At 64.2% G+C, this 68,013-nt stretch overlaps 1 long non-coding RNA gene across 1 annotated transcript; it reads right to left on the minus strand.

Annotated features, from left to right (window-relative positions):
- Nucleotides 1–7,476: 7,476 nt before the first annotated feature.
- LOC137457708 (uncharacterized) lies at nt 7,477–48,919 on the minus strand. The gene is made up of 3 exons (XR_010991391.1): nt 48,864–48,919; nt 43,929–44,052; nt 7,477–7,639 (listed from the first exon to the last, which is right to left on the minus strand). It is a non-coding gene; the product is annotated as an uncharacterized lncRNA (long non-coding RNA).
- Between the last annotated feature and the right edge of the window lie 19,094 nt (nt 48,920–68,013).

Raw genomic sequence — 68,013 nt, forward strand, 5'->3', positions numbered from 1 at the left:
CCAGCCCAGCCCCGGTCCCAGCCCAGCCCAAGCCCTGGCCCAGCCCCGGCCCCAGCCCCAGCCCCAGTTCCAGCCCTGCCCCAGCCCTGCCCCTTCCCCGGCCCCAGCCCAGCCCCAGGCCTAGCCCTGTGCTAGCCCTACCCCAGCCCAGCCCCGGTCCCAGCCCAGCCAAGCCCTGCCCCAGCCCCAGCCCTGCACCGAACCCAGCCCCAGCCCGGCCCCAGCCCTGCCCCAGCTCTGGCCCCAGCCCTGGCCCCAGCCCCGGCCCCTGCCCCGGCCCCAGCCCTAGCCCAGCCCTGCCCGCAGCCCCAGCCCCAGCCCCAGCCCCAGCCCCACCCTCGGCCCCAGCCCAGCCCCTTCCCCAGCCCTGCCCCGGCCCAGCCCCAGCCCCTGCCCAGCCCCTGCCCTGGACCCAGCCCCAGCCCCAGCCCAGCCACAGCCACAGCCCAGCCCCAGCCCTGGACCCAGCCCCAGTCGCAGCCCCGGGCCCAGCCCAACCCTAGCCCAGCCCCAGCCCCACCCTCAGCCCCCAGCCCATCTCCAGCCCCAGCCCCAGCCCTACCCCAGCCCTGCCGCAGCCTCGGGCCCAGCCCTGTCCCAGCCCCAGCCCAGCCTCAGCCCCAGCCCTGGACCAAGCCCCACCCCTCAGCCAAACCCAGCACCAGCCTGGCCCCAGCCCTGCCCTAGCTCCAGCCCTAGCCCTGTCCCCAGCCTCGGCCCGTGCCCCAGCCCCAGTCCCAGTCCTGCCCCATCCCAGCCTCCAGCCCCAGCCCTGCCCCCATCCCAGCCCCCAGCCCCAGCCCTGCCCCCAGCCCAGCCCCAGCCCCAGCCTGGCCCCAGCCCTGCCCCAGCCGCAGCCCCAGGCCTGACCTCAGCCCTGCCCCAGCCCTGGCTCCTGCCCCAACCCTGGCTCCAGCCCGAGCCCCAGCCCTGCCCAAGACTTGGTTCCAGCCCCAGCCCCAGCCCCGCGCCAAGCCAGCCCCAGCCCAAGGCCCAGTCTCAAGCCTAGTCCTGCCCCAGCCCTGGCACCAATCCAGCCCCAACCCTACCCCTACCTCAGCCCCAGCCCCAGCCCCACCCTCGCCACCAGCCCAGCCCCCAGCCCCAACCTTGGCCCCAGCCCAGCCCCAGTTCCAGCCCTGCCCCAGCCCTGCCCCTGACCCGGCCCCAGCCCCGGCCCCAGACTCTGCCCCAGCCCAGCCCCAGGCCTAGCCCTGTGCCAGCCCTACCCCAGCCCAGCCCCGGTCCCAGCCCAGCCCAAACCCTGGCCCAGTCCCAGCCCATACTCGATCCTTGCCCCCAGCCCAGCCCTAGCCCTGCCCCAGTCCCAGCCCCAGCCCTGGACCCAGCCCCAGCCCCACCCCAGTACTGCAAGAAGGGGGCCGCTTATTCGACCAATTTGATCAGCGGACTCCAACTTTATTGAGCATCAGACACATCTTATATACAGTTTGCTATAATTATGCCCACTTGGCAACATACTATTGGTTGCTCTCTAAAAGGTTACATCCTTGTTTTCACAACTCTGTGGAATTCTTCTATCTGGCCTAATTGCTCTCTTTCCCAGATCTCGCCTCCTCCTTATCTTGCTTGCCTCCCATCTCAGGGGCAGCTGGACTTCAGCATACCAAGCAATCAGCACTTACTCACATCTCCTACTCTGCCACTATATTATCCACATAGAATTCTTCAAGGCCTGAATTGCACAGGTGTTCCTGGGACCCATGTCCCCTCTTGCTCAAAACAAACCCCAACAACAATTCCCCCGTTTTTCTTTTGTGCAAGTAAGGCCTTGGAAGTTATTCTTTGAACACTTTGCATAATACAATTATAAACAAGTTTAACAATAATCAAAATGAGTACAATGATACCTAAGAACCTTAAAACTTACTACTATAATTAACAAACATATTTACATTAAGTCTGGGTATCCCTATCAGACATGTCTGAAAAAGTTCAATCAATTCATTATTACCTGTTATGTTGCATCTTTATTTTCCCTAGGATGGTCAAAAATCATAATTTGTTTAAGGGTAGCAAGATTTCTTTAATCTGTAAAGGTAGATCTGGCCAGGCTCTAGCTTCACAGACAGAAAACTTGCAGGCAATCAGCAAGAGCAAAAGAGCTTCATTGCTTTGCCCAATATAAAATTACCCATAATAATGTGTTTTTGCTCATCCTAGTAATACTGATCTCTTATTGGTACCATTTGTTGATGTTTTCAACCGAAAATGAAAATGCATGTTGTGTTGTTATGAATTTTGATTTTCCCTCTAAGTGTGTAAAATTATAGCGAACTGGTGAGATAACATATAAATCCCTTCTCCCTACATTCAGTGTGGTAAGGGTCAAAGCATCCACTTTCACACATGCTCAATTGTGCAGGCTTCTTATCTGAAGAAAACAAATTCCCAGTTCTGAATGTTTATCTTTAAGACAGCTCCTTCTCAGCCGTGATGTCTCCAATTAACCAGACAGTGTCCTTGCAAGTCTGCAAGATAGGTTTCTTTCCCTTTACCCTCTAAACAGGCCTCACAAGATCCTGACCCTTAATCCCAGTGCACTCTAAGTCTTACAATTTTAACACAAATCACCAGTATATTCATCACAATTCCCCCCTTTTTTTTTTTTTTTTGTCACCATTGATTTGTGTTAAAATTTCCAGATATTTCAGAACCTTCTTAATTGGATCATAATTAAGTTCCTCTGTTTTGATCACCTTCTGATCATAACCATTTGCTTGTAACTTATTGGCATAAACAATTTTACCTAAAGGTCTTACCATTTTAAAACAACAATTACAATGAATTACACAGATCAGTATTACAATTATTCCAACAGGTATTGCAAAGAATTTTTTAAAGCAACTTATATTCGATAAGCAAGAAGTTAACTTATCCCATATTCCTTTAAATCCAGAAGAAGTATTATCCAAAGAAATCTGATGTAATATCTGATTGTGGTTTATAATCGCCTGTAAATCTGTTTCCACTCGTTTATCTAGATTAACATAACTACAACAACTTGCATTTATGACTACACATACACCCCCTTCCTTATATAAAAAGTCCAAAGCTAATCTATTCTGAGTAGATATTTTCGAGAGACTACTGATTTCAATTTGCTGCACTTTTATTGCATCTATGCTTGCATTCATCATAATTTCAACTGTAGCAGAAAAATTTACCATTGCTTTTTCAAGTTCAAGTCTTTTCTCTCTGGTCTGATCAAGATTCCACATATTTGCTTCTCCATAACTGAACACTTTTGTGAACACTTTGAATATTGCCCTATAAAAAATTACATCTCCACATCCAGGGTCAGTTCTATTTCCCCCTTTACTCTTGCCTATAGTTATTTCCCAACATCGTTGGACACAAGGTACTGGCATATTTGCATGTAAAGGTTCCTCAAATTGTAATTTCCACCTTAATTGAGATTGTGGGATCTCCACATGACCCTCATGCTTATGATTTTGGAATACTTTTGTATTTCTGTTACATTAGGAAAGGCTGTTCCTATTAAAGGAAGCCCATGGGCCGAATTTTTAGGTAGCCGGGAACAGATCCAACAATCAGTCAAATTATAACTATTCACTATCCCTTTCAATAGATGCAGATAAGTGTTTTGTTCCCATGACCTTACTTCAAATGGTGCTATCATCAATATGATTAATGGGGTTATGATCTGAGCTCCTTTTAATCTGTATATCATTACTGATGTTGAAAGAGAATTCATCCACACATGGGAACGTGGTTTATGATCTTGATTGGACTCCTTATGTGCAAATAGGGTTAGGATCAAAATTAGGCTCCACCAGTATATGTGAACTCTGCCTCCTCGGCCTGCTGGGGTGCAACCAGCAGCCGGGTGTATTTTCTTCTCGGCAGTAGTTACATTCTCCAGGAGCCCTACAGATTTTTTAACTCCTTAACCCACTTCAAAATTCCATTTGGAGTCTCTTCTCTACTTCCTTGGTTAGTTTGTTTACCATTTCCCATTGTGCTTTTGTTATTTCAATTCCTCTTCCTTCAAAATCTTATGTCTCTTACTTTTCCTTTTACTAATCCTTTTAATTATTCCTGATATTTCCCAACTAAAATTTCTCTAGTCTTTATTTCCCACTTATGCCAATCCCTTTCAATAATTTTCCATGGGGATTTAAATCCTTTTTCTCACCACAAAATAGGTTTTCTGTATTTACCAGCCCAAACTGCCTATTTTCAAATTCAGCATTCAGGACAAAATATTTTTTTGATTGATGCTTTTGACCCCAGATTATCATAACAGTTATTGTGATCGATGTTCGACTTCATGGGAAATGCTGTTTCCTCTCAGTCTTGGTTCTTCTGCACATTAGTGAAGGAATAGTTGTTAAAATTAATACCTATTTACTACAAACCTTAACTTATGCTAATACCAAAAAATCCTTAAGACCTTAAAAAACTATGTTAAAATTAATCCATCAAATCAGTGTCTAAAAAGAAATAAAATTGTTACATTAACTAAAAAACACTTTCCAAAATTAAAAGCTGTTTATACATTCCTTAACTATATTACATGGAGCTCCTTTGAAATGCCTAGGCAGACAACTAAGAAGGTTCGAACCAAAAGAAAATCTTACAATTTGAACTCTTAACTAAGTGCATACACCTTACTGCAATTACTATGTACTAAGTACTTATAAATACCAAATGCTTACTTATTCATTATGCTTATTAGAAAAACTTAACAAAACTCTAAATAACAAATCTCTGAAAGACGTTACAATCAGAAATGACAAAATGAGTACTGTTGCTTTAAATCAAAACAGAGTAGTGCGGCTAAAGCCGCTGCGGGGGAAAGGGGTGGGGGCTGCTGCCGTGGCAGCTGCTCCGCTGCTACTGTCGGCGCTGTCGGTGTCGGTGGTGCGTCAGCCGGTACCGCCTTGGTCGGAGCCGTCGGTGTCCGCGGGGGGCCGGCAGGGCTCGCGGGAGGAGTGCGGTGGCAGGAACGCTGTAACCGCGAGCCTCCAAGCGCTCCATTTTTTGTAAGAGGGGCCATAAAGCAAAGTCGGCGCTGTTTGAATTCCTCGCTGCCGGTATTGTCTTCCGAATCCGAGCCGTCGCTGGCGATGTCAGAGGAAGGTGTTGATAAAAAGGGGGTCGAACACACTGAACTGCCTTTTTCCGGCTTTTTCCCCGCTGTGTGCAAACGGCAGTGGTGACGGCCGGTAAACGCGGTGTGGTCGCCGCAAGATGTATCGGGGGCGGCCCCGGTCGATCGGTCGACAGTTCTCAGACACATCTTTCAGCTGCAACTCAGATACACCTGGCGCTGCATCTCGTCCTGACAAAGTTGCTCTAACTGCAGCAGCCATTCGCTGTTTCAGTTCGTAGGTTTTAACACAGTTCATGCATTCTCGCCACGACTTTTGCAGCTTTATAGCAGTTTTATCACCATCTATAACCAAGTCCCACAACTTGTTCCTGTATTCTCTCCAACAAGCTTCATCAAAATAACTATCTCCGCTAGGGAAATGCCCTAAAGCGGATCTATGGGCCAAAAGTCCAGGCATTACTTTAGACGATATCTCCGCCTTACGCTTTTCGATGACACTGTATTTCGTCTGATGACTGCTTATAGGGTCGGCCTTGCCCTTTCGAGTCTGTGCGCAAAGGTACTAAGGCTGACATAACCTGCTGACTATGCTCAAGCTGTTTTGTCATTGTCATTGACAACACCTCAGCCTGTTTTTGCAATCCCTTATCAATCACCTCCGTCAACATGGCCATCGGATTGCTTGGCAAGTCCTGAGCCCTCTGCAACAATTCGGCTACCGTCCATCTAGGATCTGCTGATGTAATAAGCTGCTGTGTCTGCTGGTTCCCATTCTGCATTAAACACTGCCTTAAAATTGCCTCTCGGATACCTTCTCCTACGCTTGCTGCTCTAAGTGCGGCAAGCAACTTATCCACAAATTCACCAAGAGGTTCCTGTCTACCTTGCTTAATTCCCATATAGTGAGGATTTGCATTTCCATCCTTCTGCTTGTCAAAAGCCATCCTCACTATCTGGGCTGATGCTTGCAAAACAGGCGGCTGTAAAAGTGCCTGTAACTCTGGTCTCTCATACTGTCCCGTTCCACACAACTGATCTACTGTTACACCAAATAATGGATTGTTTTGCTGTCTTTGTACTCCAGCTGCTTGTCTAGCTAGGTGTTCCCACTCATTCAAAAATGTCATAAATTGAGATGCTGTTAGGATCAGCTTCGTAACATTATAAGAATCTCTAGGCAACATATTATAGTTCATGTAAATAAAATCAATCATCTGTCTAGCTGGTTCAGATTGAATCCCAAACTGACTCGCAGTCTGTCTTAATTGAGATAACAATTTCCATGGCAATTGGGTTACATCAGCCTGAACAACATTTTGCTCCCCAGGGACCTGTGTATACATCACTGGAAAAGCTTGATGTGAAGCAGCCAGCCGGCTAAACCCTTCCTGATCTCCTTCGGCGTTTAAGTGCTCTGCAACCTTTCGCCAATACTCTGCGTGCTTTCTTGCATGATCTTTAACACCACCTCCAGGATCTATCGCCCTGTTTGTCTTCTCTCCCTCACCTACTTTCTTCTCCTGTACAATTTGCTCAGCTAAAAGAGACGGGGAAGGCTCCTCAGCAGAGTCCTGTGTTACAGATTGTAATTCGACTCTGCCACCTAACCCTTTTACACACGCAGCCTTCTCCTTTCTTAAATAATCCTGAACCTCTTCTGACAAAGGCAACCCAGCATGTGTAACACTTGCTCCATTTGGGTCCGTATAATCTAAACGTACCCTGGCTTGATAAGCTGCCATTTGCTCAGCACGATGCTGATCCAGTACTGTCATAACCATCTTCCACCATTTTCCACACTCCTTTGCTCGTTTTTCATCACCTAAGCCATGCAGCCACAAGTCTTGTCCAGGCTTTTTCCACTGCAATTTTTCAAACACCTCATTTGGGTCCTTAAAATATCCTAACTCTTCTGCATAGCTTAACAGCGGCACCAACTCCTTTGTAAAATTTAACTTACACTGTCGCTTTTCTAACAAGCATATAAATAAATCATACGCTGCCTGCCTATCCATAACCGTATTTAAACGTTAATACCTGTGCGCACAGACCTCGTTTAAGCAGTTTCCGGCTCTACAGCGTCTTCGGCTTCAAGGCTGTCTTCCCTTTTCTTGCAGCCTCCGGTACTGCTATCCCGGGCCGGCCGTCTTCTTGCCTCCCGGTTTACTGCGAATCTCCCAACGTCCCGAAGAACTTCTTAAACCCTAACCTTTGTCTTCATTAGGGTCCCGTGTTCGAGCGCCTCTTACTGCAAGAAGGGGGCCGCTTTAACGACCAATTTGATCAGCGGATTCCACTTTATTGAGCATCAGACACATCTTATATACAGTTTGCTATAATTATGCCCACTTGGCAACATATTATTGGTTGCTCTCTAAAAGGTTACATCATTGTTTTCACAACTCTGTGGAATTCTTCCATCCGGCCTAATTGCTCTCTTTCCCAGATCTCGCCTCCTCCTTATCTTGCTTGCCTCCCATCTCAGGGGCAGCTGGACTTCAGCATACCAAGCAATCAGCACTTTCTCACATCTCCTCTCTGCCAGTATATTATCAACAGAGAATTCTTCAAGGCCTGAATTGCACAGGTGTTCCTGGGACCCATGTCCCCTCTTGTCCGACAACAGGCACGGGCCGAGGCTGGGGACAGGGCTAGGGCTGGAGCTAGGGCAGGGCAGGGGCCAGGCTGGGGCTGGGTTTGGCTGAAGGGTGGGGCTTGGTCCAGGGCTGGGGCTGGGCGAGGGCAGGGCTGGGGCTGGGGCTGGGCTGGGGCCGAGGGTGGGGCTGGGGCTGGGCTGGGGCTGGGCTGGGGCCCGGGCTGCGACTGGGGCTGGGTCCAGGGCTGGGGCTGCGGACAGGGCTGGGGCTAGGGCTGAGGTAGGGGTGGGGCTGGGGCTGGATTGGGGCCAGGGCTGGGGCAGGATTAGGCTTGAGGCTGGGCCTTGGGCTGGGGCTGGGTTGGCGCAGGGCTGGGGCTGGGGCTGGAGCCAGGGTTGGGGCAGGAGCCAGGGTTGGGGCAGGGCTGAGGTCAGGCCTGGGACTGAGGCTGGGGCAGGGCTGGGGCTAGGCTGGGGATGGGCCTGGGACTGGGCTGTGGCTGGGGCTGGGGACAGGGCTGGGTCCAGTCTGGGTCTGGGGCTGCGCTGGGGGCAGAGTTATGGCTGGGGGCTGGGATGGGGCAGGACTGGGACTGGGGCTGGGGCACGGGCCGAGGCTGGGGACAGGGCTAGGGCTGGAGCTAGGGCAGGGCTGGGGCCAGGCTGGGGCTGGGTTCGGCTCAGGGGTGGGGCTTGGTCCAGGGCTGGGGCTGGGCTAGGGCAGGGCTGGGGCTGGGGTTGGGCTGCAGCTGGGTCCAGGGCTGTGGCTGGGCTGTGGCTGGAGCTGGGCTGGGGCTGAGGGTGGGGCTGGGGCTGGGCTAGGGCTGGGCTGGGGCTGGGGCTGCGACTGGGGCTGGATCCAGGGCTGGGACGGGGCTGTGGCTGGGGCTGGGCTGTGGCAGGGCTGGGGCTGGGCTGGGGCTGGGCCGGGGCAAGGCTGGGCTGGGGACAGGGCTGGGCTGGGGCCGGGGATGGGGCAGGGGGTGGGGCTGGGGCTGGGGCTGCGGCGGGGGACTGGGAGAGGGCTGGGGCTGGGGCTGGGTCCAGGGCTGGGGCTGGGCGGTGGCTGGGGCTGGGCTGGGGCTGGAGCTGGGCTGGGGCTGAGGGTGGGGCTGGGGCTGGGCTGTGGCTGGGCTGGGCTGGGGCAGGGCTGGGGCTGTGGCTGGGCTGGGGCTGGGCCGGGGCAGGGCTGGGTTGGGGCAGGGCTGGGGCCGGGCTGGGGCTGGGTTCGGTGCAGGGCTGGGGCTGGGGCAGGGCTGGGCTGGGGCCGGGGATGGGGCTGGGCCTGGGCAGGGCTGGGCCTGGGCTGGGGATGAGGCTGGGGTGGGGCTGGGGCTGGGTCCAGGGCAGGGGCTGGGGTGGGGCTGTAGCTGGGCTGACGCAGGTCTGGGGCCTGAGGTAGGGCTGGAGCTGGGTTCGGTGCAGGGCTGGGGCTGGGGCAGGGCTGGGGCTGGGTTCGGTGCAGGGCTGGGGCTGGTCAGGGTGGGGGCTGGGGGAGGGCTGGGCTATGGCTGGGCTGGGACCAGGGCTGGGCTGGGGTAGGGCTGGCACAGGGCTAGGCCTGGGGTTGGACTGGGGCCGAGTCTGGGGCCAGGGCTGGGGCTGGGGCAGGACTAGGCTTGAGGCTGGACCTTGAACTGGGGCTGGGCTGGGGCCAAGGTTGGGGCTGGGGCTGGGCTGGTGGCGAGGTTGGTGCTGGGGCTGGGGCTGCGGACAGGGCTGGGGCTAGGGCTGAGGTAGGGGTAGGGCTGGGGCTGGATTGGGGCCAGGGCTGGGGCAGGACTAGGCTTGAGGCTGGGCCTTGGGCTGGGGCTGGGGCTGGAACCAAGGCACGGGCAGGGCTGGGGCTGGGGCTGGTGCCAGGGCTGGGGTAGGAGCCAGGGCTGGGGCAGGACTGAGGTCCGGCCAGGGGCTGGGGCTGGGGCAGGGCTGGGGCTAGGCTTGGGCTGGGCCTGGGGCTGGGCTGGGCTGGGGCTGGGGCCAGGGCTGGGGCCAGGCTGGGTCTGGGGCTGGGGCTGGGGGCAGGGCTGGGGCTGGGGCTGGGCTGAGGGCACGGATGGGCTAGGCGTGGGGCTGGGGCAGGGCTGCGGCTAGGCTGGGCTGAGGCCAGGGCTGGGGCTGGGACTGGGGCAGGGCAGGGCTGGGCTAGGGCTGGGGCTGGGACAGGGCTGGGCTAGGGATGGGCTGGGGCCGGGGATGGGGCCGGGGGTGGGGCTGGGGCTGGGGCTGGGATCGGTGCAGGGCTGGGGCTGGGGCTGGGGCTGGGCTGGGGCTGGGTCCAGGGCTGTGGCTGGGCTGTGGCTGGAGCTGGGCTGGGGCTGAGGATGGTGCTGGTGCTGGGCTAGGGCTGGGCTGGAGCCAGGGCTGCGACTGGGTCTGGGTCCAGGGCTGGGGCTGTGGCTGTGGATGGGGCTGGGCTGGGGCTGGGCTGGGGCTGTGGGTGGGGCTGGGCTGTGGCTGGGCTGGGGCTGGGCTGGGGCTGTGGCTGGGGCTGGGCTGTGGCTGGGTCCAGGGCAGGGGCTGGGATGGGGCTGGGCCGGGGCAGGGCTGGGGCTGGGGCTGGGGCTGCGACTGGGGCTGGATCCAGGGGTGGAGCTGGGCTGGGCTGGGGCAGGGCTGGGTCCAGGGCAGGGGCTGGGCTGGGACTGGGCCTGGGCTGGGGCCGAGGGTGGGGCAGGGACAAAGGCTGGGGCTGAGGGCAGGGCTGGGCTAGGGCTGGGGCTGGGGCAGGGGCCGGGGCTGGGGACAGGGCTGGGGCCAGAGCTGGGGCAGGGCTGCGGCCAGGCTGGGGCTGGGCAGGGCAGGGGCTGGGGCAGGGCTGGGCTACGGCTGGGCTGGGACCGGGGATGGGTCCGGGGGTGGGGCTGGGGCTGGGGCTGGGGCTGGGGCTGGGGCTGTGGCTGGGGCAGGGCTGGGCCTGGGCTGGGAATGAGGCTGGGCTGGGGTGGGGCTGGGGCTGGGTCCAGGGCTGTGGCTGGGCTGTGGCTGGAGCTGGGCTGGGGCTGAGGGTGGGTCTGAGGCTGGGCTAGGGCTGGGCTGGGGCCGGGGCTGCGACTGGGGCTGGGGCTGGGCTGGGGCTGTGGCTGGGGCTGGGCTGTGGCTGGGCTGGGGCTGGGCCGGGGCTGTGGCTGGGGCTGGGCTGTGGCTGGGTCCAGGGCAGCGGCTGGGATGGGGCTGGGCCGGGGCAGGGCTGGGGCAAGGGCTGGGCTGGGGCCGAGGGTGGGGCTGGGCCTGGGCTGGGGCTGAGGGCAGGGCTGGGCTAGGGCTGGGGCTGAGGGCAGGGCTAGGCCTGGGCTGGGGATGAGGCTGGGCTGGGGCTGGGGCTGGGTCCAGGGCAGGGGCTGGGCAGGGGCTGGGGCTGGGCCGAGGCCGGGCTGGGGAAGGGGCTGGGCTGGGGCTGGGCCAGGGCAGGGCTAGGGAATTGGCTGGGGCCGAGGGTGGGGCTGGGGCTGGGGCTGGGGCTGGGGCTGAGGGCAGGGCTGGGGTACGGCTGGGGGTGGGGCAGGGGCCGGGGCTGGGGACAGGGCTAAGGCCAGAGCTGGGGCAGTGCTTGGCTGGGCTGGGACCGGGGCTGGGCTGGGGTAGGGCTGGCACAGGGCTAGGCCTGGGGCTGGGCTGGGGCCGAGTCTGGGGCCGGGGCTGGGGCCGGGGAAGGGGGAGGGCTGGGGCAGGCCTGGAACTGCGGCTGGGTTGGGGCCAAGGTTGGGGCTGGGGCTGGGCTGGTGGCGAGGGTGGGGCTGGGGCTGGGGCTGGGGCTGCGGACAGGGCTGGGGCTAGGGCTGAGGTAGGGGTAGGGCTGGGGCTGGATTGGGGCCAGGGCTGGGGCAAGACTAGGCTTGAGGCTGGGCCTTGGGCTGGGGCTGGGTTGGCGCAGGGCTGGGGCTGGGGCTGGAACCAAGGCTTGGGCCGGGCTGGGGCTGGGGCTGGAGCCAGGGTTGGGGCAGAAGCCAGGGCTGGGGCAGGGCTGAGGTCAGGCCTGGGGCTGCGGCTGGGGCAGGGCTGGGGCTAGGCTGGGGCTGGAGCTGGGTCTGGGCTGGGGCCAGGCTGGGTCTGGGGCTGGGCTGAGGGCAGGGCTGGGGCTGGAGGCTGGGATGGGGCAGGACTGGGACTGGGGCAGGGGCACGGGCCGAGGCTGGCGACCGGGCTAGGGCTGGAGCTAGGGCAGGGCTGGGGCCAGGCTGGGGCTGGGTTTGGCTGAGGAGTGGGGCTTGCTCCAGGGCTGGGGCTGGGCTAGGGCAGGGCTGGGGCTGGGCTGGGGCTGGAGCTGGGCTGGGGCTGAGGGTGGGGCTGGGGTTGGGCTGGGGCTGGGCTAGGGCTGGGCTGGGGCCGGGGCTGCGACTGGGGCTGGATCCAGGGCTGTGGCTGGGCTGTGGCTGGGGCTGGGCCGGGTCAGGGCTGGGGCTGGGGCTGGGCTGGATCTGGGCCAGGGCAGGGCTGGGCTGGGGCAGGGCTGGGCTGTGGCTGGGGATGGGGCCGTGAGTGGGGTTTGGCTGGGGCTGGGGCTGGGGCTGGGCCGGGGCAGGGCTGGGCCTGGGCTGGGGATGAGGCTGGAGTGGGGCTGGGGCTGGGTCCAGGGCAGGGGCTGGGCTGGGGCTGGGGCTGGTGCTGTGCTGGTGCTGTGCTGGGTATGGGCTGGGGACTAGGGCTGGGGCAGGGTTGACGCAGGGCTGGGGCTGGGCTCAGGGCAGGGGCTGGGGGCAGGGGCTGGGGCCTTGGGTAGGGCTGGGGCTGAGGTTGGGGCCGGGGCTGGGGCTTGAGTAGGCTGGAGGCTGGGCCTTGGGTTGGGGCTGGGGGCAGGTCTGGGCTGGGGGCATGCCTGGGGCTGGGTTGGGGGCAGGGCTGGGGCAGGACTGAGGCTGGGGCAGGGCTGGGGCTGGGGCAGGGCTGGGGCTGGGCTGGGGGCAAGGATGAGGTTTGGGCTGGGGCTGGGCCAGGGCTTGGGCTGGGCTGGGACCGGGGCTGGGCTGAGGGCAGGGCTGGGGCTGGGGGCTGGGATGGGGCAGGACTGGGACTGGGGCAGGGGTACAGGCCAAGTCTGGGGACAGGGCTAGGGATGGAGCTAGGGCAGGGCTGGGGCCAGGCTGGGGCTGGGTTTGGCTGAGGGGTGTGGCTTGGTCCAGGGCTGGGTCCAGGGCTGTGAATGGCCTGTGGCTAGAGCTGGGCTGGGGCTGAGGGTGGGGCTGGGGCTGGGCTGGGGCTGGGCCGAGGCTGGGCTGGGGCCGGGGGCTGCGACTGGGGCTGGATCCAGGGCTGTGGCTGGGCTGTGGCTGGGGCTGGGCTGGGGCAGGGCTGGGGCTGGGGCTGGGCTGGAGCTGGGCTGGGGCAGGGCTGGGCTGGGGCAGGGCTGGGCTGTGGCCGGGGCAGCGCTGGGCCTGGGCTGGGGATGAGGCTGGGGTGGGGCTGGGGCTGGGTCCAGGGCAGGGGCTGGGCTGGGGCAGGGGCTGGTGCTGGGGCAGGGCTGGGGCTGTGCTGGTGCTGTGCTGGGTGTGGGCTGGGGACTAGGGCTGGGGCAGGGCTGACGCAGGGCTGGGGCCAGGGGCTGGGTCCTTGGGTAGGGCTGGGACTGAGGTTGGTGCCGGGGCTGGGGCTTGAGTAGGCTGGAGGCTGGGCCTTGGGCTGGGGCTGGGGACAGGTCTGGGCTGGGGGCATGGCTGGGGCTGGGTTGGGGGCAGGGCTGGGGCTGGGGCTGGGGCCGGGGCTGGGGCAGGACTGAGGCTGGGGCTGGGCTGGGGCTGGGGCTGCGGCTGGGGCAGGGCTGGGCCTGGGCTGGGGGCAAGGATGAGGTTTGGGCTGGGGCTGGGCCAGGGCTTGGGCTGGGCTGGGACCGGGGCTGGGCTGAGGGCAGGGCTGGGGCTGGGGGCTGGGATGGGGCAGGACTGGGACTGGGGCAGGGGCACAGGCCGAGTCTGGGGACAGGGCTAGGGCTGGAGCTAGGGCAGGGCTGGGGCCAGGCTGGGGCTGGGTTTGGCTGAGGGGTGGGGCTTGGTCCAGGGCTGGGTCCAGGGTTGTGGATGCGCTGTGGCTGGAGCTGGGCTGGGGCTGAGGGTGGGGCTGGGGCTGGGCTGGGGCCGGGGCTGCGACTGGGGCTGGATCCAGGGCTGTGGCTGGGCTGTGGCTGGGGCTGGGCTGGGGATGAGGCTGGGGTGGGGCTGGGGCTGGGTCCAGGGCAGGGGCTGGGCTGTGGATGGAGCTGGGCTGGGGTTGGGCTGGGGATGGGGCTGGGGCTGGGATGGGCTGGGGCTGGGCTAGGGCTGGGCTGGGCCCGGGGCTAAGACTGCGGCTGGGTCCAGGGCTGGGGCTGGGCTGTGGCTGGGGCTGGGCTGGGGATGAGGCTGGGGAGGGGCTGGGGCTGGGTCCAGGGCAGGGGCTGGGCTGGGGCTGGGGCTGGGGCAGGGCTGGGGCTCGGCTGGGGTCAAGGATGAGGTTTGGGCTGGGGCTAGGCTGGGGCTGGGCCTGGGGCTGGGCTGTGGCTGGGGCTCGGGACAGGGCTGGGGCCAGTCTGGCTCTGGGGCTGGGCCGGGGGCAGGGTTGGGTCTGGGGGCTGGGATGGGGCTGGGCTGAGGGCAGGGCTGGGGCTGGGGGCTGGGCTGGGGCAGGACTGGTACTGGGGCTGGGGCACGGGCCGAGGCTGGGGACAGGGCTAGGGCTGGAGCTAGGGCAGGGCTGGGGCCAGGCTGGGGCTGGGTTCAGCTGAGGGGTGGGGCTTGGTCCAGGGCTGGGGCTGGGCTAGGGCAGGGCTGGGGCTGGGGCTGGGCTGGGGCTGGGTCCAGGGCTGTGGCTGGGCTGTGGCTGGAGCTGGGCTGGGGTTGAGGGTGGGGCTGGGGCTGGGCTACGGCTGGGCTGGGACCGGGGATGGGTCCGGGGGTGGGGCTGGGTCCGGGGGTGGGGCTGGGGCTGGGGCTGGGGCTGGGGCTGGAGCAGGGCTGGGCCTGGGCTGGGAATGAGGCTGGGCTGGGGTGGGGCTGGGGCTGGGTCCAGGGCTGTGGCTGGGCTGTGGCTGGAGCTGGGCTAGGGCTGAGGGTGGGGCTGAGGCTGGGCTGGGGCTGGGCTAGGGCTGTGGCTGGGGCTGGGCTGTGGCTGGGCTGGGGCTGGGCTGGGGCTGTGGCTGGGGCTGGGCTGTGGCTGGGTCCAGGGCAGGGGCTGGGATGGGGCTGGGCCGGGGCAGGGCTGGGGCTGGGGCTGGGGCTGGGGCAGGGCTGGGGCTGGGCTGGGGGCAAGGATGAGGTTTGGGCTGGGGCTAGGCTGGGGCTGGGCCTGGGGCTGGGCTGTGGCTGGGGCTCGGGACAGGGCTGGGGCCAGTCTGGGTCTGGGGCTGGGCCGGGGGCAGGGCTGGGGCTGGGGGCTGGGATGGGGCTGGGTCCAGGGCTGGGTCTGGGCTAGGGCAGAGCTGGGGCTGAGGCTGGGCTGGCGCTGGGTCCAGGGCTGTGGCTGGGCTGTGGATGGAGCTGGGCTGGGGTTGGGCTGGGGATGGGGCTGGGGCTGGGCTGGGCTGGGGCTGGGCTAGGGCTGTGCTGGGCCCGGGGCTAAGACTGCGGCTGGGTCCAGGGCTGGGGCTGGGCTGTGGCTGGGGCTGGAGCTGGGGCTGGGCTGGGGCTGGGTCCAGGGCAGGGGCTGGGCAGGGGCTGGGGCTGGGCCGGGGCAGGGCTGGGGAAGGGGCTGGGCTGGGGCTGGGCCGGGGCAGGGCTGGGGAAGGGGCTGGGCTGGGGCCGAGGTTGGGGCTGGGGCTGGGGCTGAGGGCAGTGCCTGGGGCTACAGCTGGGGGTGGGGCAGGGGCCGGGGCTGGGGACAGGGCAGGGGCAGGGGCTGGGGCAGGGCTGGGGCTAGGCTTGGGCTGGGCCTGGGGCTGGGCTGGGGCTGGGGCCAGGGCTGGGGCCAGGCTGGGTCTGGGGCTGGGGCTGAGGCCAGGGCTGGGGCTGGGACTGGGGCAGGGCAGGGCTGGGCTAGGGCTGGGGCTGGGTCCGAGGATGGGGGCCGGGGGTGGGGCTGGGGCTGGGGCTGGGTTCGGTGCAGGGCTGGGGCTGGGGCTGGGGCTGGGCTGGGGCTGGGGCTGAGGCTGGGGCAGGGCTGGGGCTGGGCTGGGGGCAAGGATGAGGTTTGGGCTGGGGCTGGGCCAGGGCTTGGGCTGGGCTGGGACCGGGGCTGGGCTGAGGGCAGGGCTGGGGCTAGGGCTGAGGTAGGGGTGGGGCTGGGGCTGGATTGGGGCCAGGGCTGGGGCAGGATTAGGCTTGAGGCTGGGCCTTGGGCTGGGGCTGGGTTGGCGCAGGGCTGGGGCTGGGGCTGGAGCCAGGGTTGGGGCAGGAGCCAGGGTTGGGGCAGGGCTGAGGTCAGGCCTGGGCCTGAGGCTGGGGCAGGGCTGGGGCTAGGCTGGGGCTGGGCCTGGGACTGGGCTGTGGCTGGGGCTGGGGACAGGGCTAGGTCCAGTCTGGGTCTGGGGCTGCGCTGGGGGCAGAGTTACGGCTGGGGGCTGGGATGGGGCAGGACTGGGACTGGGGCTGGGGCACGGGCCGAGGCTGGGGCCAGGGCTAGGGCTGGAGCTAGGGCAGGGCTGGGGCCAGGCTGGGGCTGGGTTCGGCTCAGGGGTGGGGCTTGGTACAGGGCTGGGGCTGGGCTAGGGCAGGGCTGGGGCTGGGGTTGGGCTGCGGCTGGGTCCAGGGCTGTGGCTGGGCTGTGGCTGGAGCTGGGCTGGGGCTGAGGGTGGGGCTGGGGCTGGGCTAGGGCTAGGGCTGGGCTGGGGCTGGGGCTGCGACTGGGGCTGGATCCAGGGCTGTGGCTGGGCTGTGGCTGGGGCTGGGCCGGGTCAGGGCTGGGGCTGGGGCTGGGCTGGATCTGGGCCAGGGCAGGGCTGGGCTGGGGCAGGGCTGGGCTGTGGCTGGGGATGGGGCCGTGAGTGGGGTTTGGCTGGGGCTGGGGCTGGGGCTGGGCCGGGGCAGGGCTGGGCCTGGGCTGGGGATGAGGCTGGAGTGGGGCTGGGGCTGGGTCCAGGGCAGGGGCTGGGCTGGGGCTGGGGCTGGTGCTGTGCTGGTGCTGTGCTGGGTATGGGCTGGGGACTAGGGCTGGGGCAGGGTTGACGCAGGGCTGGGGCTGGGCTCAGGGCAGGGGCTGGGGGCAGGGGCTGGGGCCTTGGGTAGGGCTGGGGCTGAGGTTGGGGCCGGGGCTGGGGCTTGAGTAGGCTGGAGGCTGGGCCTTGGGTTGGGGCTGGGGGCAGGTCTGGGCTGGGGGCATGCCTGGGGCTGGGTTGGGGGCAGGGCTGGGGCAGGACTGAGGCTGGGGCAGGGCTGGGGCTGGGGCAGGGCTGGGGCTGGGCTGGGGGCAAGGATGAGGTTTGGGCTGGGGCTGGGCCAGGGCTTGGGCTGGGCTGGGACCGGGGCTGGGCTGAGGGCAGGGCTGGGGCTGGGGGCTGGGATGGGGCAGGACTGGGACTGGGGCAGGGGTACAGGCCAAGTCTGGGGACAGGGCTAGGGATGGAGCTAGGGCAGGGCTGGGGCCAGGCTGGGGCTGGGTTTGGCTGAGGGGTGTGGCTTGGTCCAGGGCTGGGTCCAGGGCTGTGAATGGCCTGTGGCTAGAGCTGGGCTGGGGCTGAGGGTGGGGCTGGGGCTGGGCTGGGGCTGGGCCGAGGCTGGCTGGGGCCGGGGCTGCGACTGGGGCTGGATCCAGGGCTGTGGCTGGGCTGTGGCTGGGGGCTGGGCTGGGGCAGGGCTGGGGCTGGGGCTGGGCTGGAGCTGGGCTGGGGCAGGGCTGGGCTGGGGCAGGGCTGGGCTGTGGCCGGGGCAGCGCTGGGCCTGGGCTGGGGATGAGGCTGGGGTGGGGCTGGGGCTGGGTCCAGGGCAGGGGCTGGGCTGGGGCAGGGGCTGGTGCTGGGGCAGGGCTGGGGCTGTGCTGGTGCTGTGCTGGGTGTGGGCTGGGGACTAGGGCTGGGGCAGGGCTGACGCAGGGCTGGGGCCAGGGGCTGGGTCCTTGGGTAGGGCTGGGACTGAGGTTGGTGCCGGGGGCTGGGGCTTGAGTAGGCTGGAGGCTGGGCCTTGGGCTGGGGCTGGGGACAGGTCTGGGCTGGGGGCATGGCTGGGGCTGGGTTGGGGGCAGGGCTGGGGCTGGGGCTGGGGCCGGGGCTGGGGCAGGACTGAGGCTGGGGCTGGGCTGGGGCTGGGGCTGCGGCTGGGGCAGGGCTGGGCCTGGGCTGGGGGCAAGGATGAGGTTTGGGCTGGGGCTGGGCCAGGGCTTGGGCTGGGCTGGGACCGGGGCTGGGCTGAGGGCAGGGCTGGGGCTGGGGGCTGGGATGGGGCAGGACTGGGACTGGGGCAGGGGCACAGGCCGAGTCTGGGGACAGGGCTAGGGCTGGAGCTAGGGCAGGGCTGGGGCCAGGCTGGGGCTGGGTTTGGCTGAGGGGTGGGGCTTGGTCCAGGGCTGGGTCCAGGGTTGTGGATGCGCTGTGGCTGGAGCTGGGCTGGGGCTGAGGGTGGGGCTGGGGCTGGGCTGGGGCCGGGGCTGCGACTGGGGCTGGATCCAGGGCTGTGGCTGGGCTGTGGCTGGGGCTGGGCTGGGGATGAGGCTGGGGTGGGGCTGGGGCTGGGTCCAGGGCAGGGGCTGGGCTGTGGATGGAGCTGGGCTGGGGTTGGGCTGGGGATGGGGCTGGGGCTGGGATGGGCTGGGGCTGGGCTAGGGCTGGGCTGGGCCCGGGGCTAAGACTGCGGCTGGGTCCAGGGCTGGGGCTGGGCTGTGGCTGGGGCTGGGCTGGGGATGAGGCTGGGGAGGGGCTGGGGCTGGGTCCAGGGCAGGGGCTGGGCTGGGGCTGGGGCTGGGGCAGGGCTGGGGCTCGGCTGGGGTCAAGGATGAGGTTTGGGCTGGGGCTAGGCTGGGGCTGGGCCTGGGGCTGGGCTGTGGCTGGGGCTCGGGACAGGGCTGGGGCCAGTCTGGCTCTGGGGCTGGGCCGGGGGCAGGGTTGGGTCTGGGGGCTGGGATGGGGCTGGGCTGAGGGCAGGGCTGGGGCTGGGGGCTGGGCTGGGGCAGGACTGGTACTGGGGCTGGGGCACGGGCCGAGGCTGGGGACAGGGCTAGGGCTGGAGCTAGGGCAGGGCTGGGGCCAGGCTGGGGCTGGGTTCAGCTGAGGGGTGGGGCTTGGTCCAGGGCTGGGGCTGGGCTAGGGCAGGGCTGGGGCTGGGGCTGGGCTGGGGCTGGGTCCAGGGCTGTGGCTGGGCTGTGGCTGGAGCTGGGCTGGGGTTGAGGGTGGGGCTGGGGCTGGGCTACGGCTGGGCTGGGACCGGGGATGGGTCCGGGGGTGGGGCTGGGTCCGGGGGTGGGGCTGGGGCTGGGGCTGGGGCTGGGGCTGGAGCAGGGCTGGGCCTGGGCTGGGAATGAGGCTGGGCTGGGGTGGGGCTGGGGCTGGGTCCAGGGCTGTGGCTGGGCTGTGGCTGGAGCTGGGCTAGGGCTGAGGGTGGGGCTGAGGCTGGGCTGGGGCTGGGCTAGGGCTGTGGCTGGGGCTGGGCTGTGGCTGGGCTGGGGCTGGGCTGGGGCTGTGGCTGGGGCTGGGCTGTGGCTGGGTCCAGGGCAGGGGCTGGGATGGGGCTGGGCCGGGGCAGGGCTGGGGCTGGGGCTGGGGCTGGGGCAGGGCTGGGGCTGGGCTGGGGGCAAGGATGAGGTTTGGGCTGGGGCTAGGCTGGGGCTGGGCCTGGGGCTGGGCTGTGGCTGGGGCTCGGGACAGGGCTGGGGCCAGTCTGGGTCTGGGGCTGGGCCGGGGGCAGGGCTGGGGCTGGGGGCTGGGATGGGGCTGGGTCCAGGGCTGGGTCTGGGCTAGGGCAGAGCTGGGGCTGAGGCTGGGCTGGCGCTGGGTCCAGGGCTGTGGCTGGGCTGTGGATGGAGCTGGGCTGGGGTTGGGCTGGGGATGGGGCTGGGGCTGGGCTGGGCTGGGGCTGGGCTAGGGCTGTGCTGGGCCCGGGGCTAAGACTGCGGCTGGGTCCAGGGCTGGGGCTGGGCTGTGGCTGGGGCTGGAGCTGGGGCTGGGCTGGGGCTGGGTCCAGGGCAGGGGCTGGGCAGGGGCTGGGGCTGGGCCGGGGCAGGGCTGGGGAAGGGGCTGGGCTGGGGCTGGGCCGGGGCAGGGCTGGGGAAGGGGCTGGGCTGGGGCCGAGGTTGGGGCTGGGGCTGGGGCTGAGGGCAGTGCCTGGGGCTACAGCTGGGGGTGGGGCAGGGGCCGGGGCTGGGGACAGGGCAGGGGCAGGGGCTGGGGCAGGGCTGGGGCTAGGCTTGGGCTGGGCCTGGGGCTGGGCTGGGGCTGGGGCCAGGGCTGGGGCCAGGCTGGGTCTGGGGCTGGGGCTGAGGCCAGGGCTGGGGCTGGGACTGGGGCAGGGCAGGGCTGGGCTAGGGCTGGGGCTGGGTCCGAGGATGGGGCCGGGGGTGGGGCTGGGGCTGGGGCTGGGTTCGGTGCAGGGCTGGGGCTGGGGCTGGGGCTGGGCTGGGGCTGGGGCTGAGGCTGGGGCAGGGCTGGGGCTGGGCTGGGGGCAAGGATGAGGTTTGGGCTGGGGCTGGGCCAGGGCTTGGGCTGGGCTGGGACCGGGGCTGGGCTGAGGGCAGGGCTGGGGCTAGGGCTGAGGTAGGGGTGGGGCTGGGGCTGGATTGGGGCCAGGGCTGGGGCAGGATTAGGCTTGAGGCTGGGCCTTGGGCTGGGGCTGGGTTGGCGCAGGGCTGGGGCTGGGGCTGGAGCCAGGGTTGGGGCAGGAGCCAGGGTTGGGGCAGGGCTGAGGTCAGGCCTGGGCCTGAGGCTGGGGCAGGGCTGGGGCTAGGCTGGGGCTGGGCCTGGGACTGGGCTGTGGCTGGGGCTGGGGACAGGGCTAGGTCCAGTCTGGGTCTGGGGCTGCGCTGGGGGCAGAGTTACGGCTGGGGGCTGGGATGGGGCAGGACTGGGACTGGGGCTGGGGCACGGGCCGAGGCTGGGGCCAGGGCTAGGGCTGGAGCTAGGGCAGGGCTGGGGCCAGGCTGGGGCTGGGTTCGGCTCAGGGGTGGGGCTTGGTACAGGGCTGGGGCTGGGCTAGGGCAGGGCTGGGGCTGGGGTTGGGCTGCGGCTGGGTCCAGGGCTGTGGCTGGGCTGTGGCTGGAGCTGGGCTGGGGCTGAGGGTGGGGCTGGGGCTGGGCTAGGGCTAGGGCTGGGCTGGGGCTGGGGCTGCGACTGGGGCTGGATCCAGGGCTGGGACTGGGCTGTGGCTGGGGCTGGGCAGTGGCAGGGCTGGGGCTGGGCTGGGGCTGGGCCGGGGCAAGGCTGGGCTGGGGACAGGGCTGGGCTGGGGCCGGGGATGGGGCCGTGAGTGGGGCTTTGCTGAGGCTGGGGCCGGGGCTGGGGCAGGGGGTGGGGCTGGGGCTGGGGCTGCGGCGGGGCCTGGGAGAGGGCTGGGGCTGGGGCTGGGTCCAGGGCTGGGGCTGGGCGGTGGCTGGGGCTGGGCTGGGGCTGGAGCTGGGCTGGGGCTGAGGGTGGGGCTGGGGCTGGGCTGTGGCTGGGCTGGGCTGGGGCAGGGCTGGGGCTGTGGCTGGGCTGGGGCTGTGGCTGGGGCTGGGCTGTGGCTGGGTCCAGGGCAGGGGCTGGGATGGGGCTGGGCCGGGGCAGGGCTGGGGCTGGGGCTGGGGCTGGGGCAGGGCTGGGGCTGGGCTGGGGGCAAGGATGAGGTTTGGGCTGGGGCTAGGCTGGGGCTGGGCCTGGGGCTGGGCTGTGGCTGGGGCTCGGGACAGGGCTGGGGCCAGTCTGGGTCTGGGGCTGGGCCGGGGGCAGGGCTGGGGCTGGGGGCTGGGATGGGGCTGGGTCCAGGGCTGGGTCTGGGCTAGGGCAGAGCTGGGGCTGAGGCTGGGCTGGCGCTGGGTCCAGGGCTGTGGCTGGGCTGTGGATGGAGCTGGGCTGGGGTTGGGCTGGGGATGGGGCTGGGGCTGGGCTGGGCTGGGGCTGGGCTAGGGCTGTGCTGGGCCCGGGGCTAAGACTGCGGCTGGGTCCAGGGCTGGGGCTGGGCTGTGGCTGGGGCTGGAGCTGGGGCTGGGCTGGGGCTGGGTCCAGGGCAGGGGCTGGGCAGGGGCTGGGGCTGGGCCGGGGCAGGGCTGGGGAAGGGGCTGGGCTGGGGCTGGGCCGGGGCAGGGCTGGGGAAGGGGCTGGGCTGGGGCCGAGGTTGGGGCTGGGGCTGGGGCTGAGGGCAGTGCCTGGGGCTACAGCTGGGGGTGGGGCAGGGGCCGGGGCTGGGGACAGGGCAGGGGCAGGGGCTGGGGCAGGGCTGGGGCTAGGCTTGGGCTGGGCCTGGGGCTGGGCTGGGGCTGGGGCCAGGGCTGGGGCCAGGCTGGGTCTGGGGCTGGGGCTGAGGCCAGGGCTGGGGCTGGGACTGGGGCAGGGCAGGGCTGGGCTAGGGCTGGGGCTGGGTCCGAGGATGGGGCCGGGGGTGGGGCTGGGGCTGGGGCTGGGTTCGGTGCAGGGCTGGGGCTGGGGCTGGGGCTGGGCTGGGGCTGGGGCTGAGGCTGGGGCAGGGCTGGGGCTGGGCTGGGGGCAAGGATGAGGTTTGGGCTGGGGCTGGGCCAGGGCTTGGGCTGGGCTGGGACCGGGGCTGGGCTGAGGGCAGGGCTGGGGCTAGGGCTGAGGTAGGGGTGGGGCTGGGGCTGGATTGGGGCCAGGGCTGGGGCAGGATTAGGCTTGAGGCTGGGCCTTGGGCTGGGGCTGGGTTGGCGCAGGGCTGGGGCTGGGGCTGGAGCCAGGGTTGGGGCAGGAGCCAGGGTTGGGGCAGGGCTGAGGTCAGGCCTGGGCCTGAGGCTGGGGCAGGGCTGGGGCTAGGCTGGGGCTGGGCCTGGGACTGGGCTGTGGCTGGGGCTGGGGACAGGGCTAGGTCCAGTCTGGGTCTGGGGCTGCGCTGGGGGCAGAGTTACGGCTGGGGGCTGGGATGGGGCAGGACTGGGACTGGGGCTGGGGCACGGGCCGAGGCTGGGGCCAGGGCTAGGGCTGGAGCTAGGGCAGGGCTGGGGCCAGGCTGGGGCTGGGTTCGGCTCAGGGGTGGGGCTTGGTACAGGGCTGGGGCTGGGCTAGGGCAGGGCTGGGGCTGGGGTTGGGCTGCGGCTGGGTCCAGGGCTGTGGCTGGGCTGTGGCTGGAGCTGGGCTGGGGCTGAGGGTGGGGCTGGGGCTGGGCTAGGGCTAGGGCTGGGCTGGGGCTGGGGCTGCGACTGGGGCTGGATCCAGGGCTGGGACTGGGCTGTGGCTGGGGCTGGGCAGTGGCAGGGCTGGGGCTGGGCTGGGGCTGGGCCGGGGCAAGGCTGGGCTGGGGACAGGGCTGGGCTGGGGCCGGGGATGGGGCCGTGAGTGGGGCTTTGCTGAGGCTGGGGCCGGGGCTGGGGCAGGGGGTGGGGCTGGGGCTGGGGCTGCGGCGGGGCCTGGGAGAGGGCTGGGGCTGGGGCTGGGTCCAGGGCTGGGGCTGGGCGGTGGCTGGGGCTGGGCTGGGGCTGGAGCTGGGCTGGGGCTGAGGGTGGGGCTGGGGCTGGGCTGTGGCTGGGCTGGGCTGGGGCAGGGCTGGGGCTGTGGCTGGGCTGGGGCTGGGCCAGGGCAGGGCTGGGTTGGGGCAGGGCTGGGGCCGGGCTGGGGCTGGGTTTGGTGCAGGGCTGGGGCTGGGGCAGGGCTGGGCTGGGGCCGGGGATGGGGCTGGGCCTGGGCAGCGCTGGGCCTGGGCTGGGGATGAGGCTGGGGTGGGGCTGGGGCTGGGTCCAGGGCAGGGGCTGGGCTGGGGCTGGGGCTGGTGCTGGGTCTAGGGCTGGGGCTGTGCTGGTGCTGTGCTGGGTATGGGCTGGGGACTAGGGCTGGGGCAGGGCTGACGCAGGGCTGGGGCTGGGCTGGGGGCAGGAGCTGGGGGCAGGGCCTGGGGCCTTGGGTAGGGCTGGGACTGAGTTTGGTGCCGGGGCTGGGGCTTGAGTAGGCTGGAGGCTGGGCCTTGGGCTGGGGCTGGGGACAGGTCTGGGCTGGGGGCATGGCTGGGGCTGGGTTGGGGGCAGGGCTGGGGCTGGGGCTGGGGCCGGGGCTGGGGCAGGACTGAGGCTGGGGCTGGTCTGGGGCTGGGGCTGCGGCTGGGGCAGGGCTGGGCCAGGGCTGGGGGCAAGGATGAGGTTTGGGCTGGGGCTGGGCCAGGGCTTGGGTTGGGCTGGGACCGGGGCTGGGCTGAGGGCGGGGCTGGGGCTGGGGGCTGGGATGGGGCAGGACTGGGACTGGGGCAGGGGCACAGGCCGAGTCTGGGGACAGGGCTAGGGCTGGAGCTAGGGCAGGGCTGGGGCCAGGCTGGGGCTGGGTTTGGCTGAGGGGTGGGGCTTGGTCCAGGGCTGGGTCCAGGGTTGTGGATGGGCTGTGGCTGGAGCTGGGCTGGGGCTGAGGGTGGGGCTGGGGCTGGGCTGGGGCCGGGGCTGCGACTGGGGCTGGATCCAGGGCTGTGGCTGGGCTGTGGCTGGGGCTGGGCTGGGTCAGGGCTGGGGCTGGGGCTGGGCTGGAGCTGGGCCGGGGCAGGGCTGGGCTGGGGCAGGGCTGGGCTGTGGCCGGGGCAGCACTGGGCCTGGGCTGGGGATGAGGCTGGGGTGGGGCTGGGGCTGGGTCCAGGGCAGGGTCTGGACTGGGGCTGGGGCTGGGGCAGGGCTGGGGATCGGCTGGGGTCAAGGATGAGGTTTGGGCTGGGGCTAGGCTGGGGCTGGGCCTGGGGCTGGGCTGTGGCTGGGGCTCGTGACAGGGCTGGGGCTGTGGCTGGGCTGGGGCTGGGCCGGGGCAGGGCTGGGTTCGGGCAGGGCTGGGGCCGGGCTGGGACTGGGTTCGGTGCAGGGCTGGGGCTGGGGCAGGGCTGGGCTGGGGCCGGGGATGGGGCTGGGCCTGGGCAGGGCTGGGCCTGGGCTGGGGATGAGGCTGGGGTGGGGCTGGGGCTGGGGGCAGGGCTGGGGCTGGGGCTGGGCTGAGGGCACGGCTGGGCTAGGCCTGGGGCTGGGGCAGGGCTGCAGCTAGGCTGGGCTGAGGCCAGGGCTGGGGCTGGGACTGGGGCAGGGCAGGGCTGGGCTAGGGCTGGGGCTGGGACAGGGCTGGGCTAGGGATGGGCTGGGGCCGGGGATGGGGCCGGGGGTGGGGCTGGGGCTGGGGCTGGGTTCGGTGCAGGGCTGGGGCTGGGGCTGGGGCTGGGCTGGGGCTGGGGCTGAGGCTGGGGCTGGGCTGTGGCTGGGCTGGGCTGAGGCTGGGGCTGGGCTGTGGCTGGGCTGGGCTGGGGCAGGGCTGGGGCTGGGACAGGGCTGGGCTAGGGATGGGCTGGGGCCGGGGATGGGGCCGGGGGTGGGGCTGGGGCTGGGGCTGGGTTCGGTGCAGGGCTGGGGCTGGGGCTGGGGCTGGGCTGGGGCTGGGGCTGAGGCTGGGGCTGGGCTGTGGCTGGGCTGGGCTGGGGCAGGGCTGGGGCTGTGGCTGGGCTGGGGCTGGGCCAGGGCAGGGCTGGGTTGGGGCAGGGCTGGGGCCGGGCTGGGGCTGGGTTCGGTGCAGGGCTGGGGCTGGGGCAGGGCTGGGCTGGGGCCGGGGATGGGGCTGGGCCTGGGCAGGGCTGGGCCTGGGCTGGGGATGAGGCTGGGGTGGGGCTGGGGCTGGGTCCAGGGCAGGGGCTGGGGTGGGGCTGTAGCTGGGCTGACGCAGGTCTGGGGCCTGAGGTAGGGCTGGAGCTGGGGCAGGGGCCGGGTCAGGGGACAGGGCTGGGGCCAGAGCTGGGGCAGGGCTGGGGCTGGGTTCGGTGCAGGGCTGGGGCTGGTCAGGGCGGGGGCTGGGGGAGGGCTGGGCTATGGCTGGGCTGGGACCGGGGATGAGTCCGGGGGTGGGGCTGGGGCTGGGCCAGGGCTAGGGCTGGGCTGGGGGCAAGGATGGGGTTTGGGCTGGGGCTGGGCCAGGGCTTGGGCTGGGCTGGGACCGGGGCTGGGCTGGGGTAGGGCTGGCACAGGGCTAGGCCTGGGGTTGGGCTAGGGCCGAGTCTGGGGCCAGGGCTGGGGCTGGGGCAGGACTAGGCTTGAGGCTGGACCTTGAACTGGGGCTGGGCTGGGGCCAAGGTTGGGGCTGGGGCTGGGCTGGTGGCGAGGTTGGTGCTGGGGCTGGGGCTGCGGACAGGGCTGGGGCTAGGGCTGAGGTAGGGGTAGGGCTGGGGCTGGATTGGGGCCAGGGCTGGGGCAGGACTAGGCTTGAGGCTGGGCCTTGGGCTGGGGCTGGGGCTGGAACCAAGGCACGGGCAGGGCTGGGGCTGGGGCTGGTGCCAGGGCTGGGGTAGGAGCCAGGGCTGGGGCAGGACTGAGGTCCAGCCAGGGGCTGGGGCTGGGGCAGGGCTGGGGCTAGGCTTGGGCTGGGCCTGGGGCTGGGCTGGGCTGGGGCTGGGGCCAGGGCTGGGGCCAGGCTGGGGCTGGGGCTGGGGCTGGGGGCAGGGCTGGGGCTGGGGCTGGGCTGAGGGCACGGATGGGCTAGGCGTGGGGCTGGGGCAGGGCTGCGGCTAGGCTGGGCTGAGGCCAGGGCTGGGGCTGGGGCTGGGACTGGGGCAGGGCAGGGCTGGGCTAGGGCTGGGGCTGGGACAGGGCTGGGCTAGGGATGGGCTGGGGCCGGGGATGGGGCCGGGGGTGGGGCTGGGGCTGGGGCTGGGATCGGTGCAGGGCTGGGGCTGGGATCGGTGCAGTGCTGGGGCTGGGGCTGGGCTGGGGCTGGGTCCAGGGCTGTGGCTGGGCTGTGGCTGGAGCTGGGATGGGGCTGAGGATGGTGCTGGTGCTGGGCTAGGGCTGGGCTGGGGCTGGGGCTGCGACTGGGGCTGGATCCAGGGCTGGAGCTGGGCTAGGCTGGGGCAGGGCTGGGGCTGGGGCTGGGGCTGGGCTGGGGCTGGGGCAGGGCTGGGGTCGGGCTGGGGCTGGGTTCGGTGCAGGGCTGGGGCTGGGGCAGTACTGGGCTGGGGCAGGGCTGGGCTGTGGCCGGGGCAGCGCTGGGCCTGGGCTGGGGATGAGGCTGGGGTGGGGCTGGGGCTGGGTCCAGGGCAGGGGCTGGGCTGGGGCTGGGGCTGGTGCTGGGTCTAGGGCTGGGGCTGTGCTGGTGCTGTGCTGGGTGTGGGCTGGGGACTAGGGCTGGGGCAGGGCTGACGCAGGGCTGGGGCTGGGCTGGGGGCAGGGGCTGGGGGCAGGGCCTGGGGCCTTGGGTAGGGCTGGGACTGAGGTTGGTGCCGGGGCTGGGGCTTGAGTAGGCTGGAGGCTGGGCCTTGGGCTGGGGCTGGGGACAGGTCTGGGCTGGGGGCATGGCTGGGGCTGGGTTGGGGGCAGGGCTGGGGCTGGGGCTGGGGCCGGGGCTGGGGCAGGACTGAGGCTGGGGCTGGTCTGGGGCTGGGGCTGCGGCTGGGGCAGGGCTGGGCCAGGGCTGGGGGCAAGGATGAGGTTTGGGCTGGGGCTGGGCCAGGGCTTGTGTTGGGCTGGGACCGGGGCTGGGCTGAGGGCGGGGCTGGGGCTGGGGGCTGGGATGGGGCAGGACTGGGACTGGGGCAGGGGCACAGGCCGAGTCTGGGGACAGGGCTAGGGCTGGAGCTAGGGCAGGGCTGGGGCCAGGCTGGGGCTGGGTTTGGCTGAGGGGTGGGGCTTGGTCCAGGGCTGGGTCCAGGGTTGTGGATGCGCTGTGGCTGGAGCTGGGCTGGGGCTGAGGGTGGGGCTGGGGCTGGGCTGGGGCCGGGGCTGCGACTGGGGCTGGATCCAGGGCTGTGGCTGGGCTGTGGCTGGGGCTGGGCTGGGTCAGGGCTGGGGCTGGGGCTGGGCTGGAGCTGGGCCGGGGCAGGGCTGGGCTGGGGCAGGGCTGGGCTGTGGCCGGGGCAGCACTGGGCCTGGGCTGGGGATGAGGCTGGGCTGGGGCTGGGGCTGGGGCAGGGCTGGGGATCGGCTGGGGTCAAGGATGAGGTTTGGGCTGGGGCTAGGCTGGGGCTGGGCCTGGGGCTGGGCTGTGGCTGGGGCTCGGGACAGGGCTGGGGCCAGTCTGGCTCTGGGGCTGGGCCGGGGGCAGGGCTGGGTCTGGGGGCTGGGATGGGGCAGGATTGGTACTGGGGCTGGGGCACGGGCCGAGGCTGGGGACAGGGCTAGGGCTGGAGCTAGGGCAGGGCTGGGGCCAGGCTGGGGCTGGGTTCAGCTGAGGGGTGGGGCTTGGTCCAGGGCTGGGGCTGGGCTAGGGCAGGGCTGGGGCTGGGGCTGGACTGGGGCTGGGTCCAGGGCTGTGGCTGGGCTGTGGATGGAGCTGGGCTGGGGTTGGGCTGGGGATGGGGCTGGGGCTGGGCTGGGCTGGGGCTGGGCTAGGGCTGGGCTGGGCCCGGGGCTAAGACTGCGGCTGGGTCCAGGGCTGGGGCTGGGCTGTGGCTGGGGCTGGAGCTGGGGCTGGGCTGGGGCTGGGTCCAGGGCAGGGGCTGGGCAGGGGCTGGGGCTGGGCCGGGGCAGGGCTGGGGAAGGGGCTGGGCTGGGGCTGGGCCAGGGCAGGGCTGGGGAAGGGGCTGGGCTGGGGCCGAGGTTGGGGCTGGGGCTGGGGCTGAGGGCAGGGCTGGGCTACAGCTGGGGGTGGGGCAGGGGCCGGGGCTGGGGACAGGGCAGGGGCAGGGGCTGGGGCAGGGCTGGGGCTAGGCTTGGGCTGGGCCTGGGGCTGGGCTGGGACTGGGGCCAGGGCTGGGGCCAGGCTGGGTCTGGGGCTGGGCCGGGGGCAGGGCTGGGTCTGGGGGCTGGGATGGGGCAGGACTGGTACTGGGGCTGGGGCACGGGCCGAGGCTGGGGACAGGGCTAGGGCTGGAGCTAGGGCAGGGCTGGGGCCAGGCTGGGGCTGGATTCAGCTGAGGGGTGGGGCTTGGTCCAGGGCTGGGGCTGGGGCTGGGCTGGGGCTGGGTCCAGGGCTGTGGCTGGGCTGTGGCTGGAGCTGGGCTGGGGTTGAGTGTGGGGCTGGGGCTGGGCTACGGCTGGGCTGGGACCGGGGATGGGTCCGGGGGTGGGGCTGGGGCTGGGGCTGGGGCTGGGGCTGGGGCTGGAGCAGGGCTGGGCCTGGGCTGGGAATGAGGCTGGGCTGGGGTGGGGCTGGGGCTGGGTCCAGGGCTGTGGCTGGGCTGTGGCTGGAGCTGGGCTGGGGCTGAGGGTGGGGCTGAGGCTGGGCTGGGGCTGGGCTGGGGCTGTGGCTGGGGCTGGGCTGGGGCTGGGCTGGGGCTGGGCTGGGGCTGGGTCCAGGGCAGTGGCTGGGATGGGTCTGGGCCGGGGCAGGGCTGGGGCTGGGGCTGGGGCTGGGGCTGGGGCAGGGCTGGGGCTGGGCTGGGGGCAAGGATGAGGTTTGGGCTGGGGCTAGGCTGGGGCTGGGCCTGGGGCTGGGCTGTGGCTGGGGCTCGGGACAGGGCTGGGGCCAGTCTGGGGCTGGGGCTGGGCCGGGGGCAGGGCTGGGGCTGGGGGCTGGGATGGGGCTGGGTCCAGGGCTGGGTCTGGGCTAGGGCAGAGCTGGGGCTGGGGCTGGGCTGGCGCTGGGTCCAGGGCTGTGGCTGGGCTGTGGATGGAGCTGGGCTGGGGTTGGCCTGGGGATGGGGCTGGGGCTGGGCTGGGCTGGGGCTGGGCTAGGGCTGTGCTGGGCCCGGGGCTAAGACTGCGGCTGGGTCCAGGGCTGGGGCTGGGCTGTGGCTGGGGCAGGAGCTGGGGCTGGGCTGGGGCTGGGTCCAGGGCAGGGGCTGGGCAGGGGCTGGGGCTGGGCCGGGGCAGGGCTGGGGAAGGGGCTGGGCTGGGGCTGGGCCGGGGCAGGGCTGGGGAAGGGGCTGGGCTGGGGCCGAGGTTGGGGCTGGGGCTGGGGCTGAGGGCAGGGCTGGGCTACAGCTGGGGGTGGGGCAGGGGCCGGGGCTGGGGACAGGGCAGGGGCAGGGGCTGGGGCAGGGCTGGGGCTAGACTTGGGCTGGGCCTGGGGCTGGGCTGGGGCTGGGGCCAGGGCTGGGGCCAGGCTGGGTCTGGGGCTGGGGCTGGGGGCAGGGCTGGGGCTGGGGCTGGGCTGAGGGCACGGCTGGGCTAGGCCTGGGGCTGGGGCAGGGCTGCGGCTAGGCTGGGCTGAGGCCAGGGCTGGGGCTGGGACTGGGGCAGGGCAGGGCTGGGCTAGGGCTGGGGCTGGGACAGGGCTGGGCTAGGGATGGGCTGGGGCCGGGGATGGGGCCGGGGGGTGGGGCTGGGGCTGGGGCTGGGTTCGGTGCAGGGCTGGGGCTGGGGCTGGGCTGGGGCTGGGTCCAGGGCTGTGGCTGGGCTGTGGCTGGAGCTGGGCTGGGGTTGAGTGTGGGGCTGGGGCTGGGCTAGGGCTGGGCTGGGACCGGGGATGGGTCCGGGGGTGGGGCTGGGTCCGGGGGTGGGGCTGGGGCTGGGGCTGGGGCTGGGGCTGGAGCAGGGCTGGGCCTGGGCTGGGAATGAGGCTGGGCTGGGGTGGGGCTGGGGCTGGGTCCAGGGCTGTGGCTGGGCTGTGGCTGGAGCTGGGCTGGGGCTGAGGGTGGGGCTGAGGCTGGGCTGGGGCTGGGCTGGGGCTGTGGCTGGGGCTGGGCTGTGGCTGGGCTGGGGCTGGGCTGGGGCTCGGGCTGGGGCTGGGCTGTGGCTGGGTCCAGGGCAGGGGCTGGGATGGGGCTGGGCCGGGGCAGGGCTGGGGCTGGGGCTGGGGCTGGGGCAGGGCTGGGGCAGGGCTGGGGCTGGGTCCAGGGCAGTGGCTGGGATGGGGCTGGGCCGGGGCAGGGCTGGGGCTGGGGCTGGGGCTGGGGCTGGGGCTGGGGCAGGGCTGGGGCTGGGCTGGGGGCAAGGATGAGGTTTGGGCTGGGGCTAGGCTGGGGCTGGGCCTGGGGCTGGGCTGGGGCTGGGGCTCGGGACAGGGCTGGGGCCAGTCTGGGTCTGGGGCTGGGCCGGGGGCAGGGCTGGGGCTGGGGGCTGGGATGGGGCTGGGTCCAGGGCTGGGTCTGGGCTAGGGCAGAGCTGGGGCTGGGGCTGGGCTGGCGCTGGGTCCAGGGCTGTGGCTGGGCTGTGGATGGAGCTGGGCTGGGGTTGGGCTGGGGATGGGGCTGGGGCTGGGCTGGGCCCGGGGCTAAGACTGCGGCTGGGTCCAGGGCTGGAGCTGGGGCTGGGCTGGGGCTGGGTCCAGGGCAGGGGCTGGGCAGGGGCTGGGGCTGGGCCGGGGCAGGGCTGGGGAAGGGGCTGGGCTGGGGCTGGGCCGGGGCAGGGCTGGGGAAGGGGCTGGGCTGGGGCCGAGGTTGGGGCTGGGGCTGGGGCTGAGGGCAGGGCTGGGCTACAGCTGGGGGTGGGGCAGGGGCCGGGGCTGGGGACAGGGCAGGGGCAGGGGCTGGGGCAGGGCTGGGGCTAGACTTGGGCTGGGCCTGGGGCTGGGCTGGGGCTGGGGCCAGGGCTGGGGCCAGGCTGGGTCTGGGGCTGGGGCTGGGGGCAGGGCTGGGGCTGGGGCTGGGCTGAGGGCACGGCTGGGCTAGGCCTGGGGCTGGGGCAGGGCTGCGGCTAGGCTGGGCTGAGGCCAGGGCTGGGGCTGGGACTGGGGCAGGGCAGGGCTGGGCTAGGGCTGGGGCTGGGGCTGGGACAGGGCTGGGCTAGGGATGGGCTGGGGCCGGGGATGGGGCCGGGGGTGGGGCTGGGGCTGGGGCTGGGGCTGGGTTCAGTGCAGGGCTGGGGCTGGGGCTGGGGCTGGGCTGGGGCTGGGGCTGAGGCTGGGGCAGGGCTGGGGCTGGGCTGGGGGCAAGGATGAGGTTTGGGCTGGGGCTGGGCCAGGGCTTGGGCTGGGCTGGGACCGGGGCTGGGCTGAGGGCAGGGCTGGGGCTAGGGCTGAGGTAGGGGTGGGGCTGGGGCTGGATTGGGGCCAGGGCTGGGGCAGGATTAGGCTTGAGGCTGGGCCTTGGGCTGGGGCTGGGTTGGCGCAGGGCTGGGGCTGGGGCTGGAGCCAGGGTTGGGGCAGGAGCCAGGGTTGGGGCAGGGCTGAGGTCAGGCCTGGGCCTGAGGCTGGGGCAGGGCTGGGGCTAGGCTGGGGCTGGGCCTGGGACTGGGCTGTGGCTGGGGCTGGGGACAGGGCTGGGTCCAGTCTGGGTCTGGGGCTGCGCTGGGAGCAGGGTTAGGGCTGGGGGCTGGGATGGGGCAGGACTGGGACTGGGGCTGGGGCACGGGCCGAGGCTGGGGCCAGGGCTAGGGCTGGAGCTAGGGCAGGGGTGGGGCCAGGCTGGGGCTGGGTTCGGCTCAGGGGTGGGGCTTGGTCCAGGGCTGGGGCTGGGCTAGGGCAGGGCTGGGGCTGGGGTTGGGCTGCGGCTGGGTCCAGGGCTGTGGCTGGGCTGTGGCTGGAGCTGGGCTGGGGCTGAGGGTGGGGCTGGGGCTGGGCTAGGGCTGGGCTGGGGCTGGGGCTGCGACTGGGGCTGGATCCAGGGCTGGGACTGGGCTGTGGCTGGGGCTGGGCTGTGGCAGGGCTGGGGCTGGGCTGGGGCTGGGCCAGGGCAAGGCTGGGCTGGGGACAGGGCTGGGCTGGGGCCGGGGATGGGGCTGGGCCTGGGCAGGGCTGGGCCTGGGCTGGGGATGAGGCTGGGGTGGGGCTGGGGCTGGGTCCAGGGCAGGGGCTGGGGTGGGGCTGTAGCTGGGCTGACGCAGGTCTGGGGCCTGAGGTAGGGCTGGAGCTGGGGCAGGGGCCGGGTCAGGGGACAGGGCTGGGGCCAGAGCTGGGGCAGGGCTGGGGCTGGGTTCGGTGCAGGGCTGGGGCTGGTCAGGGCGGGGGCTGGGGGAGGGCTGGGCTATGGCTGGGCTGGGACCGGGGATGAGTCCGGGGGTGGGGCTGGGGCTGGGCCAGGGCTAGGGCTGGGCTGGGGGCAAGGATGGGGTTTGGGCTGGGGCTGGGCCAGGGCTTGGGCTGGGCTGGGACCGGGGCTGGGCTGGGGTAGGGCTGGCACAGGGCTAGGCCTGGGGTTGGGCTGGGGCCGAGTCTGGGGCCAGGGCTGGGGCTGGGGCAGGACTAGGCTTGAGGCTGGACCTTGAACTGGGGCTGGGCTGGGGCCAAGGTTGGGGCTGGGGCTGGGCTGGTGGCGAGGTTGGTGCTGGGGCTGGGGCTGCGGACAGGGCTGGGGCTAGGGCTGAGGTAGGGGTAGGGCTGGGGCTGGATTGGGGCCAGGGCTGGGGCAGGACTAGGCTTGAGGCTGGGCCTTGGGCTGGGGCTGGGGCTGGAACCAAGGCACGGGCAGGGCTGGGGCTGGGGCTGGTGCCAGGGCTGGGGTAGGAGCCAGGGCTGGGGCAGGACTGAGGTCTGGCCAGGGGCTGGGTCTGGGGCAGGGCTGGGGCTAGGCTTGGGCTGGGCCTGGGGCTGGGCTGGGCTGGGGCTGGGGCCAGGGCTGGGGCCAGGCTGGGTCTGGGGCTGGGGCTGGGGGCAGGGCTGGGGCTGGGGCTGGGCTGAGGGCACGGCTGGGCTAGGCCTGGGGCTGGGGCAGGGCTGCGGCTAGGCTGGGCTGAGGCCAGGGCTGGGGCTGGGACTGGGGCAGGGCAGGGCTGGGCTAGGGCTGGGGCTGGGACAGGGCTTGGGCTGGGCTGGGACCGGGGCTGGGCTGAGGGCAGGGCTGGGGCTGGGGGCTGGGATGGGGCGGGACTGGGACTGGGGCAGGGGCACAGGCCGAGTCTGGGGACAGGGCTAGGGCTGGAGCTAGGGCAGGGCTGGGGCCAGGCTGGGGCTGGGTTTGGGTGAGGGGTGGGGCTTGGTCCAGGGCTGGGTCCAGGGTTGTGGATGGGCTGTGGCTGGAGCTGGGCTGGGGCTGAGGGTGGGGCTGGGGCAGGGCTGGGGCCGGGGCTGCGACTGGGGCTGGATCCAGGGCTGGGGCTGGGCTGTGGCTGGGGCTGGGCTGGGGCAGGGCTGGGGCTGGGGCTGGGCTGGAGCTGAGCCGGTGCAGGGCTGGGCTGGGGCAGGGCTGGGCTGTGGCCGGGGCAGCACTGGGCCTGGGCTGGGGATGAGGCTGGGGTGGGGCTGGGGCTGGGTCCAGGGCAGGGGCTGGGCTGGGGCTGGGGCTGGGGCAGGGCTGGGGCTCGGCTGGGGTCAAGGATGAGGTTTGGGCTGGGGCTAGGCTGGGGCTGGGCCTGGGGCTGGGCTGTGGCTGGGGCTCGGGACAGGGCTGGGGCCAGTCTGGCTCTGGGGCTGGGCCAGGGCTAGGGCTGGGCTGGGGGCAAGGATGGGGTTTGGGCTGGGGCTGGGCCAGGGCTTGGGCTGGGCTGGGACCGGGGATGGGCTGGGGTAGAGCTGGCACAGGGCTAGGCCTGGGGCTGGGCTGGGGCCGTATCTGGAGCCGGGGCTGGGGCTGGGTCAGGGGCAGGGCTGGGGCAGGGCTTGAACTGGGGCTGGGCTGGGGCTAAGGTTGGGGCTGGGGCTGGGCTGGTGGCGAGGGTGGGGCTGGGGCTGGATTGGGGCAGGGCTGGGGCAGGACTAGGCTTGAGACTGGGCCTTGGGTTGGGGCTGGGGCTGGAACCAAGGCATGGGCAGGGCTCGGGCTGGGGCTGGAGCCAGGGCTGGGGCAGGGCTGAGGTCAGGCCTGGGGCTGGGCTGGGGCAGGGCTGCGGCTGGGGTTGGGGCTGGGCCTGGGGCTGGGGCTGGGGACAGGGCTGGGGCCAGGCTGGGTCTGGGGCTGGGCTGAGGGCAGGGCTGGGGCTGGGGGCTGGGATGGGGCTGTGTCCAGGGCTGTGGCAGGGCTGTGGCTGGAGCTGGGCTGGGGCTGAGGGTGGGGCCGGCGCTGCGACTGGTGATGGATCCAGGGCTGGGTCTGGGCTGTGACTGGGGCTGGGCTGGGGCAGGGCTGGGGCTGGGGCTGGGGCTGGGCTGGCGCTGGGCCAGGGCAGGGCTGGCTGGGGCAGGGCTGGGGCCGGGCTGGGGCTGGGTTCGGTGCAGGGCTGGGGCCGGTGCAGGGCTAGGCTGGGGCCAGGGATGGGGCCGTGAGTGGGGCTTGGCTGGGGTTGGGGCTGGGGCTGGGGCTGGGCTGGGGCAGGGCTGGGCCTGGGCTGGGGATGAGGCTGGAGCTGGGCCTGGGGCTGGGTCCAGGGCAGGGGCTTGGCTGGGGCTGAGGCTAGTCTGGGGCAGGGCTGGGGCAGGGCTGGGGCTGGGGCTGGGTCCAGGGTGATGCTGAGGCTGGGTTGGGGGCTGGGCTGGGGCTGGGCGGTGGCTGGGGCTGGGCTGGGGCTGGGCTGGGGCTGGGACTGGGTCCAGGGCAGGGTCTGGACTGGGGCTGGGGCTAGGCTGGGGCAGGGCTGGGGCTGTGCTGGGTCTGGGTCTGGGTCCAGGGTGGGGCTGGACTGGGGTTGGGGCTAGGCTGGGGCAGGGCTGGGGCTGGGCTGGGGCTGGGACTGGGTCCAGGGCAGGGGCTGGACTGGGGCTGGTGCTAGGCTGGGGCAGGACTGGGGATGGGGCTGGGCTGGGGCTGGGTCCAGGGCTGTGGCTGGGCTGTGGCTGGAGCTGGGCCGGGGCTGAGGGTGGGGCTGGGGCTGGGCTAGGGCTGGGCTGGGCCCGGGGCTGCGACTGGGGCTGGGTCCAGGGCTGGGGCTGGACTGGGGCTGGTGCTAGGCTGGGGCAGGACTGGGGCCAGGCTGGGGCTGGGGCTGGGCTGAGGGCAGGGCTAAGCAGGGCTGGGGCTGGGCTGGGGCTGGGGCTGGGGCTGGGCTGGGGCAGGGCTGGGGCAGGGGCAGGGCTGGGGCAGGGGCTGGGCTGGGGCCGAGGGTGGGGCTGGGGTTGGGGCTCGGGCTGAGGGCAGGGCTGGGCTAGGGCTGGGGCTGGGGCAGGGGCCGGGGCTGGGGACAGGGCTGGGGCCAGAGCTGGGGCAGGCCTGGGGCAGGGGCTGGGTTGGGGCAGGGCTGGGGCCGAGTCTGGGGCAGGGGCTAGGGCCGGGGCAGAGGCAGGGCTGGGGCAGGGCTGGAACTGGGGCTGGGCTGGGGGCAAGGTTGGGGCTGGGGCTGGGCTGGTGGAGAGGGTGGGGCTGGGGCTGCGGACAGGGCTGGGGCTAGGGCTGATGTAGGGGTACGGCTGGGGCTGGAACCAAGTCTTGGGCAGGGCTGGGGCTGGGGCTGGAGCCAGGGCTGGGGCAGGGCTGTGGCTAGGCTGGGGCAGGGCCTGGGGCTGGGCTGTGGCTGGGGCTGGGGACAGGGCTGGGGCCAGGCTGGGTCTGGGGCTGGGCTGAGGGCAGGGCTGGGGCTGGGGGCTGGGATGGGGCAAGACTGGGACTGGGGCAGGGGCACGGGCCGAGGCTGGGGCCAGGGCTAGGGCTGGAGCTAGGGCAGGGCTGGGGCCAGGCTGGGGCTGGGTTTGGCACAGGGCTGGGGCTTGGTCCAGGGCTGGGGCTGGGCTGAGGGCACGGCTGGGCTAGGCCTGGGGCTGGGGCAGGGCTAGGTTAGGGCTGGGCTGAGGTCGGGGCTGGGTCCGGGCCTGGGGCTGGGCTGAGGGCAGGGCTGGGCTAGGGCTGGGGCTGGGTCAGGGCTGGGCTAGGGCTGGGGCTGGGCTGGGGCTGGGGCTGAGTCAGGGCTGGGCTTTGGCTGGGCTGGGACTGGGGATGGGGCCGGGGATGGGGCTGGGGCTGCGGCTGGGATGGGGCAGGGCTGGGGCTGGGGCTGGGCTGGGGGCAGGGATGGGGATGTGGATGGGGCTGGGGCTGGGGCTTGGGCTGGGGCAGGGCTGAGACTGGGCAGGGTATGAGGCTGGGCAGGGTATGAGGCTGGGGTGGTGCTGGGGCTGGGTCCAGGGCAGGGCTAGTGCTGGGGCTGGGGCTGGGCTGGGCCTGGGCTGGGAATGAGGCTGGGCTGGGGTGGGGCTGGGGCTGGGTCCAGGGCTGTGGCTGGGCTGTGGCTGGAGCTGGGCTGGGGTTGAGGGTGGGGCTGGGGCTGGGCTAGGGCTGGGCTGGGGCCGGGGCTGCGTCTGGGGCCGGGGATGGAGCCGTGAGTGGGGCTTGGCTGGGGCTGGGGCTGGGGCTGGGGCTGGGCTACGGCTGGGCTGGGACCGGGGATGGGTCCGGGGGTGGGGCTGGGGCTGGGGCTGGGGCTGTGGCTGGGGCAGGGCTGGGCCTGGGCTGGGAATGAGGCTGGGCTGGGGTGGGGCTGGGGCTGGGTCCAGGGCTGTGGCTGGGCTGTGGCTGGAGCTGGGCTGGGGCTGAGGGTGGGGCTGAGGCTGGGCTAGGGCTGGGCTGGAGCCGGGGCTGCGACTGGGGCTGGGTCCAGGGCTGGGGCTGTGGCTGTGGCTGGGGCTGGGCTGGGGCTGGGCTGGGGCTGTGGCTGGGGCTGGGCTGTGGCTGGGCTGGGGCTGGGCTGGGGTTGTGGCTGGGGCTGGGCTGTGGCTGGGTCCAGGGCAGCGGCTGGGATGGGGCTGGGCCGGGGCAGGGCTGGGGCAAGGGCTGGGCTGGGGCCGAGGTTGGGGCTGGGCTGGGGCTGGGGCTGAGGGCAGGGCTGGGCTAGGGCTGGGCTGGGACCGGGGCTGGGCTAGGGTAGGGGCAGGGCTAGGCCTGGGCTGGGGATGAGGCTGGGCTGGGGCAGGGGCTGGGTCCAGGGCAGGGGCTGGGCAGGGGGCAAGGATGGGGTTTGGGCTGGGGCTGGGCCAGGGCTTGGGCTGGGCTGGGACCGGGGATGGGCTGGGGTAGAGCTGGCACAGGGCTAGGCCTGGGGCTGGGCTGGGGCCGTATCTGGAGCCGGGGCTGGGGCCGGGTCAGGGGCAGGGCTGGGGCAGGGCTTGAACTGGGGCTGGGCTGGGGCTAAGGTTGGGGCTGGGGCTGGGCTGGTGGCGAGGGTGGGGCTGGGGCTGGATTGGGGCAGGGCTGGGGCAGGACTAGGCTTGAGACTGGGCCTTGGGTTGGGGCTGGGGCTGGAACCAAGGCATGGGCAGGGCTCGGGCTGGGGCTGGAGCCAGGGCTGGGGCAGGGCTGAGGTCAGGCCTGGGGCTGGGCTGGGGCAGGGCTGCGGCTGGGGTTGGGGCTGGGCCTGGGGCTGGGGCTGGGGACAGGGCTGGGGCCAGGCTGGGTCTGGGGCTGGGCTGAGGGCAGGGCTGGGGCTGGGGGCTGGGATGGGGCTGTGTCCAGGGCTGTGGCAGGGCTGTGGCTGGAGCTGGGCTGGGGCTGAGGGTGGGGCCGGCGCTGCGACTGGTGATGGATCCAGGGCTGGGTCTGGGCTGTGACTGGGGCTGGGCTGGGGCAGGGCTGGGGCTGGGGCTGGGGCTGGGCTGGCGCTGGGCCAGGGCAGGGCTGGCTGGGGCAGGGCTGGGGCCGGGCTGGGGCTGGGTTCGGTGCAGGGCTGGGGCCGGTGCAGGGCTAGGCTGGGGCCAGGGATGGGGCCGTGAGTGGGGCTTGGCTGGGGTTGGGGCTGGGGCTGGGGCTGGGCTGGGGCAGGGCTGGGCCTGGGCTGGGGATGAGGCTGGAGCTGGGCCTGGGGCTGGGCCGGGGCAGGGCTGGGGCAAGGGCTGGGCTGGGGCCGAGGTTGGGGCTGGGCTGGGGCTGGGGCTGAGGGCAGGGCTGGGCTAGGGCTGGGCTGGGACCGGGGCTGGGCTAGGGTAGGGGCAGGGCTAGGCCTGGGCTGGGGATGAGGCTGGGCTGGGGCAGGGGCTGGGTCCAGGGCAGGGGCTGGGCAGGGGGCAAGGATGGGGTTTGGGCTGGGGCTTGGCCAGGGCTTGGGCTGGGCTGGGACCGGGGATGGGCTGGGGTAGAGCTGGCACAGGGCTAGGCCTGGGGCTGGGCTGGGGCTGTATCTGGAGCCGGGGCTGGGGCCGGGTCAGGGGCAGGGCTGGGGCAGGGCTTGAACTGGGGCTGGGCTGGGGCTAAGGTTGGGGCTGGGGCTGGGCTGGTGGCGAGGGTGGGGCTGGGGCTGGATTGGGGCAGGGCTGGGGCAGGACTAGGCTTGAGACTGGGCCTTGGGTTGGGGCTGGGGCTGGAACCAAGGCATGGGCAGGGCTCGGGCTGGGGCTGGAGCCAGGGCTGGGGCAGGGCTGAGGTCAGGCCTGGGGCTGGGCTGGGGCAGGGCTGCGGCTGGGGTTGGGGCTGGGCCTGGGGCTGGGGCTGGGGACAGGGCTGGGGCCAGGCTGGGTCTGGGGCTGGGCTGAGGGCAGGGCTGGGGCTGGGGGCTGGGATGGGGCTGTGTCCAGGGCTGTGGCAGGGCTGTGGCTGGAGCTGGGCTGGGGCTGAGGGTGGGGCCGGCGCTGCGACTGGTGATGGATCCAGGGCTGGGTCTGGGCTGTGACTGGGGCTGGGCTGGGGCAGGGCTGGGGCTGGGGCTGGGGCTGGGCTGGCGCTGGGCCAGGGCAGGGCTGGCTGGGGCAGGGCTGGGGCTGGGCTGGGGCTGGGTTCGGTGCAGGGCTGGGGCCGGTGCAGGGCTAGGCTGGGGCCAGGGATGGGGCCGTGAGTGGGGCTTGGCTGGGGTTGGGGCTGGGGCTGGGGCTGGGCTGGGGCAGGGCTGGGCCTGGGCTGGGGATGAGGCTGGAGCTGGGCCTGGGGCTGGGTCCAGGGCAGGGGCTTGGCTGGGGCTGAGGCTAGTCTGGGGCAGGGCTGGGGCAGGGCTGGGGCTGGGGCTGGGTCCAGGGTGAGGCTGAGGCTGGGTTGGGGGCAGGGCTGGGGCTGGGCGGTGGCTGGGGCTGGGCTGGGGCTGGGCTGGGGCTGGGACTGGGTCCAGGGCAGGGTCTGGACTGGGGCTGGGGCTAGGCTGGGGCAGGGCTGGGGCTGTGCTGGGTCTGGGGCTGGGTCCAGGGTGGGGCTGGACTGGGGTTGGGGCTAGGCTGGGGCAGGGCTGGGGCTGGGCTGGGGCTGGGACTGGGTCCAGGGCAGGGGCTGGACTGGGGCTGGTGCTAGGCTGGGGCAGGACTGGGGATGGGGCTGGGCTGGGGCTGGGTCCAGGGCTGTGGCTGGGCTGTGGCTGGAGCTGGGCCGGGGCTGAGGGTGGGGCTGGGGCTGGGCTAGGGCTGGGCTGGGCCCGGGGCTGCGACTGGGGCTGGGTCCAGGGCTGGGGCTGGACTGGGGCTGGTGCTAGGCTGGGGCAGGACTGGGGCCAGGCTGGGGCTGGGGCTGGGCTGAGGGCAGGGCTAAGCAGGGCTGGGGCTGGGCTGGGGCTGGGGCTGGGGCTGGGCTGGGGCAGGGCTGGGGCAGGGGCAGGGCTGGGGCAGGGGCTGGGCTGGGGCCGAGGGTGGGGCTGGGGTTGGGGCTCGGGCTGAGGGCAGGGCTGGGCTAGGGCTGGGGCTGGGGCAGGGGCCGGGGCTGGGGACAGGGCTGGGGCCAGAGCTGGGGCAGGCCTGGGGCAGGGGCTGGGTTGGGGCAGGGCTGGGGCCGAGTCTGGGGCAGGGGCTAGGGCCGGGGCAGAGGCAGGGCTGGGGCAGGGCTGGAACTGGGGCTGGGCTGGGGGCAAGGTTGGGGCTGGGGCTGGGCTGGTGGAGAGGGTGGGGCTGGGGCTGCGGACAGGGCTGGGGCTAGGGCTGATGTAGGGGTACGGCTGGGGCTGGAACCAAGTCTTGGGCAGGGCTGGGGCTGGGGCTGGAGCCAGGGCTGGGGCAGGAGCCAGGGCTGGGGCAGGGCTGTGGCTAGGCTGGGGCAGGGCCTGGGGCTGGGCTGTGGCTGGGGCTGGGGACAGGGCTGGGGCTAGGTCCAGGGCTGTGGCTGGGCTGTGGCTGGAGCTGGGCTGGTGCTGAGGGTGGGGCTGGGGCTGGGCTGGGGCTGGGGCTGTGGCTGGGGCTGGGCTGGGGCAGGGCTGGGGCAGGGCAGGGCAGGGGCTGTGGCTGGGCTGTGGCTGGAGCTGGGCTGGGGCCGGGAATGGGGCCGTGAGTGGGGCTTGGCTGGGGCCGGGGCTGGGGCTGGGGCGGGGACTGGGAGAGGGCTCGGGCTGGGGCTGGGTCCAGGGCTGGGGCTGGGTGGAGGCTGGGGCTGGGCTGGGGCAGGGCTTTGTCTGGGGCTGGGGCTGGGCTGGGTGCAGGGCTGGGGCTGGGGTTGGGCTGGGCAGGGCTGGGGCTGGGGCTGGGCTGAGGGCAGGGCTGGGGCGGGGCTGGGGCTGGGGCTGGGCTGGGGCTGGGTCCAGCGCTGGGGTTGGGCTGTGGCTGGGGCTGAGTGTGGGGCTGGGGCTGGGCTAGGTCTGGGCTGGGCCCGGGGCTGCGACTGGGGCTGGGTCCAGGGCTGGGGCTGGGCTGTGGCTGGGGCTGGGCTGGGGCTGGGTCCAGGGCAGGGGCTGGGCTGGGGCTGGGGCTGGGCTGGGGCAGGACTGGGGTAGGGACTGGGCTGGGGTCGAGGGTGGGGCTGGGGCTGGGGCTGATGGCAGGGCTGAGCTAGGGCTGGGGCTGGGGCAGGGGCCGGGGCTGGGGACAGGGCTGGGGCCAGGGCTTGGGCCAGACCTGGGGCAGGGCTGGGGCCAGGGCTGGGGCTGGGGCTGGGCGGTGGCTGGGGCTGGGCTGGGGCAGGGCTGGGGCTGGGTGGTGGCTGGGGCTGGGGACAGGGCTGGGGCCAAGCTGGGTCTGGGGCTGGGCTGAGGGCAGGGCTGGGGCAGGGGGCTGGGATGGGGCAGGACTGGGACTGGGGCAGGGGCACGGGCCGGGGCTGGGGCCAGGGCTAGGGCTGGAGCTAGGGCAGGGCTGGGGCCAGGCTGGGGCTGGGTTTGGCTCAGGGGTGGGGCTTGGACCAGGGCTGGGGCTGGGCTAGGGCAGGGCTGGGGCTGAGGGTGGGGCTGGGACTGGGCTACGGCTGGGCTGGGACCGGGGCTGCAACTGGGGCTGGATCCAGGGCTGGGGCTGGGCTGTGGCTGGGGCTGGGCTGTGACTGGGGCTGGGCTGGGTCTGTGGCTGGGGCTGGGCTGGGTCTGGGCTGGTGCAGGGCTGGGCTGGGGCAGGGCTGGGGCTGGGGCTGGGGCTGGGTTCGGTGCAGGGCTGGGGCTGGGGCAGGGCTGGGCTGGGGCCGGGGATGGGGCCGTGAGTGGGGCTTGGCTGGAGCTGGGGCTGGGGCTGGGCCGTGGCAGGGGCTGGGCTGGGGCTGGGGCTAGGCTGGGGCAGGGCTGGGGCAGGGCTGGGGCTGGGGCTGGGTCCAGGGTGTGGCTGGAGCTGGGCTGGGGCTGGGCTGGGGCTGAGGGTGGGGCTGGGACTGGGCTACGGCTGGGCTGGGACCGGGGCTGCAACTGGGGCTGGATCCAGGGCTGGGGCTGGGCTGTGGCTGGGGCTGGGCTGTGACTGGGGCTGGGCTGGGTCTGTGGCTGGGGCTGGGCTGGGTCTGGGCTGGTGCAGGGCTGGGCTGGGGCAGGGCTGGGGCTGGGGCTGGGGCTGGGTTCGGTGCAGGGCTGGGGCTGGGGCAGGGCTGGGCTGGGGCCGGGGATGGGGCCGTGAGTGGGGCTTGGCTGGAGCTGGGGCTGGGGATGGGCCGTGGCAGGGGCTGGGCTGGGGCTGGGGCTAGGCTGGGGCAGGGCTGGGGCAGGGCTGGGGCTGGGGCTGGGTCCAGGGTGTGGCTGGAGCTGGGCTGGGGCTGGGCTGGGGCTGGGGCTGGGTCCAGGGTGGGGCTGGACTAGGGCTGGGGCTAGGCTGGGGCAGGGCTGGGGCTGGGCTGGGGCTGGGGCTGGGTCCAGGGTGGCGCTGGACTAGGGCTGGGGCTAGGCTGGGGCAGGGCTGGGGCTGGGCTGGGGCTGGGGCTGGGTCCAGGGTGGGGATGGACTGGGGCTGGGGCTAGGCTGGGGCAGGGCTGGGGCTGGGCTGGGGCTGGGACTGGGTCCAGGGCAGGGGCTGGACTGGGTCTGGTGCTAGGCTGGGGCAGGACCGGGGATGGGGCTGGGCTGGGGCTGGGTCCAGGGCTGTGGCTGGGCTGTGGCTGGAGCTGGGCTGGGGCTGAGGGTGGGGCTGGGGCTGGGCTAGGTCTGGGCTTGGCCCGGGGCTGCGACTGGGGCTGGGCTGTGGCTGTGGCTGGGCTGTGGCTAAGGCTGGGCTGGGCTGGGGCAGGGCTGGGGCTGGGGCTGGGGCTGGGCTGGGGCTGGGTCCAGGGCAGGGGCTGGGCTGGGGCTGGGGCTGGGCTGGGGCAGGGCTGGGGTAGGGGCTGGGCTGAGGTCGAGGGTGGGGCTGGGGCTGGGACTGCGGCAGGGGCCGGGGCTGGGGCCAGGGCTGGGGCCAGACCTGGTGCAGGGCTGGGGCCAGGGCTGGGGCTGGGGCTGGGTGGTGGCTGGGGCTGGGCTGGGGCAGGGCTGGGGCTGGGGCTGGGCTGGGGTTGGGCTGGGGCCGAGTCTTGGGCAGGGGCTGGGGCCGGGGCAGAGGCAGGGCTGGGGCAGGGCTGGAACTGGGGCTGGGCTGGGGTCAAGGTTGGGGCTGGGGCTGGGCTGGTGGCGATGGGGGGGGCTGGGGCTGGGGCTGCGGACAGGGCTGGGGCTAGGGCTGAGGTAGGTTTAGGGCTGGGGCTGGATTGGGGCTTGGGCTGGGGCAGGACTAGGCTTGAGGCTGGGTCTTGGCTGGGGCTGGGTTGGCGCAGGGCTGGGGCTGGGGCTGGAACCAAGTCTTGGGCAGGGCTGGGGCTGGGGCTGGAGCCAGGGCTGGGGCAGGAGCCAGGGCTGGGGCAGTGCTGTGGCTAGGCTGGGGCAGGGCCTGGGGCTGGGCTGGGGCTGGGGACAGGGCTGGGTCCAGGCTGGGTCTGGGGCTGGGATGGGGCAGGGCTTGGGCAGGAGCCAGGGCTGGGGCAGGGCTGAGGCCGGGGCTGGGTCCGGGCCTGGGGCAGGGCTGGGGCTGGGGCTGGAACCAAGTCTTGGGCAGGGATGGGGCTGGGGCTGGGGCTGGGCAGGGCTGGGGCTGGGCATGGACCGGGACTGGGCAGGGGTAGGGCTGGGGCAGGGGCTGGGCTGGGGACGAGGGTGGGGCAGGGCTGGGGCTGGGGCTGGGGCTGGGTCCATGGCAGGGCTAGGGCTGGGGCTGGGGCTGGGCTGGGGCAGAGGGCGGGGCTGGGGCGGGGCTGGAGCTGGGGCTGGAACCAAGTCTTGGGCAGGGATGGGGCTGGGGCTGGGGCTGGGCAGGGCTGGGGCTGGGCATGGACCGGGACTGGGCAGGGGTCGGGCCGGGGCTGGGGGCTGGGCTGGGGCTGGGGTTGTGCTGGGGCAGGGCTGGGCCTGCGGTTGGGCTGGGGCTGGGGCTGGGTCTGGGGCCGAGGCTGCGACTGGGGCTGGGTCCAGGGCTGTGGCTGGGCTGTGGCTGGGTGTGGCCGGTTGACGTTGCCCCCTTAAGAAAGGGAATATGGTGGACGGAAGTTGGTAAACGGAAGGAATAATCTAAACTAATTTCATTGGAAGAGTGGGAGGAATCACCTTCTGAACTGTGACAGCAGGAGGGTATACTGGGTTTTTCCAGCACTTTATTTTCAGTCTTGCTTCCGCCTCTTCTTCGTGCAGCAGCTCTGTTTTGTGCTGGGCTTTCTGCCAAGGCCTCGGCCTTGAAGACCAGATAAAAGCCGGTATTAACTCCCTTCCAATTAACACGAACTGCTTCTAAACTTTTTTCCTCTCTTTTCTCTTTCTCTTTCTATCCCATTCTGGGGAAAGGGGGGGAAGAGAGGGGAGAGCGGAGGTGGGGAACCCCTCTCTGTCCGAGGGGGGTTACTCTCATTTCTGTGTTACTCTGTTGTATATCTTTGTATATATTGTAGATATTGTAAATTTGTAAATATTCCCCTGCATACCCTACATTGCTTTGTAAATATAGCTCCACTGCTTTGCTAATTCAGCTTGTGAGATTTTTTTTTCCTTTCAATTCAATTTTTCTTTCCCTTTACTTTACAAGGGGGAAGGGAGGAGGCTTCTTGGCCTTACCCTTCCACCCACCACACTGGGGCTGGGCTGGGGCTGGGGTGGGGCTGGGGCTGGGGCTGGGCTGGGGTTAGGTCCAGGGCAGGGGCTGGGCTGGGGCTGGGGCTGGGCCGGGGCAGGGCTGGGGCAGGGGTTGGGCTGGGGCCGAGGGTGGGGCTGGGGCTGGGGTTGGGGCTGAGGGCAGGGCTGGGCTAGGGCTGGGGCTGGGGCCGAGGGCGGGACTGGGCTAGGGCTGGGGCTGGGGCAGGGGCCTGGGCTGGGCTGGGGCAGAGGGCGGGGCGGGGGCAGGGCTGGGGCTGGGGCTGGAACCAAGTCTTGGGCAGGGCTGGGGTGGGGCATGGACCGGGACTGGGCAGGGGTAGGGCTGGGGCAGGGGCTGGGCTGGGGACGATGGTGGGGCAGAGCTGGGGCTGGGCATGGACCGGGACTGGGCAGGGGTAGGGCCGGGGCTGGGGGCTGGGCTGGGGCTGGGGTTGGGCTGGGGCAGGTCTGGGGCTGGGGTTGGGCTGGGGCTGGGGCTGGGGCCGGGGCTGCGACTAGGGCTGGGTCCAGGGCTGGGGCTGGGCTGTGTCTGGGGCTGGGCTGGGGCTGGGCTGGGGCCGTGGCTGGGGCTGGGCTGGGGCTGAGTCCAGCGCAGGGGCTGGGCTGGGTCTGGGTCTGGGCCGGGGCAGCCCTGGGGCAGGGGCTGGGCTGGGGCCGAGGGTGGGGCTGGGGCTGAGGGCAGGGCTGGGCTAGGGCTGGGGCTGGGGCTGAGGGCAGGGCTGGGTCCAGGGCTGGGGCAGGGCTGGGGCTGGGCTTGGGCTGGGGCTGGGGCTGGGGCTGGGATGGGGCAGGGCTGGGGCTGGGGCTGGGCTGGGGGCAGGACTGGGCTGGGGCAGGGACTGGGGCAGGGCTTGGGCTGGGGCTGGGGCTGGGGCTGGGATGGGGCAGGGCTGGGGCTGGGGCTGGGCTGGGGGCAGGGCTGGGGCTGGGGCTGGGGCTGGGGCTTGGGCTGGGGCAGGGCTAGGGCTGGGCACAGGATGAGGCTGGGGTGGGGCTGGGGCTGGGTCCAGGGCAGGGCTTGGGCTGGGGCTGGGGCAGGGCTGGGGCTGGAACCAAGTTTTGGGCAGAGCTGGGGCTGGGGTTGGGGCTGGAGCTGAGGGTGGGGCTGGGGCTGGGCTGTGGCTGGAGCTGGGCTGGTGCTGAGGGTGGGGCTGGGCTGTGGCTGGAGCTGGGCTGGTGCTGAGGGTGGGGCTGGGGCTGGGCTGGTGCTGAGAATGGGGCTGGGGCAGGGCTGGGGCTGGGGCTGGGGCTGGGCTGGTGCTGAGGATGGGGCTGGGGCAGGGCTGGGGCTGGGGCTGGGGCTGGGCTGTGGCTGGAGCTGGGCTGTGGCTGAGGGTGGGGCTGGGGCTGGGCTAGGGCTTGGCTGGGGCCGGGGCTGCGACTGGGGCTAGGTCAAGGGCTGGGGCTGGGCTGTGGCTGGGGCTGGGGCTGGGCTGGGTCTGGGACCAGGGCAGGGGCTGGGTCCAGGGCAGGGGCTGGGCTGGGGCTGGGGCTGGGGCAGGGCTGTGGCTGGGGATGAGGCTGGGGTGGGGCTGGGGCTGGGTCCAGGGCAGGGGCTGGGCTGGGGCTGGTGCTAGGTTCAGCAGGGCTGGGGAAGGGCTGGGGCTGGGGCTGGGTCCAGGGTGGGGCTGGGGCTGGGCTGGCGGCAGGGCTGGGGCTGGGTGGTGGCTGGGGCTGGGCTGGGGCTGGGCTGGGGCTGGGACTGGGTCCAGGGCAGGGGCTGGACTGGGGCTGGGGCTAGGCTGGGGCTGGGCTGGGGCTGGGCCTGGGTCCAGGGTTGGGCTGGGTCTGGGGCTGGGGCAGAACTGGGGCCGGGCTGGGGCTGGGGCTGGGTTGAGGGCAGGGCTGGGGCAGGGCTGGTGATGGGGCTGGGCTGGGGCTGGCTCCAGGGCTGTGGCTGGGCTGTGGCTGGAGCTGGGCTGGGGCTGAGGGTGGGGCTGGGGCTGGGCTAGGGCTGGGCTGGGGCTGGGGCTGGGCTGGGGCTGGGCTGGGGCTGGGTCAAGGGTAGGGGCTGGGCTGGGGCTGGGGCTGGGCTGGGGCCGAGTGTGGGGCTGGGGCTGGGGCTGAGGGCAGGGCTGGGCTAGGGCTGGGGCAGGGCTGGGGCTGGGGCTGGGGCTGGGGGCAGGGCTGGGTCTAGAGCTGGGGCAGGGCTGGGGTCGGGCTGGGGCTGCGTTCGGTGCAGAGCTGGGGCTGGGGCAGGGCGGGGGCTGGGGCAGGGCTGGGGTAGGGCTGAACTGGGGCAGGGCTGGGGCTGGGGCTGGGGCTGGGCTGGGGGCAGGGATGGGGCTGGGTCTGGGGCTTGGGCTGGGGCTGGGCTGGGGGCAGGGATGGGGCTGGGGCTGGGGCTTGGGCTGGGGCTGGGCTGGACCTGGGCTGGGGATGAGGCTGGATTGGGGCTGGGGCTGGGTCCAGGGCAGGGGCTGGGCTGGGGATGGGGCTGGGCTGGGGATGGGCCTAGGCTGGGGCAGGGCTGGGGCTGGACTGGGACTGGGCTGGGGCTGGGATTGGAGCTGGGGCCGGGCTAGGGCTGGGCTGGGGGCAAGGATGGGGCTGGGGCTGGGGCTGGGCCAGTGCTTGGGCTGGGCTGGGACCGGAGCTGGGCTGGGGTAAGGCTGGCACAGGGCTGGGGCTGTGGCTGGGTCTGGGGCGGGGACTGGGGCAGGGCTGGAACTGGGGCTGGGCTGGGGCCAAGGTTGGGGCTGGGCTGGGCTGGTGGTGAGGGTGAGGCTGAGGCTGGGGCTGGGGCTGCGGACAGGGCTGGGGCTAGGGCTGTGGCTGGGGCTGGGCTGAGGGCAGGGTTGGGCTGAGGGCAGGGCTGGGGCTGGGGTTGGGCTGGGGCGGGGTCTGGGGCTGGGGCAGGGCTGTGGCTGGGGCTGGGGCTGGGCTGGGGCTAGGTCCAGGTCTGTGGCTGGGCTATGGCTGGAGCTGGGCTGGTGCTGAGGGTGGGGCTGGAGCTGGGCTGGGGCTGGGGCTGGGGCTGGAGCTGGGCTGGGGCAGGGCTGGGGCAGGGCAGGGCAGGGGCTGTGGCTGGGCTGTGGCTGGAGCTGGGCTGGGGCCGGGGATGGGGCCGTGAGTGGGGCTTGGCTGGGGCCGGGGCTGGTGCTGGGGCTGGGGCGGGGACTGGGAGAGGGCTGGGGCTGGGCCTGGGTCCAGGGCTGGGTCTGGGTGGTGGCTGGGGCTGGGCTGGGGCAGGGCTTTGTCTGGGGCTGGGGCTGGGCTGGGTGCAGGGCTGGGGCTGGGGTTGGGCTGGGCAGGGCTGGGGCAGGGCTAGGGCAGGGCTGGGGCTGGGGCTGGGCTGGGGCTGGGTCCAGCGCTGTGGCTGGGCTGTGGCTGGAGCTGGGCTGGGGCTGAGGGTGGGCCTGGGGATGGCTAGGGCAGGGCTGGGGCCAGGGCTGCGACTGGGGCTGGGTCCAGGGCTGGGGCTGGGCAGTGGCTGGGGCTGGGGCTGGGTCCGGGGCAGGGGCTGGGTCCAGGGCAGGGGCTGGGCTGGGGCTGGGGCTGGGGCTGGGGCTGGGGCTGGGCCGGGGCAGGGCTGGGGCTGGGGCAGGGCTGTGGCTGGGTCCAGGGCTGGGGCTGGGCTGGGGCTGGGTTCGGTGCAGGGCTGGGGCTGGGGCAGGGCTGGGCTGGGGCTGGTCTGGGCCAGGGCTGGGCCTGGGCTGGGGATGAGGCTGGGGTGGGGCTGGGGCTGGGTCCAGGGCAGGGCTGGGGCTGGGCCTGGGGCCGGGCTAGGGCTGGGCTGGGGGCAAGGATTGGGCTGGGGCGGGGGCTGGGCCAGTGCTTGGGCTGGGCTGGGACCGGGGCTGGGCTGGGGTAGGGCTGGCACAGGGCTGGGGCTGTGGCTGGGTCTGGGGCGGGGACTGGGGCAGGGCTAGGCCTGGGGCTGGGCTGGGGCCGAGTCTGGGGCCGGGGCTGGGGCCGGGGCACGGGCAGGGCTGGGGCAGGGCTGGGTCTAGGGCTGAGGTAGGGGTAGGGCTGGGGCTGGATTGGGGCCAGGGCTGGGGCAGGACTAGGCTTCAGGCTGGGCCTTGGGCTGGGGCTGGGTTGGTGCAGAGCTGGGGCTGGGGCTGGAACCAAGGCATGGGGAGGGCTGGGGCTGGGGTTGGGCTGGGGGCAGGGATGGGGATGGGGCTGTGCTGGGCTGGGGCAGGGCTGGGCCTGGGCTGGGGATGAGGCTGGGGTGGGGACGGGGCTGGGTTCAGGGCAGGGGCTGGGCGGTGGCTGGGGCTGGGCTGGGGCAGGGCTGGGGCTGGGGCTGGGGCTGGGCTGGGGGCAGGGATGGGGATGGGGCTGCGACCTATCGACCGGGGCCGCCCCCGATACATCTTGCGGCGACCACACCGCGTCTACCAGCCGTCACCACTGCCGTTTGCACACAGCGGGGAACCTTCCTCTTACATCGCCAGCGACGGCTCGGACTCGGAACACGACAATACCGGCAGCGAGGAATTTAAACAGCGCCGACTTTGCTTTACGGCCCCTCTTAGAAAAAATGGAGCGCTTGGAGGCTCGCGGTTACAGCGTTCCTGCCACCGCACTCCTCCCGCGAGCCCTGCCGGCCCCCGCGGATACCGACGGCTCCGACCAAGGCGGTACCGGCTGACGCACCACCGACACCGACAGCGCCGACAGTAGCAGCGGAGCAGCTGCCACGGCAGCAGCCCCCACCCCCTTTCCCCCGCAGCGGCTTTAGCCGCACTACTCTGTTTTGATTTAAAGCAACAGTACTCATTTTGTCATTTCTGATTGTAAGGTCTTTCAGAGATTTGTTATTTAGAGTTTTGTTAAGTTTTTCTAATAAGCATAATGAATAAGTAAGCATTTGGTATTTATAAGTACTTAGTACATAGTAATTGCAGTAAGGTGTATGCACTTAGTTAAGAGTTCAAATTGTAAGATTTTCTTTTGGTTCAAACCTTCTTAGTTGTCTGCCTAGGCATTTCAAAGGAGCTCCATGTAATATAGTTAAGGAATGTATAAACAGCTTTTAATTTTGGAAAGTGTTTTTTAGTTAATGTAACAATTTTATTTCTTTTTAGACACTGATTTGATGGATTAATTTTAACATAGTCTTTTAAGGATTTTTGGTATTAGCATAAGTTAAGGTTTGTAGTAAATAGGTATTAATTTTAACAACTATTCCTTCACTAATGTGCAGAAGAACCAAGACTGAGAGGAAACAGCATTTCCCATGAAGTCGAACATCGATCACAATAACTGTTCTGATAATCTGGGGTCAAAAGCATCAATCAAAAAATATTTTGTCCTGAATGATGAATTTGAAAATAGGCAGTTTGGGCTGGTAAATACAGAAAACCTATTTTGTGGTGAGGAAAAGGATTTAAATCCCCATGGAAAATTATTGAAAGGGATTGGCATAAGTGGGAAATAAAGACTAGAGAAATTTTAGTTGGGAAATATCAGGGATAATTAAAAGGATTAGTAAAAGGAAAAGTAAGAGACATAAGATTTTGAAGCAAGAGGAATTGAAATAACAAAAACACAATGGGAAATGGTAAACAAACTAACCAAGGAAGTAGAGAAGAGACTCCAAATGGAATTTTGAAGTGGGTTAAGGAGTTAAAAAATCTGTAGGGCTCCTGAAGAATGTAACTGCTGCCGAGAAGAAAATACACCCGGCTGCTGGTTGCACCCCAGCAGGCTGAGGAGGCAGAGTTCACATATACTTGGTGGAGCCTAATTTTGATCCTAACCCTATTTGTACATAAGTAGTCCAATCCAGATTTACAGGCGATTGTAAACCACAATCAGATATTACATCAGATTTCCCTGCCCTAGCCCAGCCCCAGCCCTTTACCAAGCCCCACCCCTGAGCCGAACCCAGCCCCAGCCTGGCCCCAGCCCTGCCCTAACTCCAGCCCTAGCCCTGTCCCCAGCCTCGGCCCGTGCCCCTGCCCCAGTCCCAGTCCTGCCCCATCCCAGCCCCCAGCCCCAGCCCTGCCCTCAGCCCAGCCCCAGACCCAGCCTCGCCCCAGTCCTGTCCCGAGCCCCAGCCCCAGCCCAGGCCTAGCCCTGCCCCAGCCCCAGCCCCACCCCGGACCCATCCACGGTCCCAGCCCAGCTGTAGCCCAGCCCTGCCCCAGCCCCCGCCCTGCCCAGCCCCAGCCCTGCACCGAACCCCAGCCCCAGCCCGGCCCCCAGCCGTGCCCCAGCTCTGGCCACAGCCCCTGACCCCAGCCCCGCCCCAGCCCCAGCCCAGCACCAGCCCCGGCCCGAGCCCAGCCCCATCACTACCCCAGCCCTGCCCCAAGCCTTGCTTCCAGCCCCAGCCCCTGCACCAGCCCCCGGCCCCTCCCCCAGCTCAGCCCCAGCCCAGCTCCAGCCCTGCCCCAGCCCCAGCCCCAACCCAGCCCCAGCCCTGCCCCCAGCCCATCCCCAGCCCCAGCCTAGCCCCGGCCCAAGCCCTAGCCGTTCCCCAGCCCTTGCTCAGCCCCAACCCAGCCCCCACCTCCAGCCCTGCCCCCCAGCCCCAGCGCCAGCCCTGGCCCCAGCCCCCAGCCCCAGCCCTGCCCCAGCCCTGCCACCAGCCCTGCCCCAGTCCTGCCCCAGCCCCATTCCTAGCCCCAGCCCTGCCCCATCCCCGGAGCCAGCCCCCATCTCCAGCCCAGCCCCAGCCCCGGCCCCAGCCCCAGCCCTGCCAGGCCTTGCTTCCAGCCCCGCCCTAGCCCCAGCCCCAGCCCCAGCCCCACACCTGGCCCCAGCCCCTGCCCCAGCCAAGCCCCAGCCCCAGTCCAGCCCCTGCCCTGGACCCAGTCCCAGCCACCGCCCTGCCCCAGCCCTGCCCCCCAGCCCAGCCCCCAGCCACACCTTGGACCCAGCCCCAGCCCCAGCCCCACCCTGGACCCAGCCCCAGCCCCCAGCCCTGTGCCAGCCCTACCCAGCAAAGCCCCGGTCCCAGCCCAGCCCAAGCCCCTGCCCTGCCTCCTGGACCCAGCCCCAGCCCCACCCCAGCCTCATCCCAGCCCAGGCCCAGCCCTGCCCCAGCCCAAGCCCCAGGCCCCAGCCACAGCCCCAGCCCTGCCCCCCAGCCCAGCCCCAGCCCCAGCCCTGCCCCAGCCAAGCCCCAGCCCCAGCCACAGCCCCAGCCCTGACCCCAGCCCAGCCCCAGCCCCAGCCTTGCCCCAGCCCACGCCCAGCCACCGCCCAGCCCCAGCCCCAGCCCCAGCCCCAGCCTTGCCCCAGTCCCTGCCCCAGCCCAGTTCTGATCCCAGCCCCAGCCCCTGCCCAGCCCCTGCCCTGGACCCAGCCCCAGCCCAGCCCCAGCTCCAGCCCCAGCCCCGCCCCAGCCAAGCCCCACCCCCGGCCCCATCCCCGACCCCAGCCCAACCCCAGCCCCAGCCTTGCACCGAACCCAGCCCCAGCCCGGCCCCACCCTCAGCCCCAGCCCAGCTCCAGACACAGCCCAGCCACAGCAATGGACCCAGCCCCAGCCCAGCCCCAGCCCCAGCCCTGCCCCTAGCCCAGCCCCAGCCCTGGACCAAGCCCCACCCGTGAGCCGAACCCAGCCCCAGCCTGGCCCCAGCCCTGCCCTAGCTCCAGCCCTAGCCCTGTCCCCAGCCTCGGCCCATACCCCTGCCCCAGTCCCAGTCCTGCCCCATCCCAGCCCCCAGCCCCAGCCCAGCCCTCAGCCCAGCCCCAGACCCAGCCTCGCCCCAGCCCTGTCCCGAGCCCCAGCCACAACCCAGCCCCAGGCCCAGCCCCAGCCTAGCACCCAGCCCTGCCCTACTGCAAGAAGGGGGCCGCTTTAACGACCAATTTGATCAGCGGATTCCAACTTTATTGAGCATCAGACACATCTTATATACAGTTTGCTATAATTATGCCCACTTGGCAACATACTATTGGTTGCTCTCTAAAAGGTTACATCATTGTTTTTCACAACTCTGTGGAATTCTTCCATCTGGCCTAATTGCTCTCTTTCCCAGATCTCGCCTCCTCCTTATCTTGCTTGCCTCCCATCTCAGGGGCAGCTGGGTTTCATCATACCAAGCAATCAGCACTTTCTCACATCTCCCACTCCGCCACTATATTATCAACAGAGAATTCTTCAAGGCCTGAATTGCACAGGTGTTCCTGGGACCCATGTCCCCTCTTGCCCGACAACAATTCCCCCGTTTTTCTTTTGTGCAAGTAAGGCCTTGGAAGTTATTCTTTGAACACTTTGCATAATACAATTATAAACAAGTTTAACAATAATCAAAATGAGTACAATAATACCTAAGAACCTTAAAACTTACTACTATAATTAACAAACATATTTACATTAAGTCTGGGTATCCCTATCAGACATGTCTGGAAAAGTTCAACCGATTCATTATTACCTGTTATGTTGCATCTTTATTTTCTCTAGGATGGTCAAAAATCATAATTTGTTTAATGGTAGCAAGATTTCTTTAATCTGTAAAGGTAGATCTGGCCAGGCTCTAGCTTCACAGACAGAAAACTTGCAGGCAATCAGCAAGAGCAAAAGAGCTTCATTGCTTTGCCCAATATAAAATTACCCATAATAATGTGTTTTTGGTCATCCTAGTAATACTGATCTCTTTTTGGTACCATTTGTTGATGTTTTCAATCGAAAATGAAAATGCATGTTGTGTTGTTATGAATTTTGATTTTCCTTCTAGGTGTGTAAAATCATAGCAAACTGGTGAGATAACATATAAATCCCTTCTCCCTACATTCAGTGTGGTAAGGGTCAGAGCATCCACTTTCACACATGCCCAATTGTGCAGGCTTCTTATCTGAAGAAAACAAATTCCCAGTTCTGAATGTTTATCTTTAAGACAGCTCCTTCTCAGCCGTGGTGTCTCCAATTAACCAGACAGTGTCCTTGCAAGTCTGCAAGATAGGTTTCTTTCTCTTTACCCTGTAAACAGGCCTCAGAAGATCCTGACCCTTAATCCCAGTGCACTCTAAGTCTTACAATTTTAACACAAATCACCAGTATATTCATCACAATTCCCCCCCTTTTTTTTTTTTTTTTTTTTTGTCACCATTGATTTGTGTTAAAATTTCCAGATATTTCAGAACCTTCTTAATTGGATCATAATTAAGTTCATCTGTTCTGATCACATTCTGATCATAATTCTCTACTAGTAACTCATTGACATGAGCAATCTTACTTAAAGGTCTTAGTATTTTGTAACAACAATTGCAGAGTATTATGCATAGCAATATTACAATTGTTCCAACAATATTACAAACAAATGTTGAAGCCAATTTAGATTTGGTAACCAGAAAGTTAATTTATCCCATATTTCTTTAAATCCACAAGAAGTATCATCTAAAGAAATCTGATGTAATATCTGATTGTGGTTTACAATCGCCTGTAAATCTGTTTCCACTCGTTCATCTAGATTAACATAACTACAACAAATTACATTTATGACTACACATACACCCCCTTCCTTAACATATAAAAAATCCAAAGCTAATCTATTCTGAGTAGATATTTTCGAGAGACTATTGATTTCAATTTGCTGTGCTTTTATTGCATCTGTGCTTGCATTTATCATGATTTCAACTGTAGCAGAAAAATTTACTATTGCTTTTTCAAGTTCAAGTCTTTTCTCTCCGGTCTGATCAAGATTCCACACATGGGAACGTGGTTTTTGATTTCTATTGGACTCCTTATGTGCAAATAGGGTTAGGATCAAAATTAGGCTCCACCAAGTATATGTGAACTCTGCCTCCTCGGCCTGCTGGGGTGCAACCAGCAGCCGGGTGTATTTTCTTCTCGGCAGCAGTTACATTCTTCAGGAGCCCTACAGATTTTTTAACTCCTTAACCCACTTCAAAATTCCATTTGGAGTCTCTTCTCTACTTCCTTGGTTAGTTTGTTTACCATTTCCCATTGTGCTTCTGTTATTTCAATTCCTCTTCCTTCAAAATCTTATGTGTCTTACTTTTCCTTTTACTAATCCTTTCAATTATTCCTGATATTTCCCAACTAAAATTTCTCTAGTCTTTATTTCCCACTTATGCCAATCCCTTTCAATAATTTTCCATGGGGATTTAAATCCTTTTTCTCAGCACAAAATAGGTTTTCTGTATTTACCAGCCCAAACTGCCTATTTTCAAATTCAGCATTCAGGACAAAATATTATTTTGATCATAGTTTTGACCCCAGATTATCATAACAGTTATTGTGATCGATGTTCGACTTCATGGGAAATGCTGTTTCCTCTTAGTCTTGGTTTTTCTGCACATTAATGAAGGAATAGTTGTTAAAATTAATACCTATTTACTACAAACCTTAACTTATGCTAATACCAAAAAATCCTTAAGACCTTAAAAAACTATGTTAAAATTAATCCATCAAATCAGTGTCTAAAAAGAAATAAAATTGTTACATTAACTAAAAAACACTTTCCAAAATTAAAAGCTGTTTATACATTCCTTAACTATATTACATGGAGCTCCCTTGAAATGCCTAGGCAGACAACTAAGAAGGTTTGAACCAAAAGAAAATCTTACAATTTGAACTCTTAACTAAGTGCATACACCTTACTGCAATTACTATGTACTAAGTACTTATAAATACCAAATGCTTACTTATTCATTATGCTTATTAGAAAAACTTAACAAAACTCTAAATAACAAATCTCTGAAAGACGTTACAATCAGAAATGACAAAATGAGTACTGTTGCTTTAAATCAAAACAGAGTGGTGCGGCTAAAGCCGCTGCGGGGAAAAGGGGTGGGGGCTGCTGCCGTGGCAGCTGCTCCGCTGCTGCTGTCGGTGCTGTCGGTGTCGGTGGTGCGTCAGCCGGTACCGCCTTGGTCGGAGCCGTCGGTGTCCGCGGGGGCCGGCAGGGCTCGCGGGAGGAGTGCGGTGGCAGGAACGCTGTAACCGCGAGCCTCCAAGCGCTCCATTTTTTCTAAGAGGGGCCGTAAAGCAAAGTCGGCGCTGTTTGAATTCCTCGCTGCCGGTATTGTCTTCCGAATCCGAGCCGTCGCTGGCGATGTCAGAGGAAGGTTCCCCGCTGTGTGCAAACGGCAGTGGTGACGGCTGGTAAACGCGGTGTGGTCGCCGCAAGATGTATCGGGGGCGGCCCCGGTCGATCGGTCGACAGTTCTCAGACACATCTTTCAGCTGCAACTCAGATACACCTGGCGCTGCATCTCATCCTGACAAAGTTGCTCTAACTGCAGCAGCCATTCGCTGTTTCAGTTCGTAGGTTTTAACACAGTTCATGCATTCTCGCCACGAATTTGCAGCTTTATAGCAGTTTTATCACCATCTATAACCAAGTCCCACAACTTGTTCCTGTATTCTCTCCAACAAGCTTCATCAAAATAACTATCTCCGCTAGGGAAATGCCCTAAAGCGGATCTATGGGCCAAAAGTCCAGGCATTACTTTAGACGATATCTCCGCCTTACGCTTTTCGATGACACTGTATTTCGTCTGATGACTGCTTATAGGGTCGGCCTTGCCCTTTCGAGTCTGTGCGCAAAGGTACTAAGGCTGTCATAACCTGTTGACTATGCTCAAGCTGTTTTGTCATTGTCATTGACAACACCTCAGCCTGTTTTTGTAATCCCATATCAATCACCTCCGTCAACATGGCCATCGGATTGCTTGGCAAGTCCTGGGCCCTCTGCAACAATTCGGCTACCGTCCATCTAGGATCTGCTGATGTAATAAGCTGCTGCGTCTGCTGGTTCCCATTCTGCATTAAACACTGCCTTAAAATTGCCTCTCGGATACCTTCTCCTACGCTTGCTGCTCTAAGTGCGGCAAGCAACTTATCCACAAATTCACCAAGAGGTTCCTGTCTACCTTGCTTAATTCCCATATAGTGAGGATTTGCATTTCCATCCTTCTGCTTGTCAAAAGCCCTCCTTACTATCTGGGCTGATGCTTGCAAAACAGGCGGCTGTAAAAGTGCCTGTAACTCTGGTCTCTCATACTGTCCCGTTCCACACAACTGATCTACTGTTACACCAAATAATGGATCGCTTTGCTGTCTTTGTACTCCAGCTGATTGTCTAGCTAGGTGTTCCCACTCATTCAAAAATGTCATAAATTGAGATGCTGTTAGGATCAGCTTCATAACATTATAAGAATCTTAAGGCAACATATTATAGTTCATGTAAATAAAATCAATCATCTGTCTAGCTGGTTCAGATTGAACCCCAAACTGACTCGCAGTCTGTCTTAATTGAGATAACAATTTCCATGGCAATTGAGTTACATCAGCCTGAACAACATTTTGCTCCCCAGGGACCTGTGTATACATTACTGGAAAAGCTTGATGTGAAGCAGCCAGCCGGCTAAGCCCTTCCTGATCTCCTTCGACGTTTAAGTGTTCTGCAACCTTTCGCCAATACTCTGAGTGCTTTCTTGCATGATCTTTAACACCACCTCCAGGATCTACCGCCCTGTTTGTCTCCTCTCCCTCACCTACTTTCTTCTCCTGTACAATTTGCTCAGCTAAAAGAGACGGGGAAGGCTCCTCACCAGAGTCCTGTGTTACAGATTGTAATTCGACTCTGCCACCTAGCCCTTTTACACACGCAGCCTTCTCCTTTCTTAAATAATCCTGAACCTCTTCTGACAAAGGCAACCCAGCATGTGTAACACTTGCTCCATTTGGGTCCGTATAATCTAATCGTACCCTGGCTTGATAAGCTGCCATTTGCTCAGCACGATGCTGATCCAATGCTGTCATAACCATCTTCCCACCATTTTCCACACTCCTTTGCTCGTTTTTCATCATCTAAGCCATGCAGCCACAAGTCTTGTCCAAACTTTTTCCACTGCAATCTTTCAAACACCTCATTTGGATCCTTAAAATAGCCTAACTCTCCTGCATAGCTTAACAGCGGCACCAACTCCTTTTTAAAATTTAACTTACACTGTCGCTTTTCTAACAAGCATATAAATAAATCATACGCTGCCTGCCTATCCATGACCGTATTTAAACTTTAATACCTGTGCGCACAGACCTCGTTTAAGCAGTTTCCGGCTCTACAGCGTCTTCGGCTTCAAGGCTGTCTTCCCTTTTCTTGCAGCCTCCGGTACTGCTATCCCGGGCCGGCCTTCTTCTTGCCTCCTGGCTTACTGCGAATCTCCCAAGTCCCGAAGAACTTCTTAGACCCTAAACCTTTGTCTTCATTATGGTCCCGTGTTCGAGCGCCACTTACTGCAAGAAGGGGCCACTTTAACAACCAATGTGATCAGCGGAATCCAACTTTATTGAGCATCAGACACATCTTATATACAGTTTGCTATAATTATGCCCACTTGGCAACATACTATTGGTTGCTCTCTAAAAGGTTACATCATTGTTTTCACAACTCTGTGGAATTCTTCTATCCGGCCTAATTGCTCTCTTCCCCGGATCTCGCCTCCTCCTTATCTTGCTTGCCTCCCTTCTCAGGGGCAGCTGGACTTTAGCATACCAAGCAATCAGCACTTTCTCACATCTCCTACTCCGCCACTATATTATCAACAGAGAATTCTTCAAGGCCTGAATTGCACAGGCATTCCTGGGACCCAAGGTCCCTCTTGTTCAAAACAATCCTCCACATCTGAGCTGGGTTAGGATCTGGCTGGAGGCTGAGCCCAGAGGGTGGTGGTGAATGGTGCCACATCCAGCTGGCAGCCAGGCACCAGTGGTGTGCCCCAGGGATCAGTGCTGGGCCCTGTGCTCTTTAACATCTTCATTGATGATCTGGAGGAGGGGATTGAGTCAGGCATCAGCACATTTGCAGATGACACCAAGCTGGGAGCAGATGTTGGTCAGTTAGAGGACAGAAGGGCTCTGCAGAGGGACCTCGACCAACTGGACAGATGGGCAGAGGCCAACAGGATGGCATTCAACAAGTCCAAGTGCCAGGGGCTGCACTTTGGCCACAGTAACCCCAGGCAGAGCTACAGGCTGGGGTCAGAGTGGCTGAGAGCTGCCAAACAGAGAGGGACCTGGAGGTGCTGATTGACAGCTGCCTGAACATGAGCCAGCAGTGTGTCCAGGTGGCCAAGAAGGCCAAGGGCATCCTGGCCTGCATCAGGAAGAGTGTGGCCAGCAGGAGCAGGGAAGTCATTGTGCCCTTTGCTCAGCACTGCTTAGGCCACACCTTGAGTCCTGTGTCCAGTTCTGGGCCCCTCAGCTTAGGAAGGAGGTTGACTTGCTAGAAGGTGAGGAAGAAATTCTTCCCAGAAAGAGAGATTGGCCACTGGGATGAGCTGCCCAGGGAGGTGGTGGAGTCCCCATCCCTGGAGGTGTTCACAAAAGGCTTGGATGTGGCACTTGGAGCCATGGTTTAGTTGCCAGGAGGTGTTAAGGATTAGCTCATAGGTTGGACTTGATGACCTCTGAGGTCTTTTCCAGCCTGGTTGGTTCTGTGATTCCCTGCTTTCTACCCCATTTCCCTACCTGTTCTTGCCTTTTAAATCCCCTTTTGGAGTCTCACCCCCTGACAACCCCCAGTCTCTTTCCTTTCAAGGCTCAGGTGGAGATGCTGCTCTTGGAGTTCTTCTGTGGAAGCTCAGTTCAGCAGACACCAAGGGGAGGTGCTGAATTCTGGGCTGCTGTTAGGATCTAGTGGATGAGAGAAGCTGTTTACCTCTTAATGCCTCCTTACCCCCCAGAGTCCTTTCACAGCAATCTCTGTGACCACAGAAAGACTCTTTTTATATCTGGCTTCAGAGCTAAGCCTCCCTCCACTGGCTCCTTCCAGCAGCTAATTGAACCAAAGCACATTGAAATGAGTCCCTGATGAGAGACCCAGGGCTCACTCTTTTATTCCCCACCACCCCTCTGCTTTTAATAGCCCTGTTAGTCCTCCTGCATGCTAAAATGCCAGCAGTGGCTCTTCTTCTGATGGCAGACAGCTATTATCTGGCAAGCAGGGGCATTCTCTTCCCTGCCTCTCCTTGGGGGATCCCCCAGTTGCCTCAGCACTGGCTGTGAGCTGAAAGGCAGCCTTTGGAAATGGGGTGTTCCTATTTCTGCAGTGGCTGGGGGTCCTGTCTCTGAGGAGCTTGTTTAAAGCAACAACCAAAAAGGGAGAAGAATCTTCCTTTCAACCAGGTTAATCTCCAAACCTCAAGGAATTCCAGGGAGAAGGCTTTGCAAGGGAAAATGGTTTCATGTTTGCATCCTATGACACAGCCCTGGGAAGTCCCAGGGCTGCTGCCTCCAGACACTCCTGCAGCTGCTGGAAATGAGGTTGGATCACAGAACAGAATCACAGAACTGTCAGGGTTGGAAGGGACCTCAAGGGTCAGCCAACTGCATGGCAGAGCTGGGCCCAAGCCAACCTCATGAGGTTCAGCAAGGCCAAGGGCAAGGTCCTGCAGCTGGGGCAGGGCAATGCCAGGCACTGATACAGGCTGGGCAGGGACTGGCTGGAGAGCAGCCCTGGAGAAAAGGCCTTGGGGGTGCTGGGGGAGGAGAAGCTCAACAGGAGCCAGCAGGGAGCACTTGCAGCCCAGAGAGCCAAGCAGAGCCTGGGCTGCAGCAAGAGAAGTGTGGCCAGCAGGGCCAGTGATCTAGTTTTAATAACAAACCACGGTCTGGATCCCTTCCTCTCCCGACGCAGAGAAATGACCAGATACACGTTAATTATCACCCAGAGCAGGATTATACACATCAGGTAAATCACCTTTGCATCCCAGCCATCACTTAAAGTTACTCTTTCCTCTACTGGGATCTTAAACCCTTGTATCTCAATGGGGAGAGTGCTAGAGGTCCTGTATCTGGCTGGCCACAAGGAATCCACACCTTTTCCATACCATAGTCTGACCCTGTACAGAAACCACAGATAAATTGTCCACACCAAATATTTACCCAGGGAATCCAGAATCAAACCCAAACAATATCTGCAGACCAGAGCCCCAAAACTTGAAAACAATAAATGCTCCACTATCCCCAGCACCTCCATGTTTGCTCATCTGGCTGTAAAACACTAAAGCAATAAAGCAGTAAAGCAATAAATTAAGCTAATTATCGGCCGCATGTTGGGAAGCCAAGAAAACAAAATGTCGAGGGTTGAGGGGAAGGCCTCAAGACTTCTTCCCCTCATGTACATAAAGGGAAGAAAATTGAAAGAAAGGGAAAAAAACCCACAGCTGGATTAGCAAGGGGATGTGCTATATTTGCAAGCAGGGCTGCAGGATATATATATGTGTACACAATTTACAGCATTTACAATATATACACAGAAATATACAACAAAGTAACACAGGAATGAGATTCCCCTCCCCCACCAGGAGGAAGGGTTTCCCCCTGTACCCCCTTCTCTTCCCTTTTTCCCCAAAGAGGGTTAGAAAGAGAGAAAAAGGAATAATTGTTAATGAAAAGCAGAATATGGTTAGAGCAGATGTGTTAGCAGAGGCCTTATCTTTTTCAAGGTCAGTCTGGCCGAAAGCCCAGAAGCTGTGAGCTGCAGAAGGAGGGGGAGAAAGTGTGAGACTGAGTGAGACCAGTCTCACTGGGAATCAAAACTGAAGGCAGTGCTTCTGCTTCTCCACCAATGAAATTAGTTTAGACCTGTCTTGTTTCTAAAACATTCGGCCATGGTGTCCCTTTGTTAAAGGCACAACCTCAAACGCTCACATTTTGCTCTGACTCTAAGGTCATGAGTTGCAGGATCTTGTTTCACCATACACTAGGAAGTTCAGGCTCTGTGGTCATTTGCATATGTCTTAACTAAAGGACAGGCCTCTGGAAGTAACATTTATTTTCATGTTTGCTGCTGATAAATAAGTTGTCTTGAAAGGATGCAGTCTGCTTGTATTGTTCAATGCACTACTGCTTGATTTAGACCCAGCATGGATTTTGCTCTTAAAATATGAGTATTCTCCTTCTCTATAAACAGAAGCAATGCCTCAAATAGAAACCAGAGTGGTTTTGGTTCAGGAAGCAGGGAGATGTGAGGAGCTTTTGAAGGCCTTGGAGGTGTGTGAGTCTCAGGTAAAAGAAATGAGATGGTGTGCTTTTAAATTTCCAATAACCAGTTTGGTTCTACACTAAAGCTCTCCTCTTCCACAGACCCTTAAGATAATGGAAGTACCAGTTATAAAGATAAAGACAACTAGTCCTGATAAATCAGAAGAAAAACTAATTACAAGTATTATTCATCTGGTGTGTCATGCAATTAAGCACAGGTGGTTTCGTGCAGCGCTGGGACTGAGATGTGCACACGCTTTAATGTTGTTGGGGTTTGTTTTGAGCAAGAAGGGCCTTGGGTCCCAGGAACGCCTGTGCAATTCAGGCCTTGAAGAATTCTCTGTTGATAATATAGTGGCGCCGTAAGAGATGTGAGAAAGTGCTGATTGCCTGGTATGCTGAAGTCCAGCTGCCCCTGAGATGGGAGGCAAGCAAGATAAGGAGGAGGCGAGATCTGGGAAAGAGAGCAATTAGGCCGGATAGAAGAATTCCACAGAATTGTGAAAACAATGATGTAACCTTTTAGAGAGCAACCAATAGTATGTTGCCAAGTGGGCATAATTATAGCAAACTGTATATAAGATGTGTCTGATGCTCAATAAAGTTGGAATCCGCTGATCAAATTGGTCGAATAAGCGGCCCCCTTCTTGCAGTACTTTAATATCTATTAATTGGGCATAACAGTCACAACATGTGCTAATGGTTCTTATGGTGTCACCTAAAGCTTGTGAAAACTGGCACTTACTTTTTCTTTTCAAACACTTTCTCCTCTATGGAAGTAATATCTGCAGCTCCTAATTCGTGGTGTTTTCTAACAGAGGAGTGGAAATAGCAATGCAGACATTTGACTGCATGCTTGTGTTCAGTCAACACACACGGTTTTGCTAGGAACCAACCCTGATTGGTTAATTGACTTCCCTTTCAATTAAAAGTTGCATTGAAAATGAAATGTAAGAAGTGGTTTTCTGTTTCTTCATGTGATGAAATAAAATTTGGACCCAATCATTGAAATTGGAACAGACCAATATTTTAGAACCCTTACAGATATCAAGCAATGGACAGAAGCCACTCCTGTTCTTTACAGCTTATGCAACACTGCTGCAAGCTGGATACTACTTTCTAGTAGCATCCAGAAGTACCTTAAGCCATTCTGACAGTCTGAAATCTCATTTCTTTTTTTGTGCTTAGTTTGGGGTTTTCTCCTACCCAGATATTTCCAATACTATATTATCACTGTGAACTGCTCTGTAAACTGCTGAAGTCTCTAGAATTCTTATTCATCAGAAACAGACTTTTTTGGTAGGTGCAGTTCATAGCTATTCTTATGCTAGAGAGCAGTGCATCTCTTTCAGCTTTCCCAAATCCTAAGAGTCTGTCTATCTCTGAAATCTGAATCATACATTTTGTTCCAAAGGTCCAGAATAAAAATCTGGATAAGTCTGTTGCCTGGATAATGCTTTCTCATTCATCTCCATCAAGGAAATTAAAGTGCCCTACCTAAAGACAGACACAGTAGAAGAGCTTGGAGAGTTTGATTCCCTGGAGTTTGAGACTGTCTTTGTTGTGTCAGAATTCCAGGATCCTCTCTTTAACAACCTCTGCAAAGCAGACTGCCGAGTCATTGGACCTCCAGTAGTGCTGCACTGTGCACAAAAGGGAGAGGTATGTGCCCTCTGAAAGCACCAGAGTAGTTCTCTGGTGCATTGAGTTGTAAATATTAAGCATTCAAAATAGAATCCATGTTCCTTTGGTCAATCATAAATACTCTCAGCAAGAGAATTTCAAGAGAGGCAAACTTCTAATAGCATTTTAGAATGTTGCATGTAGTAAGAAAGCACAGGCAAACAGGAATATGGATGCAGCTACTGCAGTAATTGTGACAGTTGTTGACCTGCTAGCTGGGATGGTGCCGTTAGGAAAGGCAGCACATAAATGATGCCCCAGCAGACACTCAATATTTCCTGGGTTGACTTCTAGATGGGGAGGGATTGGGGAGGGAAAAAAAGATGGAATCCTACTTGTGAATGGGGTGCTTCAGTTGCTTTAGCAGAACACTGGCAGGTTAGGAACTGAGGTATAACTGAGTACATAGACTTGCACTAGTGCCTGGTGTGTTTTTAAACTAGTAACAATAGCACCATTACAGTTAAGGTTACAAATTGAGTGGAAGCAGTATTTTTCACTAATCACCTTACTTCTTACTTTCAGCCTTTGCCTTTCTCTTGTCGTCCACTGTACTGTACAAGTATGTTGAACTTGGTACTGTGCTTTACTGGATTCAGAAAGAAAGAGGAGTTGGTAAGACCTTTGCCCTTTGGATTTCAATATATTCTTCTGTCACCCATAGAGTTTAACCATGACTGAACTTGTATGAGGAGAATGAATTATTGTTCTGTTTTGTTGCAGTTCAGAGGCAGCAATATTTGAGGATGGGAGTAAAACTGTTTCCCTGGTCAAGTCATTTTGTGGATGATGCCATTTTTGGTCACTTTTTTTATCTGTTGAGTGACATCAAACATCTTTAATTCAGTAGGACTTAAAGATTTGCAGATTGAGGCTTCAGATAAGATGGTGTTTACCCAATAGTGTCCTCTTTCCTGCACAGGTGGTAGTGAAATCATGCAAAGCATTGTAGTCCTGTTCAGAGCACTTGCAGATATTATCTTGCTGCCATGCTATCCTGCTGTTGTGCTATTGGGACTTCATTCTTCACATGTGTAGGTCTGATGTGGTTTGATCCTCTAGCAATTCTCTTTTCCATGTCAGTGATGCAGCTGACATGCAGTTTCACTCTTGGACACTTGGGAATCAACAATCCACATCTTTATCTGGGAAAAAAAAATCTCAAACCTGAAGCCTTTGCCTAGTGTTAGGGATAGTTAAGTTTGATCTGCCAGTTTTGGCTTGGACAAATCACAATCCTATGTCAGTTCTGGCAATTTCCCCTTCAGATAAAATTGACTACATCAATGGGGAGAAATGTGCTTCAAATCTATGGTGTGTGGAAAAAGTGGAGGCATATGTATGGTGTTCACAAGAGTACTGGTGGCTTGGGTAGTCTTCCTCAAGCTACATAGTCAGGCTGGATTAAATGTTTAAAAACAAACAAAAACCCAAACACAAATAGTAAAGTTAATAGTTCTTCCCCTGTAGGAACTATTTCTTCTCCTGTAGATGTGTGAACAAGTTGTTTTAAGAACAAATTGGAGCATTTCTATTCCTAGGCACTGAATGTAACCTTTTGTAGCTTTGCTTTGTAAACTGTTTTTGTACTGCTCTCACTCTGCACTGTAAGCTTCACAAGATTCTAAAAACTGATTTCACCTTTCTTATTCAGGTGAAGCTGGTGACCCTGGTTCATCATATGGGTGGGACTATTGGAAAGGACTTTTGCTCAAAAGTTACCTATCTGGTGGCTATCTCAACACATGGAGACAGATTCAGAGTATGTAAGCTGGGGCTGGTGCTTCATGGAAACTTACAGAATTTGGTTTTTTGTAGACCAAGTGTGTAAATTATACTTCAGCTTGTCAGTTGCAGGGGTTTATTCCTGTACTAACAAAAGTGACTTGTAATGGTGAGTTCACCTCCATCTGGTGTTGAGGTTTGACATGTTTTTGTCTCTGTTAAAAGATCTAAATAATACAAATTGCCTGAATGCAGAGACTGTGAAACGGACAAGTAGAGTAAACGGCAAGAACCAAAATGTTGAAGTACTTAAGCTATTGATAAACATTGGTTCAGCCATGAACAAGTGTTTATGTATCAACACACCTAGTTGGAATTGTCTGTCCAAACAAACTTCAAGGTAACTTGAAAAAGCTTTAGTACTCATTTTGCCTGCATCTTCTTTTTTACAAATGATTTTTAGCTTGTCTTGTGTGAACTTTCAAATCTTCCTTTATGTGTAAATATTTGTTAGGGGTGGGAGTTTTTTGACCACACCAAAAAGGAATCTTTCAGGACATGTATGTCCAGTTGACACAAGTAGGAGTTTTACAGGTTTTTGTACAGTGGAACTTGACATAGAAATGCCTCTGTGCCTTGACTCCCCCCTGTTTGAATTGTTAGCTGGCTCTTGCTTTTTTCTTAGTCTGTCTTTCTAACCTTCCATTTGGAAGAGAAGACCTACTTTCTAACTCTGTTCAAACACTTTTCTGCCTACCCAAAGGGGAAAAAGTGGGAAAACTTTATCGTAGAAGTTACCTTTGGAACAGTTGATTTCTCTTTGGTAACCTCAGGCTGGAATGTTTGTCGTCTTAAGTTTCAAAAGCAGGAGGAGGATTCTGTATGCCACTGAAACAGAGCTTTGCTTCTACGTTGTTTTTCTGAGTGATGAGACTAAGAAGATGGTGCACTTTTGAGTAGGTGTTAAAATAGCTATTGAGCTATTGATCAGCTCTACTAGTCAGTGAAGAATTAATACGTTAACTTTTTGTAGTGTCTAAAAGCGAAAGCAAAGATAGAAATTTTTCTTGGTGTGGGAAAGACAAATGGAAATACTTTCTTGGTAGAACTTTGTGCTTTTTGTCTTTTGTAGGTTGCTGGAAGTCTTGGTAAGCCTATTGTGAAACCTGAATGGATTTATAAGGCTTGGGAGAAAAGGAATAAAATGCAGGTATTTATTTTCTTTCAGCCTTAACCTTGCACCCTGTTCACTTGCAGTGTGGGAAGATGTTTAAATAGTCCTGATAGTGACATTGTTGGGAATTGTTTTTCTTTTGTTTGTTTTCTTGCAGTGATTTCTGTGCAGCTGATGTTGACTTCAGGAATAGTATCACAGTATCATAGCATCATTCAGGGTTGGAAGGGACCACAAGGATCATCTAGTTCCAACCCCCCTGTCATGGGCAGGGACACCCCACACTAGATCAGGCTGCCCAGAGCCTCATCCAGCCTGGGCTTAAACACCTCCAGGGATGGGGCCCCAACCACCTCCCTGGACAACCCATTCCAGTGTTTCACCACTCTCATGGTGAAGAACCTCCTCCTCACATCTAGCCTGAATCTCCCCACCTCCAGCTTCATTCCGTTCCCCCTAGTCCTATCGCTACCTGAGATCCTGAGAAGTCCTTTCCCAGCCTTCCTGTAGGCCCCCTTCAGATACTGGAAGGCCACAATTAGGTCACCTGGGAGCCTTCTCTTCTCCAGACTGAACAGCCCCAACTCCTTCAGTCTGTCCTCACAGGAGAGGCGCTTCAGCCCTCTGATCATCCTTGTGGCCCTTCTCTGGACCAGTTCAAGATTCCTCCCTTCCAGGATTGTATGTTAAGTTTCCTTGTATTCTCTGATGATGAGAAAGCTAACATGGTAGAAATGACAGAAATGCAAGGTTATTGTTTATGAAACCTGACTTGCAGAGAGAAGGGGGTTTATGGCTGATAAATTTATAGCTGAAGCTGAAATGCTGGACCATGAATCCTGAAGTATTGATGAAGACTCTTCAATTTAGAGCTATAAATTGATTTTCAGATACCAGTGTAAGCACAACTTCTGGTAGCTCTTGAAGACTTCACACTTCCTAGGCTGTTTGAAACCAGGCAATTAAATAAAATAAGATGCTTGAAGACATCCTGGCAAAGTTGCTACATAGTATATATGTTCTCCTTCAGTTTTCATAATCAGTTTTCTGTGTTTTATCTTTACATAATTCACATTGTACTATGTTTGCAACTTTGATACAAACCATCATAGGTAAAAGACTTGGAATTGTTAACCCAGCATCTGGTCAGCTCACGGAAGGAGTTCATCTCTTGTTTGGCTCTACTCTTGGAGATAGGTGCTACAGAACTGTCACGTGAGCTATTGTTTTCTAATGATATTCTTCAGTCTTGCTAATTTGGCCTATTTTTAATCTAGGAGGACATTATTTACCAGTTGGTGATGAAAGATGTCCGCACTTAGTGGTTGAAGAAAATACAGTGAAAGATCTTCCGTTTGAACCTTTAAAAAAACCTCTCTGTTGTGAAGCAAGAGGCGAGTGCTAAGCAATTCTTGAGAGAATCTTGATATGTAGTGCTTGGTATGTGAGATACATTTTGGGATAAGCCAAATACTTGCATTTAGCATGCAAACTACCTTACTGTCATACATGTACTCTTTGAATAATTTTAATGTTGGGTAAAGCTCTGCAACGTGTTCTTCATGTGCATTTTCTGTTTTCCTGTAGTGGTTCTGGGGAAGCATTCACAGTATCACAGTATCACAGTATCGCTTAGGTTGGAAAGGACCTCGAGGATCATCGAGTCCAACCTATCAACACAGACCCCATGACTAGACCATGGCACCAAGTGCCACGTCCAATCTCCCCTTGAACACCTCCAGGGTCGATGACTCAACCACCTCCCTGGGCAACCTGTTCCAATGCCGAATGACTCGCTCGGTGAAGAACTTCCTCCTCACCTCGAGTCTAAACCTCCCCTGGCACAGCTTGAGACTGTGTCCCCTTGCTCTGGTGCTGGTTGCCTGGGAGAAGAGGCCAACCCCTTCCTGGCTACAACCACCCCTCAGGTAGTTGTAGAGGGCAATGAGGTCACCCCTGAGCCTCCTCTTCTCCAGGCTAAACAATCCCAGCTCCCTCAGCCTCTCCTCATAGAGCTTGTGTTCAAGGCCTCTCACCAGCCTTGT

The sequence above is a fragment of the Melanerpes formicivorus genome, unplaced genomic scaffold (assembly GCF_026170545.1).
Source record: "Melanerpes formicivorus ecotype bairdi unplaced genomic scaffold, bMelFor1.0.p_v2 SCAF_193, whole genome shotgun sequence".
NCBI classification, from domain to species: domain Eukaryota; kingdom Metazoa; phylum Chordata; class Aves; order Piciformes; family Picidae; genus Melanerpes; species Melanerpes formicivorus.